Source organism: Schistocerca gregaria, unplaced genomic scaffold (genome assembly GCF_023897955.1).
Source record: "Schistocerca gregaria isolate iqSchGreg1 unplaced genomic scaffold, iqSchGreg1.2 ptg000333l, whole genome shotgun sequence".
In the NCBI taxonomy this organism is placed as follows: domain Eukaryota; kingdom Metazoa; phylum Arthropoda; class Insecta; order Orthoptera; family Acrididae; genus Schistocerca; species Schistocerca gregaria.
Window position 1 is genome coordinate 6,311,681 of NW_026061799.1, and position 72,089 is coordinate 6,383,769.

Sequence of the window (72,089 nt, forward strand, 5' to 3'; positions counted from 1 at the left end):
TAGACTGTTTGAGACATTACTCCCATGGAGGGAAGTGCGCATGGTGACTGTTGTATTCAATCCCGATGCAATTTCTGTGTTTCATCAACACTCTGATAGTCCACAGTTTACAGAATGCCTCCAGATGTGCATCGGAACCTACTACTGGTCTAACAGGGAACGATCAAAGGGTAGAACGTTTCAGACAATATTCCCATGTGGGAAAGTGTGCATGGTGACTGTTGTTTTCAATCCCGATGCAATTTCTGTGTTTCATCAACACTCAGATAGTCCACAGATTACAGAATGCCTCCAGATGTGCATCTGAAACTACTACTGGTATTCCTGGGAACGATCAAAGAGTAGACTGTTGTGACATTACTCCCACGGAGGAAAGTGCGCATGGTGACTGTTGTATTCAATCCCGATGCAATTTCTGAGTTTCATCAACACTCTGATAGTCCATAGATTACAGATTGCCTCCAGATGTGCATCGGAAACTGCTACTGGTCTTCCTGGGAACGATCAAACAATAGACTGTTTGAGACATTACTCCCATGGAGGGAGGTGCGCATGGTGACTTGTATTCACTCACGATGCAATTTCTGTGTTTCATCAACACTTTGAAGGTCCACAGATTACAGAATGCCTCCAGATGTGCATCGGAAACTACTACTGGTCTTCCAGGGAACGATAAAAGAGTAGACTGTTTGAGACATTACTCCCATGGAGGAAAGTGCGCATGGTGACTGTTGTATTCAATCCCGATGCAATTTCTGTGTTTCATCAACACTCAGTTAGTCCACAGATTACAGAATGACTCCAGATGTGCATCGGAAGCTACTACTGGTCTTCCTGGGAACGATCAAAGCATAGACTGTTTGAGGTATTACTCCCATGGAGGGAAGTGCGCTTGGTGACTGTTGTATTAAACCGCGATGCAATTTCTGTGTTTCATCAACACTTTGAAGCTCCACAGATTACAGAATGCCTCCAGATGTGCATTGGAATCTTCTACTGGTCTTCCAGGGAACGATGAAGCCGTAGACTGTTTGAGATATTACTCCCATGGAGGAAAGTGCGCATGGTTACTGTTGTATTCAATCCCGATGCAATTTCTGTGTTTCAACAACACTCTGATAGTCCACAGATTACAGAATGCCTCCAGATGTGCACCGGAAAATACTACTGGTCTTCCAGGGAGCGATCAAAGCGTAGACTGTTTGAGACAATACTCCCATGGGGGAAAGTGCCTATGGTAACTGTTGTATTCAATCCCGATGCAATTTCTGTGTTCATCAACACTCTCATAGTCCTCAGATTACAGAATGCCTCCAGATGTCCATCGGATACTACTACTGGTCTTCCAGGGAACGATCAAAGCGTAATCTGTTTGAGACATTACTCTCATGGAGGAAAGTGCGCATGGTGACTGTTGTATTCAATCCCGATGCAATTTCTGTGTTTCATCAACACTCTGATAGTCCACAGATTACAGAATGCCTCCAGATGTGCATGGGAAACTACTACTTTTCTTCCAGGGAACGATCATGGCGTAGACTGTTTGAGACATTACTCCCATGGAGGAAAGTGCGCATGGTGGCAGTTATATTCAATCCCGATACAGTTTCTGTCTTTCATCAACACTCTGATAGTCCACACAGTACAGAATGCCTCCAGATGTGCATGGGAAACTACTACTTTTCTTCCAGGGATCGATCAAGGCATAGACTGTTTGAGACATTACTCCCATGGAGGAAAGTGCGCATGGTGACTGTTGTATTCAATCACGATGCAATTTTTGTGTTTCATCAACACTTTGAAGGTCCACAGATTACAGAATGCCTCAAGATGTGCATCGGAAACTACTACTGGTCTTCGAGGAAACGATCAAAGCATAGACTGTTTGAGACACTACTCCCGTGGAAGAAAGGGCGCATGGTGACTGTTGTATACAATCCCGATGCAATTTCTGTGTTTCATCAACACTCTGATATTGCACAGATTACAGAATGACACCAGATGTGCATGGGAAATAACTACTGGTCTTCCAGGGAACGATCAAATCGTAGACTGTTTGAGACATTACTCCCGTTGAGGAAAGTGCGCATGGTGACTGTTGTATTCAATCCCGATGCAATTTCTGTGTTTCATAAACACCCGGATAGAAAACAAATTACAGAATTCCTTTAGATGTGCATCGGAAACTACTACTGTTCTTCAGGGAACGATCAAAGCGTAGACTGCTTAAGATATTACTCCAGTGGAGGAAAGTGCACATGGTAACTGTTGTATTCAATCCCGATGCAATTTCTGTGTTTCATCAACACTCTGATATTGCACAGATTACAGAATGACACCAGATGTGCATCGGAAATAACTACTGGTCTTCCATGGAACGATCAAATCGTAGACTGTTTGAGACATTACTCCCGTTGAGGAAAGTGCGCATGGTGACTGTTGTATTCAATCCCGATGCAATTTCTGTGTTTCATAAACACCCGGATAGAAAACAAATTACAGAATTCCTTTAGATGTGCATCGGAAACTACTACTGTTCTTCAGGGGTCGATCAAATCGATGACAGTTTGAGATATTACTCGCATGTAGGAAAGTGCGCATATTGACTGTTGTATTCAATCACGATGCAATTTCTGTGTTTCATCAACACTTTGAAGGTCCACAGATTACAGAATGCCTCCAGATGTGCATCGGAAACTACTACTGGTCTTCCAGGGAACGATGAAAGCGTAGACTGTTTGAGACATTACTCCCATGGACGAAAGTCCGTCATAGTGACTGTTATATTCAATCCCGATGCAATTTCTGTGTTTCAACAACACTCTGATAGTAAACAGATTACAGAATGCCTCCAGATATGCATCGGAAACTACTACTGGCCTTCCAGGGAACGATCAAAGCGTAGACTGTTTGAGACATTACTCCCATGGAGGGAAGTGCGCATGGTGACTGTTGTATTCCATCGCGATGCAGTTTCTGTGTTTCATCAACACTCTGATAGTCCACAGATAACAGAATGACTAAAGATGTGCATCGGAAACTACTACTGGTCTTCCAGGGAACGATTAAAGCGTAGACTATTTGAGACATTACTCCCATGGAGGGAAGTGCGCATGGTGACTGTTGTATTCCATCTTGATGCAGTTTCTGTGTTTCATCAACACTCTGATAGTCCACAGATTACACAATGCCTCCAGATATGCATCGGAAACTTCTACTGGTCTTCCAGGGAACGATCAAAACGTAAACTCTTTGAGACATTACTCCCATGGAGGGAAGTGCGCATGGTGACTGTTGTATTCAATCCCGATTCAATTTCCGTGTTTTATCAACACTCTGATAGTCCACAGATAACAGAATGACTAAAGATGTGCATCGGAAACTACTACTGGTCTTCCAGGGAACGATCAAAGCGTAGACTGTTTGAGACATTACTCCCATGGAGGGAAGTGCGCATGGTGACTGTTGTATTCAATCCCGAAGCAATTTCTGTGTTTTATCAACACTCTGATAGTCCACAGTTTACAGAATGCCTCCAGATGTGCATCGGAACCTACTACTGGTCTAACAGAGACGATCAAAGGGTAGAATGTTTCAGACAATACTCCCATGGGGGAAAGTGTGCATGGTGACTGTTGTTTTCAATCCCGATGCAATTTCTGTGTTTCATCAACACTCAGATAGTCCACAGAGTGCAGAATGCCTCCAGATGTGCATCTGAAACTACTACTGGTCTTCCTGGGAACGATCAAAGAGTAGACTGTTTGAGACATTACTCCCACGGAGGAAAGTGCGCATGGTGACTGTTGTATTCAATCCCGATGCAATTTCTGAGTTTCATCAACACTCTGATAGTCTACAGATTACAGATTGCCTCCAGATGTGCATCGGAAACTGCTACTGGTCTTCCTGGGAACGATCAAACAATAGACTCTTTGAGACGTTACTCCTATGGAGGAAAGTGCGCATGTTGACTGTTGTATTCAATCCCGATGCAATTTGTGTGTTTCATCAACACTCTGATAGTCCACAGATTACAGAATGCCTCCAGATGTGCATAGGAAACTACTACTGGTCTTCCAGGGAACGATGAAAGCGTAAACTGTTTGAGACATTACTTCCGTTGAGGAAAGTGGGCATGGTGACTGTTGTATTCAATCCCGATGCAATTTCTGCGATTCATCAACACACTGATAGTCCACAGATTACAGAATACCACCAGATATGAATCGGAAACTACTACTGGTCTTCCAGGGAACGATCAAAGCATAGACTGTTTGAGACATTACTCCCTTGGAGGAAAGTGCGCATGGTGACTGTTGTATTCAATCCCGATGCAATATCTGTGTTTCATCAACACTCAGTTAGTCCACAGATTACGGAATGCCTCCAGATGTGCATCGGAAACTACTACTGGTCTTCCAGGAAACGATCAAAGCGTAGACTGTTTGAGACATTACTCCCATGGAGTAAAGTGCGCATGGTGACTGTTGTATTCCATCCCGATGCGGTTTCTGTGTTTCGTCAACACTCTGATAGTCCACAGATTACACAATGCCTCCAGATGTGCATCGGAAACTACTACTGGTCTTCCTGGGGACGATCAAAGCGTAAACTGTTTGAGACATTACCCCCATGGAGGAAAGTGCGCATGGTGACTTTTGTATTCAATCCCGATTCAATTTCCGTGTTTTATCAACACTGAGATAGTTCACAGATAACAGAATGACTAAAAATGTGCATTGGAATCTACTACTGGTCTTCCAGGGAACGATCAAAGCGTAGACTGTTTAAGATATTACTCCAGTTGGGGAAAGTGCGCATGGTGACTGTTGTATTCAATCCCGATGCAATTTCTGTGTTTCATCAACACTTTGAAGGTCTACAGATTACAGAATGCCTCAAGATGTGCATCGGAAACTACTACTGGTCTTCCAGGGAACGATCAAAGCGTAGACTGTTTGAGATATTTCTCCCATGGAGAAAAGTGCGCATGGTTACTGTTGTATTCAATCCCGATGCAATTTCTGTGTTTCAACAACACTCTGATAGTCCACAGATTACAGAATGATACCAGATGTGCATCGGAAACTACTACTGGTCTCCCAATGAGCGATCAAACCGTAGACTGTTTGAGACATTACTCCCATTGACGAAAGTCCGCATAGTGACTGTTGTATTCAATCCCGATGCAATTTCTGTGTTTCATCAACACTTTGAAGGTCTACAGATTACAGAATGCCTCCAGATATGCATCGGAAACTACGACTGGCCTTCAAGGGAACGATCAAAGCGTAGACTGTTTGAGACATTACTCCCATGGAGGAAAGTGGTCATGGTGACTGGTGTATTCAATCCCGAAGCAATTCTGTGTTTCATTAGCACTCGGATAGTCCGCAGATTACAGAATGCCTCCAGATGTGCATCGGAAACTACTACTGGTCTTCCAGGGAACGATCAAAGCGTAGACTGTTTGAGACATTACTCCTGTGGAGGAAAGTGCGAATGGTGACTGTTCTATTCAATCCCGATGCAATATCTGTGTTTCATCAACACTCTGATAGTCCACAGATTACAGAATGCCTCCAGATGTGCATCGGAAACTAATACTGGTCTTCGAGGGAACGATCAAAGCATAGACTGTTTGAGACATTACTCCCGTGGAGGAAAGTGCGCATGGTGACTTTTGTATTCAATCCCGATGCAATTTCTGTGTTTCGTCAACACTCAGTTAGTCCACAGATTACAGAAAGCCTCCAGATGTGCATCGGAAACTACTACTGGTCTTCCAATAAACGATCAAAGCGTAGACTGTTTGAGATATTACTCCCATGGAGGAAAGTGCGCATGGTGACTGTTGTATTCCATCCCGATGCAGTTTCTGTGTTTCATCAACACTCTGATAGTCCACAGATTACACAATGCCTCCAGATGTGCATCGGAAACTACTACTGGTCTTCCAGGGAACGATCAAAGCGTAAACTCCTTGAGACATTACTCCAATGGAGGAAAGTGCGTATGGTAACTGTTGTTTCAATGCCGAAATAATTTCTGTGTTTCATTAATACTCTGATAGTCCACAGGTTACAGAATGCCTCCAGATGTGCATCGGAAACTACTACTGGTCTAACAGGGAACGATCAAAGCGTAGACTGTTTGAGACATTACTCCCATGGAGGAAAGTGCGCATGGTGACTGTTCTATTCAATCCCATTGCAATTTCTGTGTTTCATCAACACTCAGTTAGTCCACAGATTACAGAATGCCTCCAGATGTGCATCTGAAACTACTACTGGTCTTCCTGGGAACGATCAAAGCGTAGACTGTTTGAGACATTACTCCCATGGAGGAAAGTGCGCATGGTGACTGTTGCATTAAATCCCGATGCAATTTATGTGTTTAATGAACACTCAGTTAGTCCACAAATTACAGAATGCCTCCAGATGTTCAACGGTAACTACTACTGGTCTTCCAGGGAACGATCAAAGCGTAGTCTGTTTGAGACATTACTCCCATGGAGGAAAGTGCGCATGGTGACTGTTCTATTCAATCCCGATGCAATTTCTGTGTTTCATCAACACTCTGATAGTCCACAGATTACATAATGCCTCCAGATGTGCATCGGAAACTAATACTGGTCTTCGAGGGAACGATCAAAGCATAGACTGTTTGAGACATTACTCCCGTGGAGGAAAGTGCGCATGGTGACTTTTGTATTCAATCCCGATGCAATTTCTGTGTTTCGTCAACACTCAGTTAGTCCACAGATTACAGAATGCCTCCAGATGTGCATCGGAAACTACTACTGGTCTTCCAGGAAACGATCAAAGCGTAGACTGTTTGAGACATTACTCCCATGGAGGAAAGTGCGCATGGTGACTGTTGTATTCCATCCCGATGCAGTTTCTGTGTTTCATCAACACTCTGATAGTCCACAGATTACACAATGCCTCCAGATGTGCATCGGAAACTACTACTGGTCTTCCAGGGAACGATCAAAGCGTAAACTCCTTGAGACATTACTCCAATGGAGGAAAGTGCGTATGGTAACTGTTGTTTCAATCCCGATATAATTTCTGTGTTTCATTAATACTCTGATAGTCCACAGGTTACAGAATGCTTCAGGATGTGCATCGGAAACTACTACTGGTCTTCCAGGGAACGATCAAAGCGTAGACTGTTTGAGACATTACTCCCATGGAGGAAAGTGCGCATGGTGACTGTTCTATTCAATCCAATTGCAATTTTAATGTTTCATCAACACTCAAATAGTCCACAGATTACAGAATGCCTCCAGATGTGCATCTGAAACTACTACTGGTCTCCCTGGGAACGATCAAAGCGTAGACTGTTTGAGACATTACTCCCATGGAGGAAAGTGCGCATGGTGACTGTTGCATTAAATCCCGATGCAATTTATGTGTTTAATGAACACTCAGTTAGTCCACAAATTACAGAATGCCTCCAGATGTTCAACGGTAACTACTACTGGTCTAACAGGGAACGATCAAAGCGTAGTCTGTTTTAGACATTACTCCCATGGAGGAAAGTGCGCATGGTGACTGTTCTATTCAATCCCATTGTAATTTCTGTGTTTCATCAACACTCAGTTAGTCCACAGATTACAGAATACCTCCAGATGTGCATCGGAAACTACTACTGGTCTTCCTGGGAACGATCAAAGCGTAGACTGTTTGAGACTTTACTCCCATGGAGGAAAGTGCGCATGGTGACTGTTGCATTAAATCCCGATGCAATTTATGTGTTTAATCAACACTCAGTTAGTCCACAGATTACAGAATGCCTCCAGATGTGAATCGGAAACTACTACTGGTCTAAAAGGGAACGATCAAAGGGTAGAATGTTTCAGACAATACTCTCATGGAGGAAAGTGCGCATGGTGACTGTTGTACTCCATCCCGATGAATTTCTTTGTTTCATCAACACTCTGTTAGTCCATCAGATTACAGAATGCCTCCAGATGTGCATCGGAAACTACTACTGGTCTTCCAGGGAACGATCAAAGCGCAAACTCTTTGAGACATTACTCCCATGGAGGAAAGTGCGTATGGTGACTGTTGTATTCAATCCCGATGGAATTTCTGTGTTTCATTAATACTCTGATAGTCCACAGATTACAGAATGCCTCCAGATGTGCATCGGAAACCACTACTGGTCTTCCAGTTAACGATCAAAGCGTAGACTGTTTGAGACATTACTCCCATGGAGGAAAGTGCGCATGGCGACTGTTGTATTCAATCCCGAAGGAATTTCAGTGTTTCATCAACACTCTGATAGTCCACAGATTACAGAATGAAATCAGATTTGCATCGTTAACTACTACTGGTCTAACAAGGAACGATCAAAGCGTAGAATGTTTGACACATTACTCCCATGGGGGAAAGTGCGCATGGTGACTGTTGTATTCAATAACGATGCAATTTCCGTGTTTCATCAACACTCTGATAGTCCACAGATTACAGATTGCCTCCAGATGTGCATCGAAAACTGCTGCTGGTCTTCCTGGGAACGATCAAAGCATAGAGTGTTTGAGACATTACTCCTATGGAGGAAAGTGCGCATGGTGACTGTTGTATTCAATCCCGATGCAATTTCTGTGTTTCATCAACACTCAGTTAGTCCACAGATTACAGAATGCCTTCAGATGTGCAACGGAAACTGCTACTGCTCTTCCAGGGAACGATCAAAGCGTAGACTGTTTGAGACATTACTCACATGGAGGAAAGTGCGCATGGTGACTGTTGTATTCAATCCCGAAGCAATTTCTGTGTTTCATCGACACTCTGATAGTCCACAGATTACAGAATGACTCCAGATGTGCATCGGAAACTACTACTGGTCTTCCAGGGAACGATCAAAGCGTAGACTGTTTGAGACATTACTCACATGGAGGAAAGTGCGCATGGTGACTGTTGTATTCAATAACGATGCAATTTCTGTGTTTCATCAAACTCTGATAGTCCACAGATTACAGATTGCCTCCAGATGTGCATCGAAAACTACTACTGGTCTTCCTGGGAACGATCAAAGCATAGAGTGTTTGAGACATTACTCCCATGCAGGAAAGTGCGCATGGTGATTGTTGTGTTCCATCACGATGTAATTTCTGTGTTTCATCAACACTTTGAAGGTCCACAGATTACAGAATGCCTCCAGATGTGCATCGGAAACTACTACTGGTCCTCAAGGGAACGATCAAAGCATAGACTGTTTGAGACATTACTCCCGTGGAGGAAAGTGCGCATTGTGACTGTTGTATTCCTTCCCGATGCAGTTTCTGTGTTTCATCAACACTCTGATAGTCCACAGATTACACAATGCCTCCAGATGTGCATCGGAAACTACTACTGGTCTAACAGGGAACGATCAAAAGGTAGACTGTTTGAGACATTACTCACATAGAGGAATGTGCGCATGGTGACTGTTGTATTCAATCCCGAAGCAATTTCTGTGTTTCATCGACACTCTGATAGTCCACAGATTACAGAATGACTCCAGATGTGCATCGGAAACCATTACTGTTCTAACAGTTAACGATCAAAGCGTAGATTGTTTGAGACATTACTCCCATGGGGGAAAGTGTGCATGGTGACTGTTGTATTCAATCCCGATGCAATTTCTGAGTTTCATCTACACTCTGATAGTCCACAGATTACAGATTGCCTCCAGATGTGCATCGGAAACTAGTACTGGACTTCCAGGGAACGATCAAAGCGTAGACTGTTTGAGACATTACTCCCATGGAGGAAAGTGCGCATGGTAACTGTTGCATTAAATCCCGATGCAATTTATGTGTTTAATGAACACTCAGTTAGTCCACAAATTACAGAATGCCTCCAGATGTTCAACGGTAACTACTACTGGTCTAACAGGGAACGATCAAAGCGTAGTCTGTTTGAGACATTACTCCCATGGAGGAAAGTGCGCATGGTGACTGTTCTATTCAATCCCATTGTAATTTCTGTGTTTCATCAACACTCAGTTAGTCCACAGATTACAGAATACCTCCAGATGTGCATCGGAAACTACTACTGGTCTTCCTGGGAACGATCAAAGCGTAGACTGTTTGAGACATTACTCCCATGGAGGAAAGTGCGCATGGTGACTGTTGCATTAAATCCCGATGCAATTTATGTGTTTAATCAACACTCAGTTAGTCCACAGATTACAGAATGCCTCCAGATGTGAATCGGAAACTACTACTGGTCTTCCAGGGAACGATCAAAGCGTAGACTGTTTGAGACATTACTCCCATGGAGGAAAGTGCGCATGGTGACTGTTGTATTCAATCCCGAAGCAATTTCTGTGTTTCATCAACACTCTGATAGTCCACAGATTACAGAATGCCTCCAGATGTGCATCGGAAACTATTACTGGTCTAACAGGGAACGATCAAAGGGTAGAATGTTTCAGACAATACTCTCATGGAGGAAAGTGCGCATGGTGACTGTTGTATTCAATCCCGATGGAATTTCTGTGTTTCATTAATACTCTGATAGTCCACAGATTACAGAATGCCTCCAGATGTGCATCGGAAACCACTACTGGTCTTCCAGTTAACGATCAAAGCGTAGACTGTTTGAGACATTACTCCCATGGAGGAAAGTGCGCATGGTGACTGTTGTATTCAATCCCGAAGCAATTTCTGTGTTTCATCAACGCTCTGATGGTCCACAGATTACAGAATGAATTCAGATGTGAATCGTAAACTACTACTGGTCTAACAAGGAACGATCAAAGCGTAGAATGTTTGACACATTACTCCCATGGGGGAAAGTGCGCATGGTGACTGTTGTATTCAATAACGATGCAATTTCTGTGTTTCATCAACACTCTGATAGTCCACAGATTACAGATTGAATCCAGATGTGCATCGAAAACTACTACTGTTCTTCCTGGGAACGATCAAAGCATAGAGTGTTTGAGACATTACTCCCGTGGAGGAAAGTGCGCATGGTGACTGTTGTATTCAATCCCGATGCAATTTCTGTGTTTCATCAACACTCAGTTAGTCCACAGATTACAGAATGCCTTCAGATGTGCAACGGAAACTGCTACTGGTCTTCCAGGGAACGATCAAAGCGTAGAGTGTTTGAGACATTACTCCAATGGAGGAAAGTGCGCATGGTGACTGTTGTATTCCATCCCGATGCAGTTTCTGTGTTTCATCAACACTCTGATAGTCCACAGATTACACAATGCCTCCAGATGTGCATCGGAAACTACTACTGGTCTAACAGGGAACGATCAAAAGGTAGACTGTTTGAGACATTACTCACATGGAGGAAAGTGCGCATGGTGACTGTTGTATTCAATCCCGAAGCAATTTCTGTGTTTCATCGACACTCTGATAGTCCACAGATTACGAATGACTCCAGATGTGCATCGGAAACTACTACTGGTCTTCCAGGGAACGATCAAAGCGTAGACTGTTTGAGACATTACTCACATGGAGGAAAGTGCGTATGGTGACTGTTGTATTCAATAACGATGCAATTTCTGTGTTTCATCAGCACTCTGATAGTCCACAGATTACAGATTGCCTCCAGATGTGCATCGAAAACTACTACTGGTCTTCCTGGGAACGATCAAAGCATAGAGTGTTTGAGACATTACTCCCATGGAGGAAAGTGCGCATGGTGACTGTTGTGTTCAATCACGATGTAATTTCTGTGTTTCATCAACACTTTGAAGGTCCACATATTAGAGAATGCCTCCAGATGTGCATCGGAAACTATTACTGGTCTTCAAGGGAACGATCAAAGCATAGACTGTTTGAGACATTACACCCGTGGAGGAAAGTGTGCATGGTTACTGTTGTATTCCTTCCCGATGCAGTTTCTGTGTTTCATCAACACTCTGATAGTCCACAGATTACACAATGCCTCCAGATGTGCATCGGAAACTACTACTGGTCTAACAGGTACGATCAAATGGTAGACTGTTTGAGACATTACTCACATAGAGGAATGTCCGCATGGTGACTGTTGTATTCAATCCCGAAGCAATTTCTGTGATTCATCGACACTCTGATAGTCCACAGATTACAGAATGACTCCAGGTGTGCATCGGAAACTACTACTGGTCTAACAGGGAACGATCAAAAGGTAGACTGTTTGAGACATTACTCACATAGAGGAATGTGCGCATGGTGACTGTTGTATTCAATCCCGAAGCAATTTCTGTGTTTCATCGACACTCTGATAGTCCACAGATTACAGTATGCCTCCAGATGTGCATCGGAAACGATTACTGTTCTAACAGTTAACGATCAAAGCGTAGATTGTTAGAGACATTACTCCCATGGGGGAAAGTGTGCATGGTGACTGTTTTATTCAATCCCGATGCAATTTCTGAGTTTCATCTACACTCTGATAGTCCACAGATAACAGATTGCCTCCAGATGTGCATCGGAAACTAGTACTGGACTTCCAGGGAACGATCAAAGCGTAGACTGTTTGAGACATTACTCACATGGAGGAAAGTGCGCATGGTGACTGTTGTATTCAATCCCGAAGCAATGTCTTTGTTTCATCAACACTCTGATAGTCCACAGATTACAGAATGCCTCCAGATGTGCATCTGAAACTACTACTGGTCTTCCAGGGAACGATCAAAGCGTAAACTCTTTGAGACATTACTCCAATGGAGGAAAGTTCGAATGGTGACTGTTGTTTCAATTACGATGGAATTTCTGTGTTTCATTAATACTCTGATAGTCCACAGGTTACAGAATGCCTCCAGATGTGGATCGGAAACTACTACTGGTCTTCGAGGGAACGATCAAAGCATAGACTGTTTGAGACATTACTCCCGTGGAGGAAAGTGGGCATGGTGACCGTTGTATTCAATCCCGATGCAATTTCTGTGTTTCTTCAACACTCAGTTAGTCCACAGAATACAGAATGCCTCCAGATGTGCAACGGAAACTGCTACTGGTCTTCCAGGGAACGATCAAAGCGTAGACTGTTTAAGACATTACTCCCATGGAGGAAAGTGCGCATGGTGACTGTTGCATTCAATCCCGATTCAATTTCCGTGTTTTAACAACACTATGATAGTTCACAGATAACAGAATGACTAAAGATGTGCATCGGAATCTACTACTGGTCTTCCAGGGAACGATCAAATCGTAGACTGTTTGAGACATTACTCCCATGGAGGAAAGTGCGCATGGCGACTGTTGTATTCAATCCCGAAGCAATTTCTGTGTTTCACCGACACCCTGATAGTCCACAGATTACAGAATGCCTCCAGATGTGCATCGGAAACCACTACTGGTCTAACAGGGAACGATCAAAGCGTAGATTGTTTGAGACATTACTCCCATGGGGGAAAGTGTGCATGGTGACTGTTTTATTCAATCCCGATGCAATTTCTGAGTTTCATCAACACTCTGATAGTCCACAGATTACAGAATGCCTCCAGATGTGCATCGGAAACTACTACTGGTCTAACAGGGAACGATCAAAGGGTAGAATGTTTCAGACAATACTCCCATGGAGGAAAGTGCGCATGGTGACTGTTGTATTCCATCCCGATGCAATTTCCTTGTTTCATCAACACTCTGATAGTCCATCAGATTACAGAATGCCTCCAGATGTGCATCGGAAACTACTACTGGTCTAACAGGGAACGATCAAAGGGTAGAATGTTTCAGACAATACTCCCATGGAGGAAAGTGCGCATGGTGACTGTTGTATTCAATCCCGATGGAATTTCTGTGTTTCATTAATACTCTGATAGTCCACAGATTACAGAATGCCTCCAGATGAGCATCGGAAACCACTACTGGTCTTCCAGGGAACGATCAAAGCGTAGACTGTTTGAGACATTACTCCCATGGGGGAAAGTGCGCATGGTGACAGTTGTATTCAATCCCGAAGCAATTTCTGTGTTTCATTAATACTCTGATAGTCCACAGATTACAGAATGCCTCCAGATGTGCATCGGAAACCGCTACTGGTCTTCCAGGGAACGATCAAAGCGTAGACTGTTTGAGACATTACTCCCATGGAGGAAAGTGCGCATGGTGACTGTTGTATTCAATCCCGAAGCAATTTCTGTGTTTCATCAACACTCTGATAGTCCACAGATTACAGAATGAATTCAGATGTGCATCGGAAACTACTACTGGTCTAACAAGGAACGATCAAAGCATAGAGTGTTTGAGACATTACTCCCATGGAGGAAAGTGCGCATGGTGACTGTTGTATTCAATCACGATGTAATTTCTGTGTTTCATCAACACTTTGAAGGTCCACAGATTACAGAATGCCTCCAGATGTGCATCGGAAACTACTACTGGACTTCAAGGGAACGATCAAAGCATAGACTGTTTGAGACATTACTCCTGTGGAGGAAAGTGCGCATGGTGACTGTTGTATTCAATCGCGATGCAATTTCTGTGTTTCATCAACACTCAGTTAGTCCACAGATTACAGAATGCCTCCAGATGTGCAACGGAAACTGCTACTGGTCTTCCAGGGAACGATCAAAGCGTAGACGGTTTGAGACATTACTCCCATGGAGGAAAGTGAGCATGGTGACTGTTGTATTCCATCCCGATGCGGTTTCTGTGTTTCATCAACACTCTGATTGTCCACAGATTACACAATGCCTCCAGATGTGCATCGGAAACTACTACTGGTCTAACAGGGAACGATCAAATGTAGACTGTTTGAGACATTACTCACATGGAGGAAAGTGCGCATGGTGACTGTTGTATTCAATCCCGAAGCAATTTCTGTGTTTCATCGACACTCTGATAGTCCACAGATTACAGAATGACTCCAGATGTGCATCGGAAACTACTACTGGTCTTCCAGGGAACGATCAAAGCGTAGAGTGTTTGAGACATTACTCACATGGAGGAAAGTGCGCATGGTGACTGTTGTATTCAATCCCGAAGCAATTTCTGTGTTTCATCGACACTCTGATAGTCCACAGATTACAGATTGCCTCCAGATGTGCATCGGAAACTAGTACTGGACTTCCAGGGAACGATCAAAGCGTAGACAGTTTGAGATATTACTCACATGGAGGTAAGTGCGCATGGTGACAGTTGTATTCAATCCCGAAGCTATTTCTGTGTTTCATCGACACTCTGATAGTCCACAGATTACAGAATGCCTCCAGATGTGCATCGGAAACCACTACTGGTCTAACAGGGAACGATCAAAAGCGTAGATTGTTTGACACATTACTCCCATGGGGGAAAGTGTGCATGGTGACTGTTGTATTCAATCCCGATGCAATTTCTGAGTTTCATCAACACTCTGATAGTCCACAGATTACAGATTGCCTCCAGATATGCATCGGAAACTACTACTGGACTTCCAGGGAACGATGAAATCGTAGACTGTTTGAGACATTACTCCAATGTAGGAATGTGCGCAATGTGACTGTTGTATTCAATCCCGATGCAATTTCTGTGTTTCATCAACACTCAGTTAGTCCACAGATTACAGAATGCCTCCCGATGTGCATCGGAAACTACTACTGGTCTTCCTGGGAACGATCAAAGCGCAGTCTGTTTGAGACATTACTCCCATGGAGGAAAGTGCGCATGGTGACTGTTGCATTAACTCCCGATGCAATTTATGTGTTTAATCAACACTCAGTTAGTCCACAGATTACAGAATGCCTCCAGATGTGAATCGGAAACTACTACTGGCCTTCCAGGGAACGATCAAAGCGTAGACTGTTTGAGACATTACTCCCATGGGGGAAAGTGCGCATAATTACTGTTGTATTCCATCCCGATGCAGTTTCTGTGTTTCATCAACACTCTGATAGTCCACAGATTACACAATGCCTCCAGATGTGCATTTGAAACTACTACTGGTCTTCCAGGGAACAATCAAAGCGTAAACTGTTTGAGACATTACTCCCATGGAGGAAAGTGCGCATGGTGACTGTTGTATTCAATCCCGATTCAATTTCCGTCTTTTATCAACACTCTGATAGTCCACAGATAACAGAATGACTAAAGATATGCATCGGAAACTACTACTGGTCTTGCAGGGAACGATCAAAGCATAGACTGTTTGAGACATTACTCCCATGGAGGAAAGTGCGCATGGTGACTGTTGTATTCAATCCCGAAGCAACTTCTGTGTTTCATCAACACTCTGATAGTCCACAGATTACAGAATGCCTACAGATGTGCATCGGAAGCTACTACTGGTCTAACAGGGAACGATCAAAGGGTAGAATGTTTCAGACAATACTCCCATGGAAGAAAGTGCGCATGGTGACTGTTGTATTCCATCCCTAAGCAATTTCTTTGTTTCATCAACACACTCATAGTCCATCAGATTATAGAATGCCTCCAGATGTGCATCGGAAACTACTACTGGTCTAGCAGGGGACGATCAAAGCGCAAACTCTTTGAGACATTACCCCCATGGAGGAATGTGCGTATGGTGACTGTTGTATTCAATCCAGATGGAATTTCTGTGTTTCATTAATACTCTGATAGTCCACAGATTACAGAATGCCTCCAGATGTGCATCGGATACCACTACTGGTCTTCCAGGGAACGATGAAAGCGTAGACTGTTTGAGACATTACTCACATGGAGGAAAGTGCGCATGGTGACTGTTGTATTCAATCCCGAAGCAATTTCTGTGTTTCATCAACACTCTGGTAGTCTACAGATTACAGAATGAATTCATATGTGCATCGGAAACTACTACTGGTCTAACAAGGAACGATCAAAGCGTAGAAAGTTTCACACATTACTCCCATTTGGGAAAGTGCGCATTGTGACTGTTGTATTCAATAACGATGCAATTTCTGTGTTTCATCAAAACTCTGATAGTCCACAGATTACAGATAGCCTCCAGATGTGCATCGAAAACTACTACTGGTCTTCCTGGGAACGATCAAAGCATAGAGTGTTTGAGACATTACTCCCATGGATAAAAGTGCGCATGGTGACTGTTGTGTTGAATCACGATGTAATTTCTGTGTTTCATCAACACTTTGAAGGTCCACAGATTACAGAATGCCTCCAGACGTGCATCGGAAACCACTACTGGTCTAACAGGGAACGATCAAAGCGTAGATTGTTTGAGACATTACTTCCATGGGGGAAAGTGTGCATGGTGACTGTTGTATTCAATCCCGATGCAATTTCTGAGTTTCATCAACACTCTGATAGTCCACAGATTACAGACTGCCTCCAGATGTGCATCGGAAACTACTACTGGACTTCCAGGGAACGATCAAAGCGTAGACTGTTTGAGACATTACTCACATGGAGGAAAGTGCGCATGGTGACTGTTGTATTCAATCCCGAAGCAATTTCTGTGTTTCATCGACACTCTGATAGTCCACAGATTACAGAATGCCTCCAGATGTGCATCGGAAACCACTACTGGTCTAACAGGGAACGATCAAAGCGTAGATTGTTTGAGACATTACTCCCATGGGGGAAAGTGTGCATGGTGACTGTTGTATTCTATCCCGATGCAATTTCTGAGTTTCATCAACACTCTGATATTCCACAGGTTACAGATTGTCTCCAGATGTGCATCGCAAACTACTACTGGTTTTTCTGGGAACGATCAAAGAATAGACCGTTTGAGACATTACTACCATGGAGGAAAGTGCGCATGGTGACTGTTGTATTCAATAGCAATGCAATTTCTGTGTTTCATCAACACTCAGATACTCATCAGATTACAGAATGCCTCCAGATGTGCATCGGAAACAGCTACTGACCTTCCAGGGAACGATCAAAGCATAGACTGTTTGAGACATTACTCCAATGTAGGAAAGTGCGCATGGTGACTGTTGTATTCAATCCCGATGCAATTTCTGTGTTTCATCAACACTCTGATAGTCCACAGATTACAGAATGCCTCCAGATGTGCATCGGAAACTACTACTGCTCTTCCAGGGAACGATCAAAGCGTAGACTGTTTGAGACATTACTACCATGGGGGAAAGTGCGCATGGTGACTGTTGTATTCAACCCCGATGCAATTTCTTAGTTTCATCAACATTCTGATAGTCCACAGGTTACAGAATGCCTCCAGATGTGCAACGGAAAATACTACTGGTCTTCCAGTGAACGAACAAAGCGTAGACTGTTTGAGACATTACTCCTATGTAGGAAAGTGCGCATGGTGACTGTTGTATTCAATCCCGATGCAATTTCTTTGTTTCATCAACACTCTGATAGTCCACAGATTACAGAATGCCTCCAGATGTGCATCGGAAACTACTACTGGTCTTCCAGGGAACGATCTAAACGTAAACTCTTTGAGACATTACTCCAATGGAGGAAAGTGCGAATGGTGACTGTTGTTTCAATCCCGATGGAATTTCTGTGTTTCATTAATACTCTGATAGTCCACAGATTACAGAATGCCTCCAGATGTGCATCGGAAACTACTACTGACCTTCCAGGGAACGATCAAAGCATAGGATGTTTGAGACATTACTCCCGTGGAGGAAAGTGTTCATGGTGATTGTTGTATTCAATCCCGATGCAATTTCTGTGTTTCATCAACACTCAGTTAGTCCACAGATTACAGAATGCCTCCAGATGTGCATCGGAAACCACTACTGGTCTAACAGGGAACGATCAAAGCGTAGATTGTTTGAGACATTACTCCCATGGGGGAAAGTGTGCATGGTGACTGTTGTATTCAATCCCGAAGCAATTTCTGTGTTTCATTGACAATCTGATAGTCCACAGATTACAGAATACCTCCAGATGTGCATCGGAAACCACTACTGTTCTAACAGTTAACGATCAAAGCGTAGATTGTTTGAGACATTACTCCCATTGGGGAAAGTGTGCATGGTGACTGTTGTATTCAATCCCGAAGCAATTTCTGTGTTTCATCGACACTCTGATAGTCCACAGATTACACAATGCCTCCAGATGTGCATTTGAAACTACTACTGGTCTTCCAGGGAACAATCAAAGCGTAAACTGTTTGAGACATTACTCCCATGGAGGAAAGTGCGCATGGTGACTGTTGTATTCAATCCCGATTCAATTTCCGTCTTTTATCAACACTCTGATAGTCCACAGATAACAGAATGACTAAAGATATGCATCGGAAACTACTACTGGTCTTGCAGGGAACGATCAAAGCATAGACTGTTTGAGACATTACTCCCATGGAGGAAAGTGCGCATGGTGACTGTTGTATTCAATCCCGAAGCAATTTCTGTGTTTCATCAACACTCTGATAGTCCACAGATTACAGAATGCCTCCAGATGTGCATCGGAAGCTACTACTGGTCTAACAGGGAACGATCAAAGGGTAGAATGTTTCAGACAATACTCCCATGGAAGAAAGTGCGCATGGTGACTGTTGTATTCCATCCCGATGCAATTTCTTTGTTTCATCAACACACTCATAGTCCATCAGATTATAGAATGCCTCCAGATGTGCATCGGAAACTACTACTGGTCTAGCAGGGGACGATCAAAGCGCAAACTCTTTGAGACATTACCCCCATGGAGGAATGTGCGTATGGTGACTGTTGTATTCAATCCAGATGGAATTTCGGTGTTTCATTAATACTCTGATAGTCCACAGATTACAGAATGCCTCCAGATGTGCATCGGATACCACTACTGGTCTTCCAGGGAACGATGAAAGCGTAGACTGTTTGAGACATTACTCACATGGAGGAAAGTGCGCATGGTGACTGTTGTATTCAATCCCGAAGCAATTTCTGTGTTTCATCAACACTCTGGTAGTCTACAGATTACAGAATGAATTCATATGTGCATCGGAAACTACTACTGGTCTAACAAGGAACGATCAAAGCGTAGAAAGTTTCACACATTACTCCCATTTGGGAAAGTGCGCATTGTGACTGTTGTATTCAATAACGATGCAATTTCTGTGTTTCATCAAAACTCTGATAGTCCACAGATTACAGATTGCCTCCAGATGTGCATCGAAAACTACTACTGGTCTTCCTGGGAACGATCAAAGCATAGAGTGTTTGAGACATTACTCCCATGGAGAAAAGTGCGCATGGTGACTGTTGTGTTCAATCACGATGTAATTTCTGTGTTTCATCAACACTTTGAAGGTCCACAGATTACAGAATGCCTCCAGACGTGCATCGGAAACCACTACTGGTCTAACAGGGAACGATCAAAGCGTAGATTGTTTGAGACATTACTTCCATGGGGGAAAGTGTGCATGGTGACTGTTGTATTCAATCCCGATGCAATTTCTGAGTTTCATCAACACTCTGATAGTCCACAGATTACAGACTGCCTCCAGATGTGCATCGGAAACTACTACTGGACTTCCAGGGAACGATCAAAGCGTAGACTGTTTGAGACATTACTCACATGGAGGAAAGTGCGCATGGTGACTGTTGTATTCAATCCCGAAGCAATTTCTGTGTTTCATCGACACTCTGATAGTCCACAGATTACAGAATGCCTCCAGATGTGCATCGGAAACCACTACTGGTCTAACAGGGAACGATCAAAGCGTAGATTGTTTGAGACATTACTCCCATGGGGGAAAGTGTGCATGGTGACTGTTGTATTCAATCCCGATGCAATTTCTGAGTTTCATCAACACTCTGATAGTCCACAGGTTACAGATTGTCTCCAGATGTGCATCGCAAACTACTACTGGTTTTTCTGGGAACGATCAAAGAATAGACCGTTTGAGACATTACTACCATGGAGGAAAGTGCGCATGGTGACTGTTGTATTCAATAGCAATGCAATTTCTGTGTTTCATCAACACTCAGATACTCATCAGATTACAGAATGCCTCCAGATGTGCATCGGAAACAGCTACTGACCTTCCAGGGAACGATCAAAGCATAGACTGTTTGAGACATTACTCCAATGTAGGAAAGTGCGCATGGTGACTGTTGTATTCAATCCCGATGCAATTTCTGTGTTTCATCAACACTCTGATAGTCCACAGATTACAGAATGCCTCCAGATGTGCATCGGAAACTACTACTGCTCTTCCAGGGAACGATCAAAGCGTAGACTGTTTGAGGCATTACTACCATGGGGGAAAGTGCGCATGGTGACTGTTGTATTCAACCCCGATGCAATTTCTTTGTTTCATCAACATTCTGATAGTCCACAGGTTACAGAATGCCTCCAGATGTGCAACGGAAAATACTACTGGTCTTCCAGTGAACGAACAAAGCGTAGACTGTTTGAGACATTACTCCTATGTAGGAAAGTGCGCATGGTGACTGTTGTATTCAATCCCGATGCAATTTCTTTGTTTCATCAACACTCTGATAGTCCACAGATTACAGAATGCCTCCAGATGTGCATCGGAAACTACTACTGGTCTTCCAGGGAACGATCTAAACGTAAACTCTTTGAGACATTACTCCAATGGAGGAAAGTGTTCATGGTGATTGTTGTATTCAATCCCGATGCAATTTCTGTGTTTCATCAACACTCAGTTAGTCCACAGATTACAGAATGCCTCCAGATGTGCATCGGAAACCACTACTGGTCTAACAGGGAACGATCAAAGCGTAGATTGTTTGAGACATTACTCCCATGGGGGAAAGTGTGCATGGTGACTGTTGTATTCAATCCCGAAGCAATTTCTGTGTTTCATTGACAATCTGATCGTCCACAGATTACAGAATACCTCCAGATGTGCATCGGAAACCACTACTGTTCTAACAGTTAACGATCAAAGCGTAGATTGTTTGAGACATTACTCCCATTGGGGAAAGTGTGCATGGTGACTGTTGTATTCAATCCCGATGCAATTTCTGTGTTTCATCGACACTCTGATAGTCCACAGATTACAGAATGCCTCGAGATGTGCATCGGAAACCACTACTGGTCTAACAGGGAACGATCAAAGCGTAGATTGTTTGAGACTTTACTACTATGGGGGAGAGTGTGCATGGTGACTGTTGTATTCAAACCCGATGCAATTTCTTTGTTTCATCAACATTCTGATAGTCCACAGATTACAGAAAGCCTATAAATGTGCATCGGAAGCTACTACTGGTCTAACAAGGAACGATCAACGCGTAGAATGTTTGAGACATTACTCGCATGGGGGAAAGTGCGCATGGTGACTGTTGTATTCAATCCCGATGCAATTTCAGTGCTTCATCAACACTCAGTTAGTCCACAGATTACAGAATGCCTCCAGATGTGCATCGGAAACCACTACTGGTCTAACAGGGAACGATCAAAGCGTAGATTGTTTGAGACATTACTTCCATGGGGGAAAGTGTGCATGGTGACTGTTGTATTCAATCCCGAAGCAATTTCTGTGTTTCATCGACAATCTGAATGTCCACAGATTACAGAATACCTCCAGATGTGCATCGGAAACCACTACTGTTCTAACAGTTAACGATCAAAGCGTAGATTGTTTCAGACATTACTCCCATTGGGGAAAGTGTGCATGGTGACTGTTGTATTCAATCCCGAAGCAATTTCCGTGTTTCATCGACACTCTGATAGTCCACAGATAACAGAATGCCTCCAGATGTGCATCGGAAACCACTACTGGTGTAACAGGGAACGATCAAAGCGTAGATTGTTTGAGACATTACTCCCATGGGGGATAGTGTGCATGGTGACTGTTGTATTCAATCCCGAAGCAATTTCTGTGTTTCATCGACAATCTGAATGTCCACAGATTACAGAATACCTCCAGATGTGCATCGGAAACCACTACTGTTCTAACAGTTAACGATCAAAGCGTAGATTGTTTCAGACATTACTCCCATTGGGGAAAGTGTGCATGGTGACTGTTGTATTCAATCCCGAAGCAATTTCCGTGTTTCATCGACACTCTGATAGTCCACAGATTACAGAATGCCTCCAGATGTGCATCGGAAACCACTACTGGTCTAACAGGGAACGATCAAAGCGTAGATTGTTTGAGACATTACTTCCATGGGAGAAAGTGTGCATGGTGACTGTTGTATTCAATCCCGAAGCAATTTCTGTGTTTCATCGACAATCTGAATGTCCACAGATTACAGAATACCTCCAGATGTGCATCGGAAACCACTACTGTTCTAACAGTTAACGATCAAATCGTAGATTGTTTCAGACATTACTCCCATTGGGGAAAGTGTGCATATTGACTGTTGTATTCAATCCCGAAGCAATTTCCGTGTTTCATCGACACTCTGATAGTCCACAAATTACAGAATGCCTCCAGATGTGCATCGGAAACCACTACTGGTGTAACAGTTAACGATCAAAGCGTAGATTGTTTCAGACATTACTCCCATTGGGGAAAGTGTGCATGGTGACTGTTGTATTCAATCCCGATGCAATTTCTGTGTTTCATCAACACTCTGATAGTCCACAGATTACAGACTGCCTCCAGATGTGCATCGGAAACTACTACTGGTCTTCCAGGGAACGATCAAAGCGTAGACTGTTTGAGACATTACTACCATGGGGGAAAGTGCGCATGGTGACTGTTGTATTCAACCCCGATGCAATTTCTTTGTTTCATCAACATTCTGATAGTCCACAGATTACAGAATGCCTCCAGATGTGCAACGGAAAATACTACTGGTCTTCCAGTGAACGAACAAAGCGTAGACTGTTTGAGACATTACTCCTATGTAGGAAAGTGCGCATGGTGACTGTTGTATTCAATCCCGATGCAATTTCTTTGTTTCATCAACACTCTGATAGTCCACAGATTACAGAATGCCTCCAGATGTGCATCGGAAACTACTACTGGTCTTCCAGGGAACGATCTAAGCGTAAACTCTTTGAGACATTACTCCAATGGAGGAAAGTGCGAATGGTGACTGTTGTTTCAATCCCGATGGAATTTCTGTGTTTCATTAATACTCTGATAGTCCACAGATTACAGAATGCCTCCAGATGTGCATCGGAAACTACTACTGGTCTTCGAGGGAACGATCAAAGCATAGACTGTTTGAGACATTACTCCCGTGGAGGAAAGTGCGCATGGTGATTGTTGTATTCAATCCCGATGCAATTTCTGTGTTTCATCAACACTCAGTTAGTCCACAGATTACAGAATGCCTCCAGATGTGCAACGGAAACTGCTACTGGTCTTCCAGGGAACGATCAAACCGTAGACTGTTTGAGACATTACTCCCATCGAGGAAAGTGCGCATGGTGACTGTTGTATTCCATCCCGATGCAGTTTCTGTGTTTCATCAACACTCTGATAGTCCACAGATTACACAATGCTTCCAGATGTGCATCGGAAACTACTACTGGTCTTCCAGGGAACGATCAGTGTGTAAACTGTTTGAGACATTACTCCCATGGAGGAAAGTGCGCATGGTGACTGTTGTATTCAATCCCGATACAATTTCCGTGTTTTATCAATACTATGATAGTTCACAGATAACAGAATGACTAAAGATGTGCATCGGAATCTACTACTGGTCTTCCAGGGAACGATCAAATCGTAGACTGTTTGAGACATTACTCCCATGGAGGAAAGTGCGCATGGTGACCGTTGTATTCAATCCCGAAGCAATTTCTGTGTTTCATCAACCCTCTGATAGTCCACAGATTACAGAATGCCTCCAGATGTGCATCGGAAACTACTACTGGTCTAACAGGGAACGATCAAAGGGTAGAATGTTTCAGACATTACTCCCATGGTGGAAAGTGTGCATGGTGACTGTTGTATTCAATCCCGATTCAATTTCTGTGTTTCATCAACACTCTGATAGTCCACAGATTACAGAATGACTCCAGATGTGCATCGGGAACTACTACTGGACTTCCAGGGAACGATCAAAGCGTAGACTGTTTGAGACATTACTCACATGGAGGAAAGTGCGCATGTTGACTGTTGTATTCAATCCCGAAACAATATCTGTGTTTCATCGACATTCTGATAGTCCACAGATTACAGAATGCCTCCAGATGTGCATCGGAAACCACTACTGGTCTAACAGGGAACGATCAAAGCGTAGATTGTTTGAGACATTACTCCCATGGAGGAAAGTGCGCATGGTGACTGTTGTATTCAATCCCAATGCAATTTCTGTGTTTCGTCAACACTCAGATACTCATCAGATTACAGAATGCCTCCAGATGTGCATCGGAAACAGCTACTGACATTCCAGTGAACGATCAAAGCGTAGATTGTTTGAGACATTACTCCCATGGGGGAAAGTGTGCATGGTGACTGTTGTATTCAATCCCGATGCAATTTCTGAGTTTCATCTACACTCTGATAGTCCACAGATTACAGATTGCCTAGAGATGTGCATCGGAAACTAGTACTGGTCTTCCAGGGAACGATCAAAGCGTAGACTGTTTGAGACATTACTCACATGGAGGAAAGTGCGCATGGTGACTGTTGTATTCAATCCCGAAGCAATTTCTGTGTTTCATCGATACTCTGATAGTCCACAGGTTACAGAATGCGTCCAGATGTGCATCGGAAACCACTACTGGTCTAACAGGGAACGATCAAGGCGTAGATTCTTTGAGACATTACTCCCATGGGGGAAAGTGTGCATGGTGACTGTTGTATTCAATCCCGATGCAATTTCTGAGTTTCATCAACACTCTGATAGTCCACAGATTACAGAATGCCTCCAGATGTGCATCGGAAACCACTACTGGTCTAACAGGGAACGATCAAAGCGTAGATTGTTTGAGACATTACTCCCATGGGGGAAAGTGTGCATGGTGACTGTTGTATTCAATCCCGATGCAATTTCTGAGTTTCATCAACACTCTGATAGTCCACAGATTACAGATTGTCTCCAGATGTGCATCGCAAACTACTACTGGTTTTTCTGGGAACGATCAAAGAATAGACCGTTTGAGACATTACTACCATGGAGGAAAGTGTGCATGGTGACTGTTGTATTCAATAGCAATGCAATTTCTGTGTTTCATCAACACTCAGATACTCATCAGATTACAGAATGCCTCCAGATGTGCATCGGAAACAGCTACTGACCTTCCAGGGAACGATCAAAGCATAGACTGTTTGAGACATTACTCCAATGTAGGAAAGTGCGCATGGTGACTGTTGTATTCAATCCCGATGCAATTTCTGTGTTTCATCAACACTCTGATAGTCCACAGATTACAGAATGCCTCCAGATGTGCATCGGAAACTACTACTGGTCTTCCAGGGAACGATCAAAGCGTAGACTGTTTGAGACATTACTACCATGGGGGAAAGTGCGCATGGTGACTGTTGTATTCAACCCCGATGCAATTTCTTTGTTTCATCAACATTCTGATAGTCCACAGGTTACAGAATGCCTCCAGATGTGCAACGGAAAATACTACTGGTCTTCCAGTGAACGAACAAAGCGTAGACTGTTTGAGACATTACTCCTATGTAGGAAAGTGCGCATGGTGACTGTTGTATTCAATCCCGATGCAATTTCTTTGTTTCATCAACACTCTGATAGTCCACAGATTACAGAATGCCTCCAGATGTGCATCGGAAACTACTACTGGTCTTCCAGGGAACGATCTAAGCGTAAACTCTTTGAGACATTACTCCAATGGAGGAAAGTGCGAATGGTGACTGTTGTTTCAATCCCGATGGAATTTCTGTGTTTCATTAATACTCTGATAGTGCACAGATTACAGAAAGCCTATAAATGTGCATCGGAAGCTACTACTGGTCTAACAAGGAACGATCAAAGCGTAGAATGTTTGAGACATTACTCCCATGGGGGAAAGTGCGCATGGTGACTGGTGTATTCAATCCCGATGCAATTTCAGTGCTTCATCAACACTCAGTTAGTCCACAGATTACAGAATGCCTCCAGATGTGCATCGGAAACCACTACTGGTCTAACAGGGAACGATCAAAGCGTAGATTGTTTGAGACATTACTTCCATGGGGGAAAGTGTGCATGGTGACTGTTGTATTCAATCCCGAAGCAATTTCTGTGTTTCATCGACAATCTGATAGTCCACAGATTACAGAATACCTCCAGATGTGCATCGGAAACCACTACTGTTCTAACAGTTAACGATCAAAGCGTAGATTGTTTGAGACATTACTCCCATTGGGGAAAGTGTGCATGGTGACTGTTGTATTCAATCCCGAAGCAATTTCCGTGTTTCATCGACACTCTGATAGTCCACAGATTACAGAATGCCTCCAGATGTGCATCGGAAACCACTACTGGTCTAACAGGGAACGATCAAAGCGTAGATTGTTTGAGACATTACTCCCATGGGGGATAGTGTGCATGGTGACTGTTGTATTCAATCCCGATGCAATTTCTGAGTTTCATCAACACTCTGATAGTCCACAGATTACCGATTGCCTCAAGATGTGCATCGGAAACTACTACTGGTTTTTCTATGAACGATCAAAGAATAGACCGTTTGAGACATTACTACCATGGAGGAAAGTGCGCATGGTGACTGTTGTATTCAATCCCAATGCAATTTCTGTGTTTCATCAACACTCAGATACTCATCAGATTATAGAATGCCTCCAGATGTGCATCGGAAACAGCTACTGACCTTCCAGGGAACGATCAAAGCATAGACTGTTTGAGACATTACTCCAATGTAGGAAAGTGCGCATGGTGACTGTTGTATTCAATCCCGATGCAATTTCTGTGTTTCATCAACACTCTGATAGGCCACAGATTACAGAATGCCTCCAGATGTGCATCGGAAACTACTACTGGTCTTCCAGGGAACGATCAAAGCGTAGACTGTTTGAGACATTACTACCATGGGGGAAAGTGCGCATGGTGACTGTTGTATTCAACCCCGATGCAATTTCTTTGTTTCATCAACATTCTGATAGTCCACAGATTACAGAATGCCTCCAGATGTGCAACGGAAAATACTACTGGTCTTCCAGTGAACGAACAAAGCGTAGACTGTTTGAGACATTACTCCTATGTAGGAAAGTGCGCATGGTGACAGTTGTATTCAATCCCGATGCAATTTCTTTGTTTCATCAACACTCTGATAGTCCACAGATTGCAGAATGCCTCCAGATGTGCATCGGAAACTACTACTGGCCTTCCAGGGAACGATCTAAGCGTAAACTCTTTGAGACATTACTCCAATGGAGGAAAGTGCGAATGGTGACTGTTGTTTCAATCCCGATGGAATTTCTGTGTTTCATTAATACTCTGATAGTCCACAGATTACAGAATGCCTCCAGATGTGCACCGGAAACTACTACTGGTCTTCGAGGGAACGATCAAAGCATAGACTGTTTGAGACATTACTCCCGTGGAGGAAAGTGCGCATGGTGATTGTTGTATTCAATCCCGATGCAATTTCTGTGTTTCATCAACACTCAGTTAGTCCACAGATTACAGAATGCCTCCAGATGTGCAACGGAAACTGCTACTGGTCTTCCAGGGAACGATCAAACCGTAGACTGTTTGAGACATTACTCCCATCGAGGAAAGTGCGCATGGTGACTGTTGTATTCCATCTTGATGCAGTTTCTGTGTTTCATCAACACTCTGATAGTCCACAGATTACACAATGCCTCCAGATGTGCATCGGAAACTACTACTGGTCTTCCAGGGAACGATCAGTGTGTAAACTGTTTGAGACATTACTCCCATGGAGGAAAGTGCGCATGGTGACTGTTGTATTCAATCCCGATACAATTTCCGTGTTTTATCAATACTATGATAGTTCACAGATAACAGATTGACTAAAGATGTCCATCGGAATCTACTACTGGTCTTCCAGGGAACGATCAAATCGTAGACTGTTTGTGACATTACTCCCATGGAGGAAAGTGCGCATGGTGACCGTTGTATTCAATCCCGAAGCAATTTCTGTGTTTCATCAAACCTCTGATAGTCCACAGATTACAGAATGCCTCCAGATGTGCATCGGAAACTACTACTGGTCTAACAGGGAACGATCAAAGGGTAGAATGTTTCAGACATTACTCCCATGGTGGAAAGTGTGCATGGTGACTGTTGTATTCAATCCCGATTCAATTTCTGTGTTTCATCAACACTCTGATAGTCCACAGATTACAGAATGACTCCAGATGTGCATCGGGAACTACTACTGGACTTCCAGGGAACGATCAAAGCGTAGACTGTTTGAGACATTACTCACATGGAGGAAAGTGCGCATGGTGACTGTTGTATTCAATCCCGAAACAATTTCTGTGTTTCATCGACATTCTGATAGTCCACAGATTACAGAATGCCTCCAGATGTGCATCGGAAACCACTACTGGTCTAACAGGGAACGATCAAAGCGTAGATTGTTTGAGACATTACTCCTATGGAGGAAAGTGCGCATGGTGACTGTTGTATTCAATCCCAATGCAATTTCTGTGTTTCGTCAACACTCAGATACTCATCAGATTACAGAATGCCTCCAGATGTGCATCGGAAACAGCTACTGACATTCCAGTGAACGATCAAAGCGTAGATTGTTTGAGACATTACTCCCATGGGGGAAAGTGTGCATGGTGACTGTTGTATTCAATCCCGATGCAATTTCTGAGTTTCATCTACACTCTGATAGTCCGCAGATTACAGATTGCCTAGAGATGTGCATCGGAAACTAGTACTGGTCTTCCAGGGAACGATCAAAGCGTAGACTGTTTGAGACATTACTCACATGGAGGAAAGTGCGCATGGTGACTGTTGTATTCAATCCCGAAGCAATTTCTGTGTTTCATCGATACTCTGATAGTCCACAGGTTACAGAATGCCTCCAGATGTGCATCGGAAACCACTACTGGTCTAACAGGGAACGATCAAGGCGTAGATTCTTTGAGACATTACTCCCATGGGGGAAAGTGTGCATGGTGACTGTTGTATTCAATCCCGATGCAATTTCTGAGTTTCATCAACACTCTGATAGTCCACAGATTACAGATTGCCTCCAGATGTGCATCGGAAACTACTACTGCACTTCCAGGGAACGATCAAAACGTAGACTGTTTGAGACATTACTCACATGGAGGAAAGTGCGCATGGTGACTGTTGTATTCAATCCCGAAGCAATTTCTGTGTTTCATCGACACTCTGATAGTGCACAGATTACAGAATGCCTCCTGATGTGCATCGGAAACCACTACTGGTCTAACAGGGAACGATCAAAGCGTAGATTGTTTGAGACATTACTCCCATGGGGGAAAGTGTGCATGGTGACTGTTGTATTCAATCCCGATGCAATTTCTGAGTTTCATCAACACTCTGATAGTCCACAGATTACAGATTGCCTCCAGATGTGCATCGGAAACTACTACTGGTTTTTCTGGGAACGATCAAATAATAGACCGTTTGAGACATTACTACCATGGAGAAAAGTGCGCATGGTGACTGTTGTATTCAATCCCAATGCAATTTCTGTGTTTCATCAACACTCAGATACTCATCAGATTACAGAATGCCTCCAGATGTGCATCGGAAACAGCTACTGACCTTCCAGGGAACGATCAAAGCATAGACTGTTTGAGACATTACTCCAATGTAGGAAAGTGCGCATGCTGACTGTTGTATTCAATCCCGATGCAATTTCTGTGTTTCATCAACACTCTGATAGACCACAGATTACAGAATGCCTCCAGATGTGCATCGGAAACAACTACTGGTCTTCCAGGGAACGGTCAAAGCGTAGACTGTTTGAGACATTACTACCATGGAGGAAAGTGCGCATGGTGATTGTTGTATTCAAACCCGATGCAATTTCTTTGTTTCATCAACATTCTGATAGTCCACAGATTACAGAATGCCTCCAGATGTGCAAATGAAAATACTACTGGTCTTCCAGGGAACGAACAAAACGTAGACTGTTTGAGACATTACTCCTATGTAGGAAAGTGCGCATGGTGACTGTTGTATTCAATCCCGATGCAATTTCTTTGTTTCATCAACACTCTGATAGTCCACAGATTACAGAATGCCTCCAGATGTGCATCGGAAACTACTACTGGACTTCCAGGGAACGATCAAAGCGTAGACTGTTTGAGACATTACTCCCATCGAGGAAAATGCGCATGGTGACTGTTGTATTCAATCCCGATGCAATTTCTTTGTTTCATCAACACTCTGATAGTCCACAGATTACAGAATGCCTCCAGATGTGCATCGGAAACTACTACTGGACTTCCATTGAACGATCAAAGCGTAGACTGTTTGAGACATTACTACCATGGAGGAAAGTGCGCATGGTGATTGTTGTATTCAATCCCGATGCAATTTCTGAGTTTCATCAACACTCTGATAGTCCACAGATTACAGATTGCCTCCAGATGTGCATCGGAAACTACTACTGCACTTCCAGGGAACGATCAAAGCGTAGACTGTTTGAGACATTACTCACATGGAGGAAAGTGCGCATGGTGACTGTTGTATTCAATCCCGAAGCAATTTCTGTGTTTCATCGACACTCTGATAGTGCACAGATTACAGAATGCCTCCTGATGTGCATCGGAAACCACTACTGGTCTAACAGGGAACGATCAAAGCGTAGATTGTTTGAGACATTACTCCCATGGGGGAAAGTGTGCATGGTGACTGTTGTATTCAATCCCGATGCAATTTCTGAGTTTCATCAACACTCTGATAGTCCACAGATTACAGAATGCCTCCAGATGAGCATCGGAAACTACTACTGGTCTTCCAGGGAACGATCAAAGTGTAGATTGTTTGAGACATTACTCCCATGGAGGAAAGTGCGCATGGTGACTGTTGTATTCAATCCCAATGCAATTTCTGTGTTTCATCAACACTCAGATACTCATCAGATTACAGAATGCCTCCAGATGTGCATCGGAAACAGCTACTGACCTTCCAGTGAACGATCAAAGCGTAGACTGTTTGAGACATTACTCCTATGTAGGAAAGTGCGCAATGTGACTGTTGTATTCAATCCCGATGCAATTTCTGTGTTTCATCAACACTCTGATAGTCCACAGATTGCAGAATACCTCCAGATGTGCATCGGAAACTACTACTGGTCTTACAGGGAACGATCAAAGCGTAGACTTTTTGAGACATTACTCCCATGGATGAAAGTGCGCATGGTTACTGTTGTATTCAATCCCGATGCAATTTCAGTGTTTCAACGACACTCTGATAGTCCACAGGTTACAGAATGGCTCCAGATGCGCATCGGAAACTACTACTGGTCTTCCAGGGAACGATCAAAGCGCAAACTCTTTGAGACATTACTCCAATGGAGGAAAGTGCGAATGGTGTCTGTTGTTTCAATCCCGATGGAATTTATGTGTTTCATTAATACTCTGATAGTCCACAGATTGCAGAATGCCTCCAGATGTGCATCGGAAACGACTACTGGTATTCCACTGAACGATCAAAGCGTAGACTGTTTGAGACATTACTTCCATGGAGGAAAGTGCGCATGGTGACTGTTGTATTCAATCCCGAAGCATTTTCTGTGTTTCATCAACACTCTGATGGTCCACAGATTACAGAAAGCCTATAAATGTGCAACGGAAGCTACTACTGGTCTAACACGGAACGATCAAAGCGTAGAATGCTTGAGACATTACTCCCATGGGGGAATGTGCGCATAGTGACTGTTGTATTCAATCCCGATGCAATTTCAGTGTTTCATCAACACTCAGTTAGTCCACAGATTACAGAATGCCTCCAGATTTGCATCGTAAACTACTACTGGTATTCCAGGGAACGATCAAGGCGTAGACTGTTTGAGAATTACTCCCATGGAGGAACGTGGTCATGGTGACTGTTGTATTCAATCCCGATGCAATTGCTGTGTTTCATCAACACATTGAAGGTCCACAGATTACATAATACCTCCAGATGTGCATCGGAAACTACTACTGGTCTTCGAGCTAACGATCAAAGCGTAGACTGTTTGAGACATTACTCCTGTGGAGGAGATTGCACATGGTGACTGTTGTATTCAATCCCGATGCAATTTCTGTGTTTCATCAACACTCTGATAGTCCACAGATTACAGATTGCCTCCAGATGTGCATCGGAAACTACTACTGGTCTTTCTGGGAACGATCAAAGCATAGACTGTTTGAGACATTACTCCCATGGAGGGAAGTGCGCATGAGGACTGTTGTATTCAATCCCGATTCAATTTCCGTCTTTTATCAACACTCTGATAGTTCACAGATAACAGAATGACTAAAGATGTGCATCGGAAACTACTACTGGTCTTCCAGGGAACGATCAAAGCGCAAACTCTTTGAGACATTACTCCAATGGAGGAAAGTGCGAATGGTGTCTGTTGTTTCAATCCCGATGGAATTTCTGTGTTTCATTAATACTCTGATAGTCCACAGATTACAGAATGCCTCCAGATGTGCATAGGAAACTACTACTGGTATTCCATGGAACGATCAAAGCGTAGACTGTTTGAGACATTACTTCCATGGAGGAAAGTGCGCATGGTGACTGTTGTATTCAATCCCGAAGCAATTTCTGTGTTTCATCAACACTCTGATGGTCCACAGATTACAGAAAGCCTATAAATGTGCAACGGAAGCTACCACTGGTCTAACAAGGAACGATCAAAGCGTAGAATGTTTGAGACATTACACCCATGGGGGAAAGTGCGCATGGTGACTGTTGTATTCAATCCCGATGCAATTTCAGTGTTGCATCAACACTCAGTTAGTCCACAGATTACAGAATGCCTCCAGATTTGCATCGTAAACTACTACTGGTATTCCAGGGAACGATCAAGGCGTAGACTGTTTGAGAATTACTCCCATGGAGGAAAGTGGTCATGGTGACTGTTGTATTCAATCCCGATGCAATTTCTGTGTTTCATCAACACTCTGATAGTCCACAGATTACAGAATGCCTTCAGATGTGCATCGGAATCTACTACTGGTCATCGAGGAAACGATCAAAGCATAGACTGTTTGAGACATTACTCCCGTGGAAGAAAGTGCGCGTGGTGACTGTTGTATTCAATCCCGATGCAATTTCTTTGTTTCATCAACACTCTGATAGTCCACAGATTACAGAATGCCTCCAGATGTGCATCGGAAACTACTACTGGACTTCCAGGGAACGATCAAAGCGTAGACTGTTTGAGACATTACTCCCATCGAGGAAAGTGCGCATGGTGACTGTTGTATTCCATCCCGATGCATTTTCTGTGTTTCATCAACACTCTGATAGTCCACAGATTACACAATGCCTCCAGATGTGCATCGGAAACTACTACTGGTCTTCCAGGGAACGATCAAAGTGTAGATTGTTTGAGACATTACTCCCATGGAGGAAAGTGCGCATGGTGACTGTTGTATTCAATCCCAATGCAATTTCTGTGTTTCATCAACACTCAGATACTCATCAGATTACAGAATGCCTCCAGATGTGCATCGGAAACAGCTACTGACCTTCCAGGGAACGATCAAAGCATAGACTGTTTGAGACATTACTCCAATGTAGGAAAGTGCGCATGCTGACTGTTGTATTCAATCCCGATGCAATTTCTGTGTTTCATCAACACTCTGATAGACCACAGATTACAGAATGCCTCCAGATGTGCATCGGAAACAACTACTGGTCTTCCAGGGAACGGTCAAAGCGTAGACTGTTTGAGACATTACTACCATGGAGGAAAGTGCGCATGGTGATTGTTGTATTCAAACCCGATGCAATTTCTTTGTTTCATCAACATTCTGATAGTCCACAGATTACAGAATGCCTCCAGATGTGCAAATGAAAATACTACTGGTCTTCCAGGGAACGAACAAAACGTAGACTGTTTGAGACATTACTCCTATGTAGGAAAGTGCGCATGGTGACTGTTGTATTCAATCCCGATGCAATTTCTTTGTTTCATCAACACTCTGATAGTCCACAGATTACAGAATGCCTCCAGATGTGCATCGGAAACTACTACTGGACTTCCAGGGAACGATCAAAGCGTAGACTGTTTGAGACATTACTCCCATCGAGGAAAATGCGCATGGTGACTGTTGTATTCCATCCCGATGCATTTTCTGTGTTTCATCAACACTCTGATAGTCCACAGATTACAGAATGCCTCCAGATGAGCATCGGAAACTACTACTGGTCTTCCAGGGAACGATCAAAGTGTAGATTGTTTGAGACATTACTCCCATGGAGGAAAGTGCGCATGGTGACTGTTGTATTCAATCCCAATGCAATTTCTGTGTTTCATCAACACTCAGATACTCATCAGATTACAGAATGCCTCCAGATGTGCATCGGAAACAGCTACTGACCTTCCAGTGAACGATCAAAGCGTAGACTGTTTGAGACATTACTCCTATGAAGGAAAGTGCGCAATGTGACTGTTGTATTCAATCCCGATGCAATTTCTGTGTTTCATCAACACTCTGATAGTCCACAGATTGCAGAATACCTCCAGATGTGCATCGGAAACTACTACTGGTCTTACAGGGAACGATCAAAGCGTAGACTTTTTGAGACATTACTCCCATGGATGAAAGTGCGCATGGTTACTGTTGTATTCAATCCCGATGCAATTTCAGTGTTTCAACGACACTCTGATAGTCCACAGGTTACAGAATGGCTCCAGATGCGCATCGGAAACTACTACTGGTCTTCCAGGGAACGATCAAAGCGCAAACTCTTTGAGACATTACTCCAATGGAGGAAAGTGCGAATGGTGTCTGTTGTTTCAATCCCGATGGAATTTATGTGTTTCATTAATACTCTGATAGTCCACAGATTGCAGAATGCCTCCAGATGTGCATCGGAAACTACTACTGGTATTCCACTGAACGATCAAAGCGTAGAGTGTTTGAGACATTACTTCCATGGAGGAAAGTGCGCATGGTGACTGTTGTATTCAATCCCGAAGCAATTTCTGTGTTTCATCAACACTCTGATGGTCCACAGATTACAGAAAGCCTATAAATGTGCAACGGAAGCTACTACTGGTCTAACACGGAACGATCAAAGCGTAGAATGTTTGAGACATTACTCCCATGGGGGAATGTGCGCATAGTGACTGTTGTATTCAATCCCGATGCAATTTCAGTGTTTCATCAACACTCAGTTAGTCCACAGATTACAGAATGCCTCCAGATTTGCATCGTAAACTACTACTGGTATTCCAGGGAACGATCAAGGCGTAGACTGTTTGAGAATTACTCCCATGGAGGAACGTGGTCATGGTGACTGTTGTATTCAATCCCGATGCAATTGCTGTGTTTCATCAACACATTGAAGGTCCACAGATTACATAATACCTCCAGATGTGCATCGGAAACTACTACTGGTCTTCGAGCTAACGATCAAAGCGTAGACTGTTTGAGACATTACTCCTGTGGAGGAGATTGCACATGGTGACTGTTGTATTCAATCCCGATGCAATTTCTGTGTTTCATCAACACTCTGATAGTCCACAGATTACAGATTGCCTCCAGATGTGCATCGGAAACTACTACTGGTCTTTCTGGGAACGATCAAAGCATAGACTGTTTGAGACATTACTCCCATGGAGGAAAGTGCGCATGAGGACTGTTGTATTCAATCCCGATTCAATTTCCGTCTTTTATCAACACTCTGATAGTTCACAGATAACAGAATGACTAAAGATGTGCATCGGAAACTACTACTGGTCTTCCAGGGAACGATCAAAGCGCAAACTCTTTGAGACATTACTCCAATGGAGGAAAGTGCGAATGGTGTCTGTTGTTTCAATCCCGATGGAATTTCTGTGTTTCATTAATACTCTGATAGTCCACAGATTACAGAATGCCTCCAGATGTGCATAGGAAACTACTACTGGTATTCCACGGAACGATCAAAGCGTAGACTGTTTGAGACATTACTTCCATGGAGGAAAGTGCGCATGGTGACTGTTGTATTCAATCCCGAAGCAATTTCTGTGTTTCATCAACACTCTGATGGTCCACAGATTACAGAAAGCCTATCAATGTGCAACGGAAGCTACCACTGGTCTAACAAGGAACGATCAAAGCGTAGAATGTTTGAGACATTACACCCATGGGGGAAAGTGCGCATGGTGACTGTTGTATTCAATCCCGATGCAATTTCAGTGTTGCATCAACACTCAGTTAGTCCACAGATTACAGAATGCCTCCAGATTTGCATCGTAAACTACTACTGGTATTCCAGGGAACGATCAAGGCGTAGACTGTTTGAGAATTACTCCCATGGAGGAAAGTGGTCATGGTGACTGTTGTATTCAATCCCGATGCAATTTCTGTGCTTCATCAACACTCTGATAGTCCACAGATTACAGAATGCCTTCAGATGTGCATCGGAATCTACTACTGGTCATCGAGGAAACGATCAAAGCATAGACTGTTTGAGACATTACTCCCGTGGAAGAAAGTGCGCGTGGTGACTGTTGTATTCAATCCCGATGCAATTTCTTTGTTTCATCAACACTCTGATAGTCCACAGATTACAGAATGCCTCCAGATGTGCATCGGAAACTACTACTGGACTTCCAGGGAACGATCAAAGCGTAGACTGTTTGAGACATTACTCCCATCGAGGAAAGTGCGCATGGTGACTGTTGTATTCCATCCCGATGCATTTTCTGTGTTTCATCAACACTCTGATAGTCCACAGATTACACAATGCCTCCAGATGTGCATCGGAAACTACTACTGGTCTTCCAGGGAACGATCAAAGTGTAGATTGTTTGAGACATTACTCCCATGGTGGAAAGTGCGCATGGTGACTGTTGTATTCAATCCCAATGCAATTTCTGTGTTTCATCAACACTCAGATACTCATCAGATTACAGAATGCCTCCAGATGTGCATCGGAAACAGCTACTGACCTTCCAGTGAACGATCAAAGCGTAGACTGTTTGAGACATTACTCCTATGTAGGAAAGTGCGCAATGTGACTGTTGTATTCAATCCCGATGCAATTTCTGTGTTTCATCAACACTCTGATAGTCCACAGATTGCAGAATGCCTCCAGATGTGCATCGGAAACTACTACTGGTCTTACAGGGAACGATCAAAGCGTAGACTTTTTGAGACATTACTCCCATGGATGAAAGTGCGCATGGTGACTGTTGTATTCAATCCCGATGCAATTTCAGTGTTTCAACGACACTCTGATAGTCCACAGGTTACAGAATGCCTCCAGATGCGCATCGGAAACTACTACTGGTCTTCTAGGGAACGATCAAAGCGCAAACTCTTTGAGACATTACTCCAATGGAGGAAAGTGCGAATGGTGTCTGTTGTTTCAATCCCGATGGAATTTCTGTGTTTCATTAATACTCTGATAGTCCACAGATTGCAGAATGCCTCCAGATGTGCATCGGAAACTACTACTGGTATTCCACTGAACAATCAAAGCGTAGACTGTTTGAGACATTACTTCCATGGAGGAAAGTGCGCATGGTGACTGTTGTATTCAATCCCGAAGCAATTTCTGTGTTTCATCAACACTCTGATGGTCCACAGATTACAGAAAGCCTATAAATGTGCAACGGAAGCTACTACTGGTCTAACACGGAACGATCAAAGCGTAGAATGTTTGAGACATTACTCCCATGGGGGAATGTGCGCATGGTGACTGTTGTATTCAATCCCGATGCAATTTCAGTGTTTCATCAACACTCAGTTAGTCCACAGATTACAGAATGCCTCCAGATTTGCATCGTAAACTACTACTGGTATTCCAGGGAACGATCAAGACGTAGACTGTTTGAGAATTACTCCCATGGAGGAAAGTGGTCATGGTGACTGTTGTATTCAATCCCGATGCAATTGCTGTGTTTCATCAACACATTGAAGGTCCACAGATTACATAATGCCTAAAGATGTGCATCGGAAACTACTACTGGTCTTCGAGCTAACGATCAAAGCGTAGACTGTTTGAGACATTACTCCAATGTAGGAAAGTGCGCATGCTGACTGTTGTATTCAATCCCGATGCAATTTCTGTGTTTCATCAACACTCTGATAGTCCACAGATTACAGGTTGCCTCCAGATGTGCATCGGAAACTACTACTGGTCTTTCTGGGAACGATCAAAGCATAGACTGTTTGAGACATTACTACCATGGAGGAAAGTGCGCATGGTGACTGTTGTATTCAATCCCGATGCAATTTCTTTGTTTCATCAACATTCTGACAGTCCACAGATTACAGAATGCCTCCAGATGTGCAAATGAAAATACTACTGGTCCTCCAGGGAACGAACAAAACGTAGACCGTTTGAGACATTACTCCTATGTAGGAAAGTGCGCATGGTGACTGTTGTATTCAATCCCGATGCAATTTCTTTGTTTCATCAACACTCTGATAGTCCACAGATTACAGAATGCCTCCAGATGTGCATCGGAAACTACTACTGGACTTCCATTGAACGATCAAAGCGTAGACTGTTTGAGACATTACTCCCATCGAGGGAAGTGCGCATGGTGACTGTTGTATTCCATCCCGATGCATTTTCTGTGTTTCATCAACACTCTGATAGTCCACAGATTACACAATGCCTCCAGATGTGCATCGGAAACTACTACTGGTCTTCCAGGGAACGATCAAAGTGTTGATTGTTTGAGACATTACTCCCATGGAGGAAAGTGCGCATGGTGACTGTTGTAGTCAATCCCAATGCAATTTCTGTGTTTCATCAACACTCAGATACTCATCAGATTACAGAATGCCTCCAGATGTGCATCGGAAACAGCTACTGACCTTCCAGTGAATGATCAAAGCGTAGACTGTTTGAGACATTACTCCTGTGGAGGAGATTGCCCATGGTGACTGTTGTATTCAATCCCGATGCAATTTCTGTGTTTCATCAACACTCTGATAGTCCACAGATTACAGATTGACTCCAGATGTGCATCGGAAACTACTACTGGTCTTTCTGGGAACGATCAAAGCATAGACTGTTTGAGACATTACTCCCATGGAGGAAAGTGCGCATGAGGACTGTTGTATTCAATCCCGATTCAATTTCCGTCTTTTATCAACACTCTGATAGTCCACAGATAACAGAATGACTAAAGATGTGCATCGGAAACTACTACTGGTCTTCCAGGGAACGATCAAAGCGCAAACCCTTTGAGACATTACTCCAATGGAGGAAAGTGCGAATGGTGTCTGTTGTTTCAATCCCGATGGAATTTCTGTGTTTCATTAATACTCTGATAGTCCACAGATTACAGAATGCCTCCAGATGTGCATCGGAAACTACTACTGGTATTCCACGGAACGATCAAAGCGTAGACTGTTTGAGACATTACTTCCATGGAGAAAAGTGCGCATGGTGACTGTTGTATTCAATCCCGAAGCAATTTCTGTGTTTCATCAACACTCTGATGGTCCACAGATTACAGAAAGCCTATAAATGTGCAACGGAAGCTACTACTGGTCTAACACGGAACGATCAAAGCGTAGAATGTTTGAGACATTACTCCCATGGGGGAATGTGCGCATGGTGACTGTTGTATTCAATCCCGATGCAATTTCAGTGTTTCATCAACACTCAGTTAGTCCACAGTTTACAGAATGCCTCCAGATTTGCATCGTAAACTACTACTGGTATTCCAGGGAACGATCAAGGCGTAGACTGTTTGAGAATTCCTCCCATGGAGGAAAGTGGTCATGGTGACTGTTGTATTCAATCCCGATGCAATTGCTGTGTTTCATCAACACATTGAAGGTCCACAGATTACATAATACCTCCAGATGTGCATCGGAAACTTCTACTGGTCTTCGAGCTAACGATCAAAGTGTAGACTGTTTGAGACATTACTCCTGTGGAGGAGATTGCCCATGGTGACTGTTGTATTCAATCCCGATGCAATTTCTGTGTTTCATCAACACTCTGATAGTCCACAGATTACAGATTGCCTCCAGATGTGCATCGGAAACTACTACTGGTCTTTCTGGGAACGATCAAAGCATAGACTGTTTGAGACATTACTCCCATGGAGGAAAGTGCGCATGAGGACAGTTGTATTCAATCCCGATTCAATTTCCGTCTTTTATCAACACTCTGATAGTCCACAGATAACAGAATGACTAAAGATGTGCATCGGAAACTACTACTGGTCTTCCAGGGAACGATCAAGGCGCAAACTCTTTGAGACATTACTCCAATGGAGGAAAGTGCGAATGGTGTCTGTTGTTTCAATCCCGATGGAATTTCTGTGTTTCATTAATACTCTGATAGTCACAGATAACAGAATGCCTCCAGATGTGCATCGGAAACTACTACTGGTATTCCACGGAACGATCAAAGCGTAGACTGTTTGAGACATTACTTCCATGGAGGAAAGTGCGCATGGTGACTGTTGTATTCAATCCCGAAGCAATTTCTGTGTTTCATCAACACTCTGATGGTCCACAGATTACAGAAAGCCTATAAATATGCAACGGAAGCTACTACTGGTCTAACAAGGAACGATCAAAGCGTAGAATGTTTGAGACATTACACCCATGGGGGAAAGTGCGCATGGTGACTGTTGTATTCAATCCCGATGCAATTTCAGTGTTGCATCAACACTCAGTTAGTCCACAGATTACAGAATGCCTCCAGATTTGCATCGTAAACTACTACTGGTATTCCAGGGAACGATCAAGGCGTAGACTGTTTGAGAATTACTCCCATGGAGGAAAGTGGTCATGGTGACTGTTGTATTCAATCCCGATGCAATTGCTGTGTTTCATCAAGACATTGAAGGTCCACAGATTACATAATGCCTAAAGATGTGCATCGGAAACTACTACTGGTCTTCGAGCTAACGATCAAAGCGTAGACTGTTTGAGACATTACTCCTGTAGAGGAGATTGCACATGGTGACTGTTGTATTCAATCCCGATGCAATTTCTGTGTTTCATCAACACTCTGATAGTCCACAGATTACAGATTGCCTACAGATGTGCATCGGAAACTACTACTGGTCTTCCTGGGAACGATCAAAGCATAGACTGTTTGAGACATTACTCCCATGGAGGAAAGTGCGCATGAGGACTGTCGTATTCAATCCCGAAGCAATTTCTGTGTTTCATCAACACTCTTATAGTCCACAGATTACAGAATGCCTAAAGATGTGCATCGGAAACTACTACTGGTCTAACAGGGAACGATCAAAGGGTAGAATGTTTCAGACATTACTCCCATGGAGGAAAGTGAGCATGGTGACTGTTGTATTCCATCCCGATGCAATTTCTTTGTTTCATCAAAACTCTGATAGTCCACAGATTGCAGAATGCCTCTAGATGTGCATCGGAAACCACTACTGTTCTAACAGTTAACGACCAGAGCGTAGATTGTTTGAGACATTACTCCCATGGGTGAAAGTGTGCATGGTGACTGTTGTATTCAATCCCGATGCAATTTCTGAGTTTCATCTACACTCTGATAGTCCACAGATTACAGATTGCCTCCAGATGTGCATCGGAAACTACTACTGGATTTCCAGAATACGATCAAAGCGTAGACTGTTTGAGACATTACTACCATGGAGGAAAGTGCGCATGGTGACTGTTGTATTCAATCCCGATGCAATTTCTTTGTTTCATCAACATTCTGATAGTCCACAGATTACAGAATGCCTCCAGATGTGCAACTTAAAATACTACTGGTCTTCCAGGGAAAGAACAAAACGTAGACTGTTTGAGACATTACTCCTATGTAGGAAAGTGCGCATGGTGACTGTTGTATTCAATCCCGATGCAATTTCTTTGTTTCATAAACACTCTAATAGTCCACAGATTACAGAATGCCTCCAGATGTGCATCGGAAACTGCTACTGGTCTTCGAGGGAACGATCAAAGCATAGACTGTTTGAGATATTTACTCCCGTGGAGGAAAGTGCGCATGGTGACTGTTGTATTCAATCCCGATGCAATTTCTGTGTTTCATCAACACTCAGTTAGTCCACAGATTACAGAATGCCTCCAGATGTGCAACGGAAACTGCTACTGGTCTTCCAGGGAACGATCAAAATATAGACTGTTTGAGACATTACTCCCATCGAGGAAAGTGCGCATGGTGACTGTTGTATTCCATCCCGATGCATTTTCTGTGTTTCATCAACACTCTGATAGTCCACAGATTACACAATGCCTCCAGATGTGCATCGGAAACTACTACTGGACTGCCAGGGAACGATCAAAGTGTAAACTGTTTGAGACATTACTCCCATGTAGGAAAGTGTGCATGGTGACTGTTGTATTCAATCCCGATTCAATTTCCGTGTTTTATCAACACTATGATAGTTCACAGATAACAGAATGACTAAAGATGTGCATCGGAATCTACTACTGGTATTTCAGGGAACGATCAAATCGTAGACTGTTTGAGACATTACTCCCATGGAGGAAAGTGCGCATTGTGACTGTTGTATTCAATCCCGAAGCAATTTCTGTGTTTCATCAACCCTCTGATAGTCCACAGATTACAGAATGCCTCCAGATGTGCATCGGAAACTACTACTGGTCTAATAGGGAACGATCAAAGGGTAGAATGTTCCAGACATTACTCCCATGGGGGAAAGTGTGCATGGTGACTGTTGTATTCAATCCCGATTCAATTTCCGTGTTTCATCAACACTCTGATAGTCCTCAGATTACAGAATGACTCCAGATGTGCATCGGAAACTACTACTGGACTTCCAGGGAACGATCAAAGCGTAGACTGTTTGAGACATTACTCACATGGAGGAAAGTGCGCATGGTGACCGTTGTATTCAATCCCGAAACAATTTCTGTGTTTCATCGACATTCTGATAGTCCACAGATTACAGAATGCCTCCAGATGTGCATCGGAAACCACTACTGGTCTAACAGGGAACGATCAAAGCGTAGATTGTTTGAGACATTACTCCCATGGAGGAAAGTGCGCATGGTGACTGTTGTATTCAATCCCAATGCAATTTATGTGTTTCATCAACACTCAGATACTCATCACATTACAGAATGCCTCCAGATGTGCATCGGAAACAGCTACTGACCTTCCAGTGAACGATCTAAGCGTAGACTGTTTGAGACATTACTCCCATGTAGGAAAGTGCGCAATGTGACTGTTGTATTCAATCCCGATGCAATTTCTGTGTTTCATCAACACTCTGATAGTCCACAGATTACAGAATGCCTCCAAATGTGCATCGGAAACTACTACTGTTCTTCCAGTAAACGATCAAAGCGTAGACTTTTTGAGACATTACTCCCATGGATGAAAGTGCGCATGGTGACTGTTGTATTCAATCCCGATGCAATTTCAGTGTTTCAACGACACTCTGATAATCCACAGGTTACAGAATGCCTCCAGATGTGCATCGGAAACTACTACTGGTCTTCCAGGGAACGATCAAAGCGCAAACTCTTTGAGACATTACTCCAATGGAGGAAAGTGCGAATGGTGTCTGTTGTTTCAATCCCGATGGAATTTCTGTGTTTCATTAATACTCTGATAGTCCACAGATTACAGATGCCTCCAGATGTGCATCGGAAACTACTACTGGTATTCCACGGAACGATCAAAGCGTAGACTGTTTGAGACATTACTTCCATGGAGGAAAGTGCGCATGGTGACTGTTGTATTCAATCCCGAAGCAATTTCTGTGTTTCATCAACACTCTGATGGTCCACAGATTACAGAAAGCCTATAAATGTGCAACGGAAGCTACTACTGGTCTAACAAGGAACGATCAAAGCGTAGAATGTTTGAGACATTACTCCCATGGGGGAAAGTGCGCATGGTGACTGTTGTATTCAATCCCGATGCAATTTCAGTGTTTCATCAACACTCAGTTAGTCCACAAATTACAGAATGCCTCCAGATTTGCATCGTAAACTACTACTGGTATTCCAGGGAACGATCAAGGCGTAGACTGTTTGAGAATTACTCCCATGGAGGAAAGTGGTCATGGTGACTGTTGTATTCAATCCCGATGCAATTGCTGTGTTTCATCAACACATTGTAGGTCCACAGATTACATAATGCCTCCAGATGTGCATCGGAAACTACTACTGGTCTTCGAGCTAACGATCAAAGCGTAGACTGTTTGAGACATTACTCCTGTGGAGGGGATTGCACATGGTGACTGTTGTATTCAATCGCGATGCAATTTCTGTGTTTCATCAACACTCTGATAGTCCACAGATTACAGATTGCCTCCAGATGTGCATCGGAAACTACTACTGGTCTTCAAGGGAACGATCAAAGCATAGACTGTTTGAGACATTACTCCCATGGAGGAAAGTGCGCATGAGGACTGTTGTATTCGATCCCGATTCAATTTCCGTCTTTTATCAACACTCTGATAGTCCACAGATAACAGAATGACTAAAGATGTGCATCGGAAACTACTACTGGTCTTCCAGGGAACGATCAAAGCGTAGACTGTTTCAGACATTACTCCCATGGAGGAAAGTGCGCATGGTGACTGTTGTATTCAATCCCGAAGCAATTTCTGTGTTTCATCAACACTCTGATAGTCCACAGATTACAGAATGCCTAAAGATGTGCATCGGAAACTACTACTGGTCTAACAGGGAACGATCAAAGGGTAGAATGTTTCAGACATTACTCCCATGGAGGAAAGTGCGCATGGTGACTGTTGTATTCCATCCCGATGCAATTTCTTTGTTTCATCAGCACTCTGATAGTCCACAGATTGCAGAATGCCTCTAGATGTGCATCGGAAACCACTACTGTTCTAACAGTTAACGACCAAAGCGTAGATTGTTTGAGACATTACTCCCATGGGTGAAACTATGCATGGTGACTGTTGTATTCAATCCCGATGCAATTTCTGAGTTTCATCTGCACTCTGATAGTCCACAGATTACAGATTGCCTCCAGATGTGCATCGGAAACTACTACTGGATTTCCAGAAAACGATCAAAGCGTTACTGTTTGTGACATTACTCACATGGAGGAAAGTGCGGATGGTGACTGTTGTATTCAATCCCGATGCAATTTCTGAGTTTCATCAAGACTCTGATAGTCCACAGATTACACATTGCCTCCAGATGTGCGTCGGAAACTACTACTGGACTTCCAGGGAACGATCAAAGCGTAGACTGTTTGAGACATTACTCACATGGAGGAAAGTGCGCATGGTGACTGTTGTATTCAATCCCGAAGCAATTTCTGTGTTTCATCAACCCTCTGATAGTCCACAGATTACAGAATGCCTCCAGATGTGCATCGGAAACTACTACTGGTCTAACAGGGAACGATCAAAGGGTAGAATGTTTCAGACATTACTCCCATGGGGGAAAGTGTGCATGGTGACTGTTGTATTCAATCCCGAAGCAATTTCTGTGTTTCATCGTCATTCTGACAGTCCACAGATTACAGAACGCCTCCAGATGTGCATCGGAAACCACTACTGGTCTAACAGGGAACGATCAAAGCGTAGATTCTTTGAGACATTACTCCCATGGAGGAAAGTGCGCATGGTGACTGTTGTATTCAATCCCAATGCAAATTCTGTGTTTCATCAACACTCAGATACTCATCAGATTACAGAATGCCTCCAGATGTGCATCGGAAACAGCTACTGACCTTCCAGTGAACGATCAAAGCGTAGACTGTTTGAGACATTACACCTATGTAGGAAAGTGCGCAATGTGACTGTTGTATTCAATCCCGATGCAATTTCTGTGTTTCATCAACACTCTGATAGTCCACAGATTACAGAATGCCTCCAGATGTGCATCGGAAACTACTACTGTTCTTCCAGTAAACGATCAAAGCGTAGACTTTTTGAGACATTACTCCCATAGATGAAAGTGCGCATGGTGACTGTTGTATTCAATCCCGATGCAATTTCAGTGTTTCAACGACACTCTGATAATCCACAGGTTACAGAATGCCTCCAGATGTGCATCGGAAACTACTACTGGTCTTCCAGGGAACGATCAAAGCGCAAACTCTTTGAGACATTACTCCAATGGAGGAAAGTGCGAATGGTGTCTGTTGTTTCAATCCCGATGGAATTTCTGTGTTTCATTAGTACTCTGATAGTCCACAGATTACAGATGCCTCCAGATGTGCATCGGAAACTATTACTGGTATTCCACGGAACGATCAAAGCGTAGACTGTTTGAGACATTACTTCCATGGAGGGAAGTGCGCATGGTGACTGTTGTATTCAATCCCGAAGCAATTTCTGTGTTTCATCAACACTCTGATGGTCCACAGATTACAGAAAGCCTATAAATGTGCAACGGAAGCTACTACTGGTCTAACAAGGAACGATCAAAGCGTAGAATATTTGAGACATTACTCCCATGGGGGAAAGTGCGCATGGTGACTGTTGTATTCAATCCCGATGCAATTTCAGTGTTTCATCAACACTCAGTTAGTCCACAGATTACAGAATGCCTCCAGATTTGCATCGTAAACTACTACTGGTATTCCAGGGAACGATCAAGGCGTAGACTGTTTGAGAATAACTCCCATGGAGGAAAGTGGTCATGGTGACTGTTGTATTCAATCCCGATGCAATTGCTGTGTTTCTTCAACACATTGAAGGTCCACAGATTACATAATGCCTCCAGATGTGCATCGGAAACTACTACTGGTCTTCGAGCTAACGATCAAAGCGTAGACTGTTTGAGACATTACTCCTGTGGAGGAGATTGCACATGGTGACTGTTGTATTCAATCCCGATGCAATTTCTGTGTTTCATCAACACTCTGATAGTCCACAGATTACAGATTGCCTCCAGATGTGCATCGGAAACTACTACTGGTCTTCAAGGGAACGATCAAAGCATAGACTGTTTGGGACTTACTCCCATGGAGGAAAGTGCGCATGAGGACTGTTGTATTCAATCCCGATTCAATTTCCGTCTTTTATCAACACTCTGATAGTCCACAGATAACAGAATGACTAAAGATGTGCATCGGAAACTACTACTGGTCTTCCAGGGAACGATCAAAGCGTAGACTGTTTCAGACATTACTCCCATGGAGGAAAGTGCGCATGGTGACTGTTGTATTCAATCCCGAAGCAATTTCTGTGTTTCTACAACACTCTGATAGTCCACAGATTACAGAATGCCTAAATATGTGCATCGGAAACTACTACTGGTCTAACAGGGAACGATCAAAGGGTAGAATGTTTCAGACATTACTCCCATGGAGGAAAGTGCGCATGGTGACTGTTGTATTCCATCCCGATGCAATTTCTTTGTTTCATCAACACTCTGATAGTCCACAGATTGCAGAATGCCTCTAGATGTGCATCGGAAACCACTACTGTTCTAACAGTTAACGACCAAAGCGTAGATTGTTTGAGACATTACTCCCATGGGTGAAAGTGTGCATGGCGACTGTTGTATTCAATCCTGATGCAATTTCTGAGTTTCATCTACACTCTGATAGTCCACAGATTACAGATTGCCTCCAGATGTGCATCGGAAACTACTACTGGATTTCCAGAAAACGATCAAAGCGTAGACTGTTTGTGACATTACTCACATGGAGGAAAGTGAGCATGGTGACTGTTGTATTCAATCCCGATGCAATTTCTGAGTTCCATCAACACTCTGATAGTCCACAGATTACAGATTGCCTCCAGATGTGCGTCGGAAACTACTACTGGACTTCCAGGGAACGATCAAAGCGTAGACTGTTTGAGACATTACTCACATGGATAAAAGTGCGCATGGTGACTGTTGTATTCAATCCCGATGCAATTTCAATGTTTCAACGACACTCTGATAGTCCACAGGTTACAGAATACCTCCAGATGTGCCTCAGAAACTACTACTGGTCTTCCAGGGAAAGATCAAAGCGTAGACTGTTTGAGACATTACTCCCATGGAGGAGAGACCGCATGGTGACTGTTGTATTCAATCCCGAGGCAATTTCTGTGTTTCAACAACACTCTGATAGTAAACAGATAACAGAAGGCCTACAGATGTGCATCGGAAACTACTACCGGTCTTCCAGGGAACGATCAAAGCGTAGACTGTTTGAGACATTACTACCATGGGGGAAAGTGCGCATGGTGACTGTTGTATTCAATCCCGATGCAATTTCTGTGTTTCATCAACACTCTGATAGTCCACAGATTACACAATGCTTCCAGATGTGCATCGGAAACTACTACTGGTCTTCCAGGGAAAGATCAAAGCGTAAACTGTTTGAGACATTACTCCCATGGAGGAAAGTGCGCATGGTGACTGTTGTATTCAATCCCGATTCAATTTCCGTGTTTTATCAACACTGAGATAGTTCACAGATAACAGAATGACTAAAGATTTGCATCGGAATCTACTACTGGTCTTCCAGGGAATGATCAAATCGTAGACTGTTTAAGACATTACTCCCATGGAGGAAAGTGCGCATGGTGACTGTTGTATTCAATCCCGAAGCAATTTCTGTGTTTCATCAACCCTCTGATAGTCCACAGATTACAGAATGCCTCCAGATGTGCATCGGAAACTACTACTGGTCTAACAGGGTACGATCAAAGGGTAGAATGTTTCAGACATTACTCCCATGGGGGAAAGTGTGCATGGTGACTGTTGTATTCAATCCCGATTCAATTTCTGTGTTTCATCAACACTCTGATAGTCCACAGATTACAGATTGACTCCAGATGTGCATCGGAAACTACTACTGGACTTCCAGGGAACGATCAAAGCGTATACTGTTTGAGACATTACTCACATGGAGGAAAGTGCGCATGGTGACTGTTGTATTCAATCCCGAAACAATTTCTGTGTTTCATCGACATTCTGATAGTCCACAGATTACAGAATGCCTCCAGATGTGCATCGGAAACTACTACTGGTCTAACAGGGAACGATCAAAGCGTAGACTGTTTGAGACATTACTCCCATGGAGGAAAGACCGCATGGTGACTGTTGTATTCAATCCCGATTCAATTTCAGTGTTTCATCAACACTATGATAGTCCACAGATTACAGAATGCCTCCAGATGTTCAACGGTAACTACTACTGGTCTTCCAAGGAAGGATCAAAGCGTAGACTGTTTGAGACATTACTCCCATGGAGGAAAGAGCGCATTGTGACTGTTGTATTCAATCCCATTGCAATTTCTGTGTTTCATCAACACTCAGTTAGTCCACAGATTACAGAATGCCTTCAGATGTGCATCGGAAACTACTACTGGTCTTCCTGGGAGCGATCAAAGCGTAGACTGTTTGAGACATTACTCCCATGTAGGAAAGTGCGCATGGTGACTGTTTTATTCAATCCCGATGCAATTTCTGTGTTTTATCAACACTCAGTTAGTCCACAGATTACAGAATGCCTCCAGATGTGAATCGGAAACTACTACTGGTTTTCCAAGGAACGATCAAAGCGTAAACTGTTTGAGACATTACTCCCATGGAGGAAAGTGCGCATGGTGACTGTTGTATTCAATCCCGATTCAATTTCCGTCTTTTATCAACACTCTGATAGTCCACAGATAACAGAATGACTAAAGATGTGCATCGGAAACTACTACTGGTCTTCCAGGAAACGATCAAAGCGTAGACTGTTTCAGACATTACTCCCATGGAGGAAAGTGCGCATGGTGACCGTTGTATTCAATCCCGATGCAATTTCTGTGTTTTATCAACACTCAGTTAGTCCACAGATTACAGAATGCCTCCTGATGTGAATCGGAAACTACTACTGGTTTTCCAAGGAACTATCAAAGCGTAAACTGTTTGAGACATTACTCACATGGATGAAAGTGGTCATGGTGACTGTTGTATTCAATCCCGATGCAATTTCTGTGTTTCATCAACACGTTGAAGGTCCACAGATTACATAATGCCTCCAGATGTGCATCGGAAACTACTACTGGTCTTCCAGGGAACGATCAAAACGTAGACTGTTTGAGACATTACTCCTGTGGAGGAGATTGCACATGGTGACTCTTGTATTCAATCTCGATGCAATTTCTGTGTTTCATCAACACTCTGATAGTCCACAGATTACAGATTGCCTCCAGATGTGTATCGGAAACTACTACTGGTCATCCTGGGAACGATCAAAGCATAGACGGTTTGAGACATTACTCCCATGGAGGAAAGTGCGCATGGTGACTATTGTATTCAATCCCGATTCAATTTCAGTGTTTCATCAACACTATGATAGTCCACAGATTACAGAATGCCTCCAGATGTTCAACGGTAACTACTACTGGTCTTCCAGGGAAGGATCAAAGCGTAGACTCTTTGAGACATTACTCCCATGGAGGAAAGTGCGCATGGTGACTGTTGTATTCAATCCCATTGCAATTTCAGTGTGTCATCAACACTTAGTTAGTCCACAGATTACAGAATGACTAAAGATTTGCATCGGAAACTACTACTGGTCTTCCAGGGAACGATCAAATCGTAGACTGTTTGAGACATTACTCCCATGGAGGAAAGTGCGCATGGTGACTGTTGTATTCAATCCCGAAGCAATTTCTGTGTTTCATCAACCCTCTGATAGGCCACAGATTACAGAATGCCTCCAGATGTGCATCGGAAACTACTACTGGTCTAACAGGGTACGATCAAAGTGTAGAATGTTTCAGACATTACTCCCATGGGGGAAAGTGTGCATGGTGACAGTTGTATTCAATCCCGATTCAATTTCTGTGTTTCATCAACACTCTGATAGTCCACAGATTACAGAATGCCTTCAGATGTGCATCGGAAACTACTACTGGTCTTCCAGGGAACGATCAAAGCGTAGACTTTTTGAGACATTACTCCCATGGATGAAAGTGCGCATGGTGACTGTTGTATTCAATCCCGATGCAATTTCAATGTTTCAACGACACTCTGATAGTCCACAGGTTACAGAATACCTCCAGATGTGCATCAGAAACTACTACTGGTCTTCCAGGGAACGATCAAAGCGTAGACTGTTTGAGACATTACTCCCATGGAGGAGAGACCGCATGGTGACTGTTGTATTCAATCCCGAGGCAATTTCTGTGTTTCAACAACACTCTGATAGTAAACAGATAACAGAAGGCCTACAGATGTGCATCGGAAACTACTACTGGTCTTCCAGGGCACGATTAAAGCGTAGACTGTTTGAGACATTACTACCATGGGGGAAAGTGCGCATGGTGACTGTTGTATTCAATCCCGATGCAATATCTGTGTTTCATCAACACTCTGATAGGCCACAGATTACACAATGCCTCCAGATGTGCATCGGAAACTACTACTGGTCTTCCAGGGAACGATCAAAGCGTAAACTGTTTGAGACACTACCCCCATGGAGGAAAGTGCGCATGGTGACTGTTGTATTCAATCCCGATTCAATTTCCGTGTTTATCTACACTGAGATAGTTCACAGATAACAGAATGACTAAAGATTTGCATCGGAATCTACTACTGGTCTTCCAGGGAACGATCAAATCGTAGACTGTTTGAGACATTACTCCCATGGAGGAAAGTGCGCATGGTGACTGTTCTATTCAATCCCGAAGCAATTTCTGTGCTTCATCAACCCTCTGATAGTCCACAGATTACAGAATGCCTCCAGATGTGCATCGGAAACTACTACTGGTCTAACAGGGTACGATCAAAGGGTAGAATGTTTCAGACATTACTCCCGTGGGGGAAAGTGTGCATGGTGACTGTTGTATTCAATCCCGATTCAATTTCTGTGTTTCATCAACACTCTGATAGTCCACAGATTACAGATTGACTCCAGATGTGCATCGGAAACTACTACTGGACTTCCAGGGAACGATCAAAGCGTAGACCGTTTGAGAATTTACTCACATGGAGGAAAGTGCGCATGGTGACTGTTGTATTCAATCCCGAAACAACTTCTGTGTTTCATCGACATTCTGATAGTCCACAGATTACAGAATGCCTCCAGATGTGCGTCGGAAACCACTACAGGTCTAACAGGGAACGATCAAATCGTAGATTGTTTGAGACATTACTCCCATGGAGGAAAGTGCGCATGGTGACTGTTGTATTCAATCCCAATGCAATTTCTGTGTTTCATCAACACCCAGATACTCATCAGATTACAGAATGCCTCCAGATGTGCATCGGAATCAGGTACTGACCTTCCAGTGAACGATCAAAGCGTAGACTGTTTGAGACATTACTCCTATGTAGGAAAGTGCGCAATGTGACTGTTGTATTCAATCCCGATGCAATTTCTGTGTTTCATCAACACTCAGTTAGACCACAGATTACAGAATGCCTCCTGATGTGAATCGGAAACTACTACTGGTTTTCCAAGGAACTATCAAAGCGTAAACTGTTTGAGACGTTACTCACATGGAGGAAAGTGGTCATGGTGACTGTTGTATTCAATCCCGATGCAATGTCTGTGTTTCATCAACACGTTGAAGGTCCACAGATTACATAATGCCTCCAGATGTGCATCGGAAACTACTACAGGTCTTCCAGGGAACGATCAAAGCGTAGACTGTTTGAGACATTACTCCTGTGGAGGAGATTGCACATGGTGACTGTTGTATTCAATCTCGATGCAATTTCTGTGTTTCATCAACACTCTGATAGTCCACAGATTGCAGATTGCCTCCACATGTGTATCGGAAACTACTACTGGTCATCCTGGGAACGATCAAAGCATAGACGGTTTGAGACATTACTCCCATGGATGAAAGTGCGCATGGTGACTGTTGTATGCAATCCCGATGCAATTTCAGTGTTTAAACGACACTCTGATAGTCCACAGGTTACAGAATGCCTCCAGATATGCATCGGAAACTACTACTGGTCTTCCTGGGAACGATCAAAGCGTAGACTGTTTGAGACATTACTCCCATGGAGGAAAGACCGCATGGTGACTGTTGTATTCAATCCCGAGGCAATTTCTGTGTTTCAACAACACTCTGATAGTAAACAGATAACAGAATGCCTCCAGATGTGCAACGGAAACTACTTCTAGTCTTCCAGGGAACGATCAAAGCGTAGACTGTTTGAGACATTACTATCATGGAGGAAAGTGCGCATGGTGACTGTTGTATTCAATCCCGAAGCAATTTCTGTGTTTCATCAACACTCTGATAGTCCACAGATTACAGAAAGCCTATAAATGTGCATCGGAAGCTACTACTGGTCTAACAAGGAACGATCAAAGCGTAGAATGTTTGAGACATTACTCCCATGGATGAAAGTGCGCATGGTGACTGTTGTATGCAATCCCGATGCAATTTCAGTGTTTCATCAACACTCAGTTAGTCCACAGATTACAGAATGCCTCCAGATGTGCATCGTAAACTACTACTGGTCTTCCAGGGAACGATCAAGGCGTAGACTGTTTGAGAATTACTCCCATGGAGGAAAGTGGTCATGGTGACTGTTGTATTCAATCCCGATGCAATTTCTGTGTTTCATCAACACATTGAAGGTCCACAGATTACATAATGCCTCCAGATGTGCATCGGAAACTACTACTGGTCTTCCAGGGAACGATCAAAGCGTAGACTGTTTGAGACATTACTCTTGTGGAGGAGATTGCACATGGTGACTGTTGTATTCAATCCCGATGCAATTTCTGTGTTTCATCAACACATTGAAGGTCCACAGATTACATAATGCCTCCAGATGTGCATCGGAAACTACTACTGGTCTTCCAGGGAACGATCAAAGCGTAGACTGTTTGAGACATTACTCCTGTGGAGGAGATTGCACATGGTGACTGTTGTATTCAATCTCGATGCAATTTCTGTGTTTCATCAACACTCTGATAGTCCACAGATTACAGATTGCCTCCAAATGTACATCGGAAACTACTACTGGTCTTCCTGTGAACGATCAAAGCATAGACGGTTTGAGACATTACTCCCATGGAGGAAAGTGCGCATGGTGACTGTTGTATTCAATCCCGAAGCAATTTCTGTGTTTCATCAACCCTCTGATAGTCCACAGATTACAGAATGCCTCCAGATGTGCATCGGAAGCTACTACTGGTCTAACAAGGAACGATCAAAGCGTAGAATGTTTGAGACATTACTCCCATGGGGGAAAGTGCGCATGGTGACTGTTGTATTCAATCCCAATGCAATTTCTGTGTTTCATCAACACCCAGATACTCATCAGATTACAGAATGCCTCCAGATGTGCATCGGAATCAGGTACTGACCTTCCAGTGAACGATCAAATCGTAGACTGTTTGAGACATTACTCCTATGTAGGAAAGTGCGCAATGTGACTGTTGTATTCAATCCCGATGCAATTTCTGTGTTTCATCAACATTCTGATAGTCCACAGATTACAGAATGCCTCCAGATGTGCATCGGAAACTACTACTGGTCTTCCAGGGAAGGATCAAAGCGTAGACTCTTTGAGACATTACTCCCATGGAGGAAAGTGCGCATGGTGACTGTTGTATTCAATCCCATTGCAATTTCAGTGTGTCATCAACACTTAGTTAGTCCACAGATTACAGAATGACTAAAGATTTGCATCGGAAACTACTACTGGTCTTCCAGGGAACGATCAAATCGTAGACTGTTTGAGACATTACTCCCATGGAGGAAAGTGCGCATGGTGACTGTTGTATTCAATCCCGAAGCAATTTCTGTGTTTCATCAACCCTCTGATAGTCCACAGATTACAGAATGCCTCCAGATGTGCATCGGAAACTACTACTGGTCTAACAGGGTACGATCAAAGTGTAGAATGTTTCAGACATTACTCCCATGGGGGAAAGTGTGCATGGTGACAGTTGTATTCAATCCCGATTCAATTTCTGTGTTTCATCAACACTCTGATAGTCCACAGATTACAGAATGCCTTCAGATGTGCATCGGAAACTACTACTGGTCTTCCAGGGAACGATCAAAGCGTAGACTTTTTGAGACATTACTCCCATGGATGAAAGTGCGCATGGTGACTGTTGTATTCAATCCCGATGCAATTTCAATGTTTCAACGACACTCTGATAGTCCACAGGTTACAGAATACCTCCAGATGTGCATCAGAAACTACTACTGGTCTTCCAGGGAACGATCAAAGCGTAGACTGTTTGAGACATTACTCCCATGGAGGAGAGACCGCATGGTGACTGTTGTATTCAATCCCGAGGCAATTTCTGTGTTTCAACAACACTCTGATAGTAAACAGATAACAGAAGGCCTACAGATGTGCATCGGAAACTACTACTGGTCTTCCAGGGCACGATTAAAGCGTAGACTGTTTGAGACATTACTACCATGGGGGAAAGTGCGCATGGTGACTGTTGTATTCAATCCCGATGCAATATCTGTGTTTCATCAACACTCTGATAGGCCACAGATTACACAATGCCTCCAGATGTGCATCGGAAACTACTACTGGTCTTCCAGGGAACGATCAAAGCGTAAACTGTTTGAGACACTACCCCCATGGAGGAAAGTGCGCATGGTGACTGTTGTATTCAATCCCGATTCAATTTCCGTGTTTATCTACACTGAGATAGTTCACAGATAACAGAATGACTAAAGATTTGCATCGGAATCTACTACTGGTCTTCCAGGGAACGATCAAATCGTAGACTGTTTGAGACATTACTCCCATGGAGGAAAGTGCGCATGGTGACTGTTCTATTCAATCCCGAAGCAATTTCTGTGCTTCATCAACCCTCTGATAGTCCACAGATTACAGAATGCCTCCAGATGTGCATCGGAAACTACTACTGGTCTAACAGGGTACGATCAAAGGGTAGAATGTTTCAGACATTACTCCCGTGGGGGAAAGTGTGCATGGTGACTGTTGTATTCAATCCCGATTCAATTTCTGTGTTTCATCAACACTCTGATAGTCCACAGATTACAGATTGACTCCAGATGTGCATCGGAAACTACTACTGGACTTCCAGGGAACGATCAAAGCGTAGACCGTTTGAGAATTTACTCACATGGAGGAAAGTGCGCATGGTGACTGTTGTATTCAATCCCGAAACAACTTCTGTGTTTCATCGACATTCTGATAGTCCACAGATTACAGAATGCCTCCAGATGTGCGTCGGAAACCACTACAGGTCTAACAGGGAACGATCAAATCGTAGATTGTTTGAGACATTACTCCCATGGAGGAAAGTGCGCATGGTGACTGTTGTATTCAATCCCAATGCAATTTCTGTGTTTCATCAACACCCAGATACTCATCAGATTACAGAATGCCTCCAGATGTGCATCGGAATCAGGTACTGACCTTCCAGTGAACGATCAAAGCGTAGACTGTTTGAGACATTACTCCTATGTAGGAAAGTGCGCAATGTGACTGTTGTATTCAATCCCGATGCAATTTCTGTGTTTCATCAACACTCAGTTAGACCACAGATTACAGAATGCCTCCTGATGTGAATCGGAAACTACTACTGGTTTTCCAAGGAACTATCAAAGCGTAAACTGTTTGAGACGTTACTCACATGGAGGAAAGTGGTCATGGTGACTGTTGTATTCAATCCCGATGCAATGTCTGTGTTTCATCAACACGTTGAAGGTCCACAGATTACATAATGCCTCCAGATGTGCATCGGAAACTACTACAGGTCTTCCAGGGAACGATCAAAGCGTAGACTGTTTGAGACATTACTCCTGTGGAGGAGATTGCACATGGTGACTGTTGTATTCAATCTCGATGCAATTTCTGTGTTTCATCAACACTCTGATAGTCCACAGATTACAGATTGCCTCCACATGTGTATCGGAAACTACTACTGGTCATCCTGGGAACGATCAAAGCATAGACGGTTTGAGACATTACTCCCATGGATGAAAGTGCGCATGGTGACTGTTGTATGCAATCCCGATGCAATTTCAGTGTTTAAACGACACTCTGATAGTCCACAGGTTACAGAATGCCTCCAGATATGCATCGGAAACTACTACTGGTCTTCCTGGGAACGATCAAAGCGTAGACTGTTTGAGACATTACTCCCATGGAGGAAAGACCGCATGGTGCCTGTTGTATTCAATCCCGAGGCAATTTCTGTGTTTCAACAACACTCTGATAGTAAACAGATAACAGAATGCCTCCAGATGTGCAACGGAAACTACTTCTAGTCTTCCAGGGAACGATCAAAGCGTAGACTGTTTGAGACATTACTATCATGGAGGAAAGTGCGCATGGTGACTGTTGTATTCAATCCCGAAGCAATTTCTGTGTTTCATCAACACTCTGATAGTCCACAGATTACAGAAAGCCTATAAATGTGCATCGGAAGCTACTACTGGTCTAACAAGGAACGATCAAAGCGTAGAATGTTTGAGACATTACTCCCATGGGGGAAAGTGCGCATGGTGACTGTTGTATTCAATCCCGATGCAATTTCAGTGTTTCATCAACACTCAGTTAGTCCACAGATTACAGAATGCCTCCAGATGTGCATCGTAAACTACTACTGGTCTTCCAGGGAACGATCAAGGCGTAGACTGTTTGAGAATTACTCCCATGGAGGAAAGTGGTCATGGTGACTGTTGTATTCAATCCCGATGCAATTTCTGTGTTTCATCAACACATTGAAGGTCCACAGATTACATAATGCCTCCAGATGTGCATCGGAAACTACTACTGGTCTTCCAGGGAACGATCAAAGCGTAGACTGTTTGAGACATTACTCCTGTGGAGGAGATTGCACATGGTGACTGTTGTATTCAATCCCGATGCAATTTCTGTGTTTCATCAACACATTGAAGGTCCACAGATTACATAATGCCTCCAGATGTGCATCGGAAACTACTACTGGTCTTCCAGGGAACGATCAAAGCGTAGACTGTTTGAGACATTACTCCTGTGGAGGAGATTGCACATGGTGACTGTTGTATTTAATCTCGATGCAATTTCTGTGTTTCATCAACACTCTGATAGTCCACAGATTACAGATTGCCTCCAAATGTACATCGGAAACTACTACTGGTCTTCCTGTGAACGATCAAAGCATAGACGGTTTGAGACATTACTCCCATGGAGGAAAGAGCGCATGGTGACTGTTGTATTCAATCCCGAAGCAATTTCTGTGTTTCATCAACCCTCTGATAGTCCACAGATTACAGAATGCCTCCAGATGTGCATCGGAAGCTACTACTGGTCTAACAAGGAACGATCAAAGCGTAGAATGTTTGAGACATTACTCCCATGGGGGAAAGTGCGCATGGTGACTGTTGTATGCAATCCCGATGCAATTTCAGTGTTTAAACGACACTCTGATAGTCCACAGGTTACAGAATGCCTCCAGATATGCATCGGAAACTACTACTGGTCTTCCTGGGAACGATCAAAGCGTAGACTGTTTGAGACATTACTCCCATGGAGGAAAGACCGCATGGTGACTGTTGTATTCAATCCCGAGGCAATTTCTGTGTTTCAACAACACTCTGATAGTAAACAGATAACAGAATGCCTCCAGATGTGCAACGGAAACTACTTCTAGTCTTCCAGGGAACGATCAAAGCGTAGACTGTTTGAGACATTACTATCATGGAGGAAAGTGCGCATGGTGACTGTTGTATTCAATCCCGAAGCAATTTCTGTGTTTCATCAACACTCTGATAGTCCACAGATTACAGAAAGCCTATAAATGTGCATCGGAAGCTACTACTGGTCTAACAAGGAACGATCAAAGCGTAGAATGTTTGAGACATTACTCCCATGGGGGAAAGTGCGCATGGTGACTGTTGTATTCAATCCCGATGCAATTTCAGTGTTTCATCAACACTCAGTTAGTCCACAGATTACAGAATGCCTCCAGATGTGCATCGTAAACTACTACTGGTCTTCCAGGGAACGATCAAGGCGTAGACTGTTTGAGAATTACTCCCATGGAGGAAAGTGGTCATGGTGACTGTTGTATTCAATCCCGATGCAATTTCTGTGTTTCATCAACACATTGAAGGTCCACAGATTACATAATGCCTCCAGATGTGCATCGGAAACTACTACTGGTCTTCCAGGGAACGATCAAAGCGTAGACTGTTTGAGACATTACTCCTGTGGAGGAGATTGCACATGGTGACTGTTGTATTCAATCTCGATGCAATTTCTGTGTTTCATCAACACTCTGATAGTCCACAGATTACAGATTGCCTCCAAATTTACATCGGAAACTACTACTGGTCTTCCTGTGAACGATCAAAGCATAGACGGTTTGAGACATTACTCCCATGGAGGAAAGTGCGCATGGTGACTGTTGTATTCAATCCCGAAGCAATTTCTGTGTTTCATCAACCCTCTGATAGTCCACAGATTACAGAATGCCTCCTGATGTGCATCGGAAACTACTACTGGTCTAACAGGGTACGATCAAAGGGTAGAATGTTTCAGACATTACTCCCATGGGGGAAAGTGTGCATGGTGACTGTTGTATTCAATCCCGATTCAATTTCTGTGTTTCATCAACACTCTGATAGTCCACAGATTACAGATTGACTCCAGATGTGCATCAGAAACTACTACTGGACTTCCAGGGAACGATCAAAGCGTAGACTGTTTGAGACATTACTCACATGGAGGAAAGTGCGCATGGTGACTGTTGTATTCAATCCCATTGCAATTTCTGTGTTTCATCAACACTCAGTTAGTCCACAGATTACAGAATGCCTTCAGATGTGCATCGGAAACTACTACTGGTCTTCCAGGGAACGATCAAAGCGTAGACTTTTTGAGACATTACTGCCATGGATGAAAGTGCGCATGGTGACTGTTGTATTCAATCCCGATGCAATTTCAATGTTTCAACGACACTCTGATAGTCCACAGGTTACAGAATACCTCCAGATGTGCATCAGAAACTACTACTGGTCTTCCAGGGAACGATCAAAGCGTAGACAGTTTGAGACATTACTCCCATGGAGGAGAGACCGCATGGTGACTGTTGTATTCAATCCCGAGGCAATTTCTGTGTTTCTTCATCACTCTGATAGTAAACAGATAACAGAAAGCCTACAGATGTGCATCGGAAACTACTACTGGTCTTCCAGGGCACGATCAAAGCGTAGACTGTTTGAGACATTACTACCATGCGGGAAAGTGCTCATGGTGACTGTTGTATTCAATCCCGAAGCAATTTCTGTGTTTCGTCGACATTCTGATAGTCCACAGATTACAGAATGCCTCCAGATGTGCATCGGAAACCACTACTGGTCTAACAGGGAACGATCAAATCGTAGATTGTTTGAGACATTACTCCCATGGAGGAAAGTGCGCATGGTGACTGTTGTATTCAATCCCGATTTAATTTCCGTGTTTTATCAACACTGAGATAGTTCACAGATAACAGAATGACTAAAGATTTGCATCGGAATCTACTACTGGTCTTCCAGGGAACGATCAAATCGTAGACTGTTTGAGACATTACTCCCATGGAGGAAAGTGCGCATGGTGACTGTTGTATTCAATCCCGAAGCAATTTCTGTGTTTCATCAACCCTCTGATAGTCCACAGATTACAGAATGCCTCCAGATGTGCATCGGAAACTACTACTGGTCTAACAGGGTACGATCAAAGGGTAGAATGTTTCAGACATTACTCCCATGTGGGAAAGTGTGCATGGTGACTGTTGTATTCAATCCCGATTCAATTTCTGTGTTTCATCAACACTCTGATAGTCCACAGATTACAGATTGATTCCAGATGTGCATCGGAAACTACTACTGGACTTCCAGGGAACGATCAAAGCGTAGACTGTTTGAGACATTACTCACATGGAGGAAAGTGTGCATGGTGACTGTTGTATTCAATCCCGATTCAATTTCCGTGTTTATCTACACTGAGATAGTTCACAGATAACAGAATGGCTAAAGATTTGCATCGGAATCTAATATTGGTCTTCCAGGGAACGATCAAATCGTAGACTGTTTGAGACATTACTCCCATGGAGGAAAGTGCGCATGGTGACTGTTGTATTCAATCCCGAAGCAATTTCTGTGTTTCATCAACCCTCTGATAGTCCACAGATTACAGAATGCCTCCAGATGTGCATCGGAAACTACTACTGGTCTAACAGGGTACGATCAAAGGGTAGAATGTTTCAGACATTACTCCTATGGGGGAAAGTGTGCATGGTGACTGTTGTATTCAATCCCGATTCAATTTCTGTGTATCATCAACACTCTGATAGTCCACAGATTACAGATTGACTCCAGATGTGCATCGGAAACTACTACTGGACTTCCAGGGAACGATCAAAGCGTAGACTGTTTGAGACATTACTCACATGGAGGAAAGTGCGCATTGTGACTGTTGTATTCAATCCCGAAACAATTTCTGTTTTTCATCGACATTCTGATAGTCCACAGATTACAGAATGCCTCCAGATGTGCATCGGAAACCACTACTGGTCTAACAGGGAACGATCAAATCGTAGATTGTTTGAGACATTACTCCCATGGAGGAAAGTGCGCATGGTGACTGTTGTATTCAATCCCAATGCAATTTCTGTGTTTCATCAACACTCAGATACTCATCAGATTACAGAATGCCTCCAGATGTGCATCGGAAACAGCTACTGACCTTCCAGTGAACGATCAAAGCGTAGACTGTTTGAGATATTACTCCTATGTAGGAAAGTGCGCAATGTGACTGTTGTATTCAATCCCGATGCAATTTCTGTGTTTCATCAACACTCTGATAGTCCACAGATTACAGAATGCCTCCAGATGTGCATAGGAAACTACTACTGTTTTTCCAGGGAACGATCAAAGCGTAGACTTTTTTAGACATTACTCCCATGGATGAAAGTGCGCATGGTGACTGTTGTATTCAATCCCGATGCAATTTCAGTGTTTCAACGACACTCTGATAGTCCACAGGTTACAGAATGCCTCCAGATATGCATCGGAAACTACAACTGGTCTTCCTGGGAACGATCAAAGCGTAGACTGTTTGAGACATTACTCCCATGGAGGAAAGACCGCATGGTGACTGTTGTATTCAATCCCATTGCAATTTCTCTGTTTCAACAACACTCTGATAGTAAACAGATAACAGAATGCCTCCAGATGTGCAACGGAAACTACTTCTGGTCTTCCAGGGAACGATCAAAGCGTAGACTGTTTGAGACATGACTACCATGGAGGAAAGTGCGCATGGTGACTGTTGTATTCAATCCCGAAGCAATTTCTGTGTTTCATCAACACTCTGATAGTCCACAGATTACAGAAAGCCTATAAATGTGCATCGGAAGCTACTACTGGTCTAACAAGGAACGATCAAAGCGTAGAATGTTTGAGACATTACTCCCATGGGGGAATGGGCGCATGGTGACTGTTGTATTCAATCCCGATTCAATTTCAGTGTTTCATCAACACTATGATTGTCCACAGATTACAGAATGCCTCCAGATGTTCAACGGTAACTACTACTGGTCTTCCAGGGAAGGATCAAAGCGTAGACTGTTTGAGACATTACTCCCATGGAGGAAAGTGCGCATGGTGACTGTTGTATTCAATCCCATTGCAATTTCTGTGTTTCATCAACACTCAGTTAGTCCACAGATTACAGAATACCTTCAGATGTGCATCGGAAACTACTACTGGTCTTCCTGGGAACGATCAAAGCGTAGACTGTTTGAGACATTACTCCCATGGAGGAAAGTGCGCATGGTGACTGTTGTATTCAATCCCGATGCAATTTCTGTGTTTTATCAACACTCAGTTAGTCCACAGATTACAGAATGCCTCCAGATGTGAATCGGAAACTACTACTGGTTTTCCAGGGAACGATCAAAGCGTAAACTGTTTGAGACATTGCTCCCATGGAGGAAAGTGCGCATGGTGACTGTTGTATTCAATCCCGATTTAATTTCCGTCTTTTATCAACACTCTGATAGTCCACAGATAACAGACTGACTAAAGATGTGCATCGGAAACTACTACTGGTCTTCCAGGAAACGATCAATGCGTAGACTGTTTGAGACATTACTCCCATGGAGGAAAGTGCGCATGGTGACTGATGTATTCAATCCCGAAGCAATTTCTGTGTTTCATCAACACTCAGTTAGTCCACAGATTACAGAATGCCTTCAGATGTGCATCGGAAACTACTACTGGTCTTCCTGGGAACGATCAAAGCGTAGACTGTTTGAGACATTACTCCCATGGAGGAAAGTGCGCATGGTGACTGTTGTATTCAATCCCGATGCAATTTCTGTGTTATATCAACACTCAGTTAGTCCACAGATTACAGAATGCCTCCAGATGTGAATCGGAAACTACTACTGGTTTTCCAGGGAACGATCAAAGCGTAAACTGTTTAAGACATTACTCCCATGGAGGAAAGTGCGCATAGTGACTGTTGTATTCAATTACGATTCAATTTCCGTCTTTTATCAACACTCTGATAGTCCACAGATAACAGAATGACTAAAGATGTGCATCGGAAACTACTACTGGTCTTCCAGGAAACGATCAAAGCGTAGACTGTTTGAGACATTACTCCCATGGAGCAAAGTGCGCATGGTGACTGTTGTATTCAATCCCGAAGCAATTTCTGTATTTCATCAACACTCTGATAGTCCACAGATTACAGAAAGCCTATAAATGTGCATCGGAAGCTACTACTGGTCTTCCAGGCAACGATCAAGGCGCTGACTGTTCGAGAATTACTCCAATGGAGGAAAGTGGTCATGGTGACTGTTGTATTCAATCCCGATGGAATTTCTGTGTTTCATCAACACATTGAAGGTCCACAGGTTACATAGTGCCTCCAGATGTGCATCGGAAACTACTACTGGTCTTCCAGGGAACGATCAAAGCGTAGACTGTTTGAGACATTACTCCTGTGGAGGAGATTGCACATGGTGACTGTTGTATTCAATCCCGATGCAATTTCTGTGTTTCATCAACACTCTGATAGTCCACAGATTACAGATTGCCTCCAGATGTGCATCGGAAACTACTACTGGTCTTCCTGGGAACGATCAAATCATAGACTGTTTGAGACATTACTCCCATGGAGGAAAGTGCGCATGGTGACTGTTGTATTCAATCCCGATTCAATTTCAGTGTTTCATCAATACTATGATAGTCCACAGATTACAGAATGCCTCCAGATGTTCAACGGTAACTACTACTGGTCTTCCAGGGAAGGATCAAAGCGTAGACTATTTGAGACATTACTCCCATGGAGGAAAGTGCGCATGGTGACTGTTGTATTCAATCCCATTGCAATTTCTGTGTTTCATCAACACTCAGTTAGTCCACAGATTACAGAATGCCTTCAGATGTGCATCGGAAACTACTACTGGTCTTCCTGGGAACGATCAAAGCGTAGACTGTTTGAGACATTACTCCCATGGAGGAAAGTGCGCATGGTGACTGTTGTATTCAATCCCGATGCAATTTCTGTGTTATATCAACACTCAGTTAGTCCACAGATTACAGAATGACTCCAGATGTGAATCGGAAACTACTACTGGTTTTCCAGGGAACGATCAAAGCGTAAACTGTTTGAGACATTACTCCCATGGAGGAAAGTGCGCATGGTGACTGTTGTATTCAATCCCGATTCAATTTCCGTCTTCTATCAACACTCTGATTGTCCACAGATAACAGAATGACTAAAGATGTGCATGGGAAACTACTACTGGTCTTCCTGGGAACGATCAAAACGTAGACTGTTTGAGACATTACTACCATGGAGGAAAGTGCGCATGGTGACTGTTGTGTTCAATCCCGAGGCAATTTCTGTGTTTCAACAACACTCTGATAGTAAACAGATAACAGAATGCCTACAGATGTGCATCGGAAACTTCTTCTGGTCTTCCAGGGAACGATCAAAGCGTAGACTGTTTGAGACATTACTACCATGGAGGAAAGTGCGCATGGTGACTGTTGTATTCAATCCCGATGCAATTTCTGTGTTTCATCAACATTCTGATAGTCCACAGATTACAGAATGCATCCAGATGTGCAACGGAATATACTACTGGTCTTGCAGGGAACGAACAAAGCGTAGACTGTTTGAGACATTACTCCTATGTAGGAAAGAGCGCATGGTGACTTTTGTATTCAATCCCGATGCAATTTCTTTGTTTCATCAACACTCTGATAGTCCACAGATTACAGAATGCCTCCAGATGTGCATCGGAAACTACTACTGGTCTTCCAGGGAACGATCAAAGCGTAGACTGTTTGAGACATTACTCCCATGGAGGAAAGTGCGCATGGTGACTGTTGTATTCAATTCGAAAGCAATTTCTGTGTTTCATCAATACTCTGATAGTCCACAGATTACAGAAAGCCTATAAATGTGGATCGGAAGATACTACTCGTCTAACAAGGAACGATCAAAGCGTAGAATGATTGAGACATTACTCCCATGGGGGAAAGTGCGCATGGTGACTGTTCTATTCAATCCCGATGCAATTTCTGTGTTTCATCAACACTCTGATAGTCCACAGACTTCAGATTGCCTCCAGATGTGCATCGGAAACTACTACTGGTCTTCCTGGGAACGATCAAAGCATAGACTGTTTGAAGCATTACTCCCATGGAGGAAAGTGCGCATGGTGACAGTTGTATTCAATCACGATGTAATTTCTGTGTTTCATCAACACTTTGAATGTCCACAGATTACAGATTGCCTGCAGATGTGCATCGGAAACATCCACTGGTCTTCGAGGGAACGATCAAAGCATAGACTGTTGGAGACATTACTCCCGTGGAGGAAAGTGCGCATGGTGACTGTTGTATTCAATCCCGATGCAATTTCTGTGTTTCATCAACACTCAGTTAGTCCACAGATTACAGAATGCCTCCAGATGTGCAACGGAAACTGCTACTGGTCTTCCAGGGAACGATCAAACCGTAGACTGTTTGAGACATTACTCCCATGGAGGAAAGTGCGCATGGTGACTGTTGTATTCCATCCCGATGCAGTTTCTGTGTTTCATCAACACTCTGATAGTCCACAGATTACAGAATGCCTCCAGATCAGCATCGGAAACTACTACTGGTCTTCCAGGGAACGATCAAAGCGTAAACTGTTTGAGACATTACTCCCATGGAGGAAAGTGCGCATGGTGACTGTTGTATTCAATCCCGATTCAATTTCCGTGTTTTATCAACACTCTGATAGTCCACAGATAACAGAATGACTAACGATGTGCATCGGAAACTATTACTGGTCTTCCAGGGAACGATCAAATCGTAGACTGTTTGAGACATTACTCCCATGGAGGAAAGTGCGCATGGTGACTGTTGTATTCAGTCCCGAAGCAATTTCTGTGTTTCATCATCACTCTGACAGTCCACAGATTACAGAATGCCTCCAGATGTGCATCGGAAACTACTACTGGTCTAACTGCGAACGATCAAAGGGTAGAATGTTTCAGACATTACTCCCATGGGGGAAAGTGTGCATGGTGACTGTTGTTTTCAATCCCGATGCAATTTCAGTGTTTCATCAACACTCAGTTAGTCCACAGATTACAGAATGCCTTCAGATGTGCATCGGAAACTACTACTGGTCTTCCAGGGAACGATCAAAGCGTAGACTTTTTGAGACATTAATCCCATTGATGAAAGTGAGCATGGTGACTGTTGTATTCAATCCCGATGCAATTTCAGTGTTTCAACGACACTCTGATAGTCCGCAGGTAACAGAATGCCTCCAGATGAGCATCGGAATCTACTACTGGTCTTCCAGGGAACGATCAAATCGTAGACTGTTTGAGACATTACTACCATGGAGGAAAGACCGCATGGTGACTGTTGTATTCAATCCCGAGGCAATTTCTGTGTTTCAACAACACTCTGATAGTAAACAGATAACAGAATGCCTACAGATGTGCATCGGAAACTACTTCTGGTCTTCCAGGGAACGATCAAAGCGTAGACTGTTTGAGACATTACTACCATGTAGGAAAGTGCGCATGGTGACTGTTGTAATCAATCCCGATGCAATTTCTGTGTTTCATCAACATTCTGATAGTCCACAGATTACAGAATGCATCCAGATGTGCAACGGAAAATACTACTGGTCTTACAGGGAACGAACAAAGCGTAGACTGTTTGAGACATTACTCCTATGTAGGAAAGTGCGCATGGTGACTTTTGTATTCAATCCCGATGCAATTTCTTTGCTTCATCAACACTCTGATAGTCCACAGATTACAGAATGCCTCCAGATGTGCATCGGAAACTACTACTGGTCTTCCAGGGAACGATCAAAGCGTAGACTGTTTGAGACATTACTCCCATGGAGGAAAGTGCGCATGGTGACTGTTGTATTCAATTCGGAAGCAATTTCTGTGTTTCATCAACACTCTGATAGTCCACAGATTACAGAAAGCCTATAAATGTGCATCGGAAGATACTATTCGTCTAACAAGGAACGATCAAAGCGTAGAATGTTTGGGACATTACTCCAATGGGGGAAAATGCGCATGGTGACTGTTGTATTAAATCCCGATGCAATTTCAGTGTTTCATCAACTCTCAGTTAGTCCACAGATTACAGAATGCCTCCAGATGTGCATTGTAAACTACTACTGGTCTTCCAGGCAACGATCAAGGCGTTGACTGTTCGAGAATTACTCCAATGGAGGAAAGTGGTCATGGTGACGGTTGTATTCAATCCCGATGGAATTTCTGTGTTTCATCAACACATTGAAGGTCCACAGATTACATAGTGCCTCCAGATGTGCATCGGAAACTACTACTGGTCTTCCAGGGAACGATCAAAGCGTAGACTGTTTGAGACATTACTCCTGTGGAGGAGATTGCACATGGTGACTGTTGTATTCAATCCCGATGCAATTTCTGTGTTTCATCAACACTCTGATAGTCCACAGATTACAGATTGCCTCCAGATGTGCATCGGAAACTACTACTGGTCTTCCTGGGAACGATCAAATCATAGACTGTTTGAGACATTACTCCCATGGAGGAAAGTGCGCATGGTGACTGTTGTATTCAATCCCGATTCAATTTCAGTGTTTCATCAATACTATGATAGTCCACAGATTACAGAATGCCTCCAGATGTTCAACGGTAACTACTACTGGTCTTCCAGGGAAGGATCAAAGCGTAGACTGTTTGAGACATTACTCCCATGGAGGAAAGTGCGCATGGTGACTGTTGTATTCAATCCCATTGCAATTTCTGTGTTTCATCAACACTCAGTTAGTCCACAGATTACAGAATGCCTTCAGATGTGCATCGGAAACTACTACTGGTCTTCCTGGGAACAATCAAAGCGTAGACTGTTTGAGACATTACTCCCATGGGGGAAAGTGCGCATGGTGACTGTTGTATTCAATCCCGATGCAATTTCTGAGTTTTATCAACACTCAGTTAGTCCACAGATTACAGAATGACTCCAGATGTGAATCGGAAACTACTACTGGTTTTCCAGGGAACGATCAAAGCTTAAACTGTTTGAGACATTACTCCCATAGAGGAAAGTGCGCATGGTGACTGTTGTATTCAATCCCGATTCAATTTCCGTCTTTTATCAACACTCTGATTGTCCACAGATAACAGAATGACTAAAGATGTGCATGGGAAACTACTACTGGTCTTCCAGGGAACGATCAAAACGTAGACTGTTTGAGACATTACTACCATGGAGGAAAGTGCGCATGGTGACTGTTGTATTCAATCCCGAGGCAATTTCTGTGTTTCAACAACACTCTGATAGTAAACAGATAACAGAATGCCTACAGATGTGCATCGGAAACTACTTCTGGTCTTCCAGGGAACGATCAAAGCGTAGACTGTTTGAGACATTACTACCATGGAGGAAAGTGCGCATGGTGACTGTTGTATTCAATCCTTATGCAATTTGTGTGTTTCATCAACATTCTGATAGTCCACAGATTACAGAATGCATCCAGATGTGCAACGGAAAAAACTACTGGTCTTACAGGGAACGAACAAAGCGTAGACTGTTTGAGACATTACTCCTATGTAGGAAAGAGCGCATGGTGACTTTTGTATTCAATCCCGATGCAATTTCTTTGTTTCATCAACACTCTGATAGTCCACAGATTACAGAATGCCTCCAGATGTGCGTCTTAAACTACTACTGGTCTTCCAGGGAACGATCAAAGCGTAAACTCTTTGAGACATTACTATAATGGAGGAAAGTGCGAATGGTGACTGTTGTTTCAATCCCGATGGAATTCTGTGTTTCATTAATACTCTGATAGTCCACAGATTACAGAATGCCTCCAGATGTGCATCGGAAACTACTACTGGTCTTCCAGGGAACGATAAAAGCGTAGACTGTTTGAGACATTACTCCCATGGAGGAAAGTGCGCATGGTGACTGTTGTATTCAATTCGGAAGCACTTTCTGTGTTTCATCAACACTCTGATAGTCCACAGATTACAGAAAGCCAATAAATGTGCATCGGAAGATACTACTCGTCTAACAAGGAACGATCAAAGCGTAGAATGTTTGAGACATTACTCCCATGGGGGAAAGTGCGCATGGTGACTGTTCCATTCAATCCCGATGCAATTTCTGTGTTTCATCAACACTCTGATAGTCCACAGACTTCAGATTGCCTCCAGATGTGCATCGCAAACTACTACTGGTCTTCCTGGGAACGATCAAAGCATAGACTGTTTGAAGCATTACTCCCATGGAGGAAAGTGCGCATGGTGACAGTTGTATTCAATCACGATGTAATTTCTGTGTTTCATCAACACTTTGAATGTCCACAGATTACAGATTGCCTGCAGATGTGCATCGGAAACTGCCACATGTCTTCGAGGGAACGATCAAAGCATAGAGTGTTTGAGACATTACTCCCGTGGAGGAAAGTGCGCATGGTGACTGTTGTATTCAATCCCGATGCAATTTCTGTGTTACTTCAACACTCAGTTAGTCCACAGATTACAGAATGCCTCCAGATGTGCAACGGAAACTGCTACTGGTCTTCCAGGGAACGATCAAACCGTAGACTGTTTGAGACATTACTCCCATGGAGGGAAGTGCGCATGGTGACTGTTGTATTCCATCCCGATGCAGTTTCTGTGTTTCATCAACACTCTGATAGTCCACAGATTACAGAATGCCTCCAGATGAGCATCGGAAACTACTACTGGTCTTCCAGGGAACGATCAAAACGTAAACTGTTTTAGACATTATTCCCATATAGGAAAGTGCGCATGGTGACTGTTGTATTCAATCCCGATTCAATTTCCGTGTTTTATCAACACTATGATAGTCCACAGATAACAGAATGACTAAAGGTGTGCATCGGAAACTACTACGGGTCAAACAGGGAACGATCAAAGGGTAGAATGTTTCAGACATTACTCCCATGGGGGAAATTGTGCATGGTGACTGTTGTTTTCAATCCCGATGCAATTTCTGTGTTTCATCAACACTCAGATAGTCCACAGATTACAGAATGCCTCCAGATGTGCATCGGATACTACTACTGGTCTTCCAGGGAACGATCAAAGCGTAAACTGTTTGAGACATTACTCCCATGGAATAAAGTGCGCATGGTGACTGTTGTATTCAATACCGATTCAATTTCCGTGTTTTATCAACACTCTGATAGTCCACAGATAACAGAATGACTAACGATGTGCATCGGAAACTACTACTGGTCTTCCAGGGAACGATCAAATCGTATACTGTTTGAGACATTACTCCCATGGAGGAAAGTGCGCATGGTGACTGTTGTATACAGTCCCGAAGCAATTTCTGTGTTTTATCATCACTCTGATAGTCCACAGATTACAGAATGCCTCCAGATGTGCATCGGAAACTATTACTGGTCTTCCAGGGAACGATGAAAGCGTAAACTGTTTGAGACATTACTCCCTTGGAGGAAAGTGCGCATGGTGACTGTTGTATTCAATCCCGATTCAATTTCTGTGATTCATCAACACTCTGATAGTCCACAGATTACAGAATGACTCCAGATGTGCATCTTAAACTACTACCGGACTTCCAGGGAACGATCAAATTGTAGACTGTTTGAGACATTACTCACATGGAGGAAAGTGCGCATGTTGACTGTTGTATTCAATCCCGAAGCAATTTCTGTGTTTCATCAACACTCTGATAGTCCACAGATTTCAGAATGCCTCCAGATGTGCATCGGAAACCACTACTGGTCTAACAGGGAACGATCAAAGCGTAGATTGTTTGAGACATTACTCCCATGGGGGAAAGTGTGCATGGTGACTGTTGTATTCAATCCCGATGCAATTTCTGAGTTTCATCAACACTCTGATAGTCCACAGATTACAGATTGCCTCCAGATGTGCATCGGAAACTACTA